The following is a 72089-nucleotide window of genomic DNA, read 5'->3' as shown; positions in this document are numbered from 1 at the left end:
ATATATGCTAAAAGTTGTTTTTTCAGACAGGTAGGATGACCCAGGTATTGGTGTCAAATGACCTCTAGAGATTATTGTAATTATCACAATAGAAAAAAGAGAAGCCAGGTTTTCCGCGGCTACAAGGAAGGAGTAAACCTGTAATTACAGGAACATGCTGTTAATTGATGAATTATAAACAGGATGATAATCAAAAAGTCCAACAGTTTTCGTACTGTCAGAAAATGAAAGTTTCCTTAGACATACACAATCAAAAAAACATGCTTTTGTTTCTCTTTTTTCCACAAAAACTAACAAAGCAGTACATTTTCAAAATGTAAGAAACAAGCTGACGGTGGAAGACGTACACGTCTGTGGCTGGGAGTGTGTGGAAAATGACCTACTTTGTCATTTCAGAGTGAGGATTTATTTAAATTCTTAATTCTTTAATGAATTAATGGATTTCAGCACAAGTGGGTGTTTGAGAGACATTTCAACAGTAGGATTCATACTGACAGGCATCAAGACTGCAAAGAGGTGCAGTTCACTCTGCACGGGAATGACTGCTGACGCTTAAGTGGACCAGAGTTTATCACCAACACCAAACAGTAAAAACATCTCCTGACTGTAACCTGCTGGCTTTTTAATGCCCGTCTGTGTGGAGTTTGCATGAATTCATCCATGTGGATACATTAGCTTCCTCAAAGCGTCCAGAGAGAGGTCATTTTAACGGATGACTGTGAATCAGTCACGTACGGATTATGTGTGATGAGATCTGCAGGGTGGAGTTTATATGTTGTTTTCCAGGAAGGGTTTAATACTTCTCTAGATAAAGCTGGTAAAGAAATGAAATTCGTTGACTTGATTCACAAAATACTGAAGTTTGAGTTGAATTAAACAATAAGTTGTTTTTTATGCTTTCCCTGGTCTCATCGAGCTGCTGATCGTGTCAAACATCTACAAGTCAACTGGCGAGCTGAGCTCGCTTCCTGCAAACCGATTCAGCAGAACATCCTGCTCTCTCTGCTAAAATTCCCTTTCAATTATGAGATGAACTGGTATATTTATTTGTTGGATTAAATTGGTGAATGGCCTCTTTAATCTGAGGATTTCCATCTGAATCTGCTTTTGCAATGATCACTTCGCCCTGGGAAGCTTCATTGTTTAATTGGAGAGGACGGGATTTCTCTAATTATCGCTGGTAAATGGGACTCAGCAGACTGTCTCCCTGCCAGTTGCTGCATGCGTGCGCTCGCCTGTGTGCGTACAGTGCACGCATGTTATGATCACAGTTGCTATCTCAGTTTTCTGGTCTATTTTCAGCCGAGTTGTTGACGTTTTGCGACTGCTGACAGGGTTACCGCCGTTTCGGTAAACATGTCCCACCAGTTCACAGCTGAAGGTTTCTAAAATCATTCACTTTTTTTTTTTGTATTCTTTATTTATATAATTTTCTGTTCATGAGAAATTCTTACTTATTTCAGCTTGTCACTGCTCCAAGCTCGCTTTAGCGCTTTCATTCGTATGTGAAAAACTCTGCAGCAGGAGTGTTTTTTTTTTTTTTTCCTTTTTCTGTAAAGCAGGATGTGAAATTCACCACCGAGCAGCGGGAACTGCACAGTGTAGGTGGGAGGTGGCATATCTCAACACGTACAGGAATAAAACTCCTCCAGGAGTTACATGGAAGCTTGACACGTTGTCCTTTGAGGTTGTGTGTTTTCATTACTTCCAGCAGCCGACCTCAGCCACTCGTACATTAGCCTCTAATGATCCCGTGCATCCCACTCAATAAGCTCCAGGGAGCAGACGGCGCTCCGCTTTATGGGCTTTGTTAACCAACATTAGCATGAATCAGACTCGCAGGTGAGTGTGTATGTATTCATGTAAATGTGCGAGCTTCATTTCTCGAACAGTGTTTCAGCTGCGAAAGTTTGTCAAAGCCGTACTCCGACTAAGAATTTTAATCACGACTGTGTTGCTTCACTAAAATTTAAACGTCTGAATCTATAAGTCGTCTTCCGCTTGAAGTCAGAAGGAAACGTTTGCGTTTTGTATTAAGGTCGCAGCCAACAGTTACTTGCAGCATTGATTAAGTAAACACTGTGTGCATCAACATCGCTCATTCATCATGTTAAGAGTTTTAATGAAAGTTACAGTCTGAGTCTTATTCTGCTAAAATGTTCAATAAACATTCAGAATAATGCTTTAAAAAAACAGCAATATTTAGTTGCTGAAGTCAAAACTTTTTGGAAATTACATTGATGATAATGCTTAAGCTACTATTTAAAAACTTTAGAAGAGGCTTGATCTCATATTAACAAATCATTAAATCTGTTTCTTTCACATTTTCATTTCAAACCATAAAAACATGGAGACATTTCAATAAAACATGAGGGTATAAATCAGCTTTATCCCTCCTCCTCGATTCCATGGTGGATCAAACTGTGCGCTGTGTTTTATTGGAGTATTCTTTAACTGAAAAGCCTCTGGCTCTTAGGTGCAAATTATCCAAGGACGTATGTGAGGGGAGGATATGAGAAGTGTTTCACTTCATCTGGACATTGATGAAAACACTCGTTAATTTGTTTCATCCAGTCTGTGTTGGGTCAATTAACCACTGCTGTGAAACTCTATGAGGACGGTGTTTTAGAAAATATATATTTTCAACAAGACAGTATTGTGGGAAAACTTCTATTGGGCCCAATTTTGCAACACAGTGTTTCAAAATTGAAATGACAAACTTAAAAAAAGAATTGTTCAAAGAAAAACTGTTGTTTTCACAGATAAATCAAGGTGTGTTGGTTGGGGGAGGAAATGCATATCTGTATTTTGAAGTATGTGAAATCTACGCCACTGAAAATCCAAAAAAGAAAAAAAAAGTTATTCCAATATTGGCGAGGTCACTCTACCATTAGTTTTATTAATTTTACTATGAAATGTCTGAATCTCTCTTTGACGTGCTCAGCTATTATCCATATTCACTGGCAGAGGGCTGAAGTGACCAAGCACATGAATTATGACTCAGACATATATGAAAATCTTAATTACGTTTTTATTGCCATATTACAGGCAGACAGTATATCAAGTTCAAATGTGGCAAAAATGACCTTTCTCCTTGAATAGCTGAGTAGTGTCCAGGCCGTCAGCTGAGAATGGTTCTGGATCACAACCTGCTGTGGGAGAGGCTCATGGTGTCGGTGACTAGACTGTATTCAGTATCAAATGTGCAAATCTGGTTCCTTTAGGATCGCTGATCACTTTACAAGTGAGTGATTTCTGTTCTTTCAGAGTATATTCAATGCTGTTACTTAGGTCCAAGTTTAGTTTCTTGCCACATTTTCGAAAACATTTCATCATCAGAGTAATTAAAAACTATTTGATTAATAATTACACACTGTGCTAAAGATAACATACACTTAAAGTTCACAACAAGTCTGATGCATTGCAATGTCTGCTTTTTAACCTCAAAGTAAAACTACTCGAGGCTTTAAGAGAGAAAAGATTGAACTGTTCTTGACTTGTAGACATTTGGAATATGAGGAGAGTCAAGAAAGATGGAGGAAAGAAAATAGGTTTAAACTTCTCTAAACGTTTCAACATGATCCGTTTAAGAAATATGCAGAAATATTTTCTTTTTCTGGCACTTTATTCTGAATCTAACTTAAGATGTGAGAGTAATATATATATATATATATATATATATATATATATATATATATATATATATATATATATATATATATATATATATATATAGATATATAGATATATATATATATAGTAGTAATATAAATTAACTTTTAATATGAATTCGAATCAGATAAGAATTATGAAATGTCATGTTTCAGTACAATTCAGTGTAACAAATATAATGTTGTTAGAATAAAGCAGGGAAAATAAAATGACCATAATGAGGAAATATATAGTTTTCATAGTTTGTGCTCACCTGTCAACAACAAATGTTGCAGTAGTTCAGAGTTAATTGTCCAAAGACATGTTAGCAGACCGTAATGTGGTTTTACTAATGAAGTGATTCTTTTTCAGTGTTTTTTTTTTTTAAATAGACTGCATATATTTAAAAAAAAAAATAGCAATCAAACAAAAATAATTTGGTGAAAATACTCGAGTGCATATACTTTAGTTCTTAAGTAAACCTATGCTTCACTACTGCATGTGCAACATGTGACGCAGCATTCATTACATGCAGATCCACACACATTCAGACCCAATATTGGCTAAATCTTGTGCTCTGAGTTGAGTCTTATTTTTTAATCCCTTTACATTTGGTTCCCCGAACTTGTCACACTGGCTGATCCAAGTATCTGAAAAGTTGTAATTTATTTTGCGCCTCGTGGGCAAATGCACTGGTCTAAATTCCAATAAACATCTAAGCAAGGCCATTACATGCAGCCCAACCACCCTGTTGGTGGAGATTATTCCTGAATTCCACCCTGTGGTCATTGATGTGGAGGGGCAGCCTTGGTTGCGTGTCGGCACTGGTGCATGCAAAACCCTGCAAACACATTAACATCAAAGAAAACTAAGCAACAGACATGCATTAAACATCAACTGATCTTTATCTGCACAACCTCAATTTGTGCGGAAGGAAGTTCGCCACACAGGGTGGAAAAAAATAAATAAAAAAATCTCACAATATGTTGAACCCCCACTGAAAAAAAAATCATGCATGGAAGAGAAAATAATAGTATGACTCTCAGATGAAGCTTCGGTATCGGTTCCCCTCCTCCTTGTAATTGAAACAATGCTGCGGGATAGCAGACGTCAATGGCACATAATGCCTAACAGGGCAATGAATGTATGAGGTGTAATAGATCGTGAAAATGGCAGCGTGGATGACAGAGATGGAGCATTTCATTAGAAAGCCTGAATAGAGTCTATACGGGTGGTTACTGGTGCAGCGCACGGCGAGGAAAGCCCGGCAGTTATGAGTACCTTCGCAGTGCACCTGGATGACGGCCTTCAGTTCACAGGACACACTTAATTAGAGACTCTGGATGCGGTTTAAAGGTGGTTCAAAAAAATAAATGAAATCCTGGCGTGCGCCGTTTAGAGTCTAAACCTTCAATCTTCTCACGTTCTCATGTTTAAATGTCCTTTTTAGATGTGCGAATCGTCCAAACAGCCGTCAGTCCAAGTCCAGCAGTGAAAAAATAATGACGAAAGGCTTTACTCTGGAATAAATGAAACATTCTTAATCCTGGCTACAAGAAGGTCTCATAAGTAGACACAAATCTGACAAAGGTAGAAGCAGGAAGGCAGCTTCCAGACAGGCGGCAGGTCTGAAACACATGTAGCAGAAAATAGAGCGATTCACGGGAGCTGAGAAGACATTATGCCTCGGCTGAAAAAGGTTCATGTCTGCGCTGGGAGAACAAAAAAATCACCAAGAACACTTCTGATATCAGAGCAAAAAGACTGAATTGAATATGGAATTGGAGAAAAGATTCAACATTAAAGCCAGCAAACCTCAGATATATTGACTATCTTTTGTCTAAAGCAGTTTTTATATTATAAAATGCAGCATAGAGTGAAAACAGAAGGCAGATGGACCTACCAGCCACACCCTCCATGTCCCAACTGGAACAGAAAGATAAACAGAGGGAAACACATGTGCATGACAAGAAAATGGAAGCCATCTGCACTAGAAATTCAAATATTTGCCTTTCATGTAGAATTTCTTAGAGGATTATATATTCTTATTCCTGCCGCCTATATTACCAAGAGAGCTACATCTAGTGGAACTCGGCGATCTATCAAACACACTGCATGCCATGTGCTAATATTTCACTACATGGGCAGAGCAACCAGAGAAGAACAGCCTCGGGCACTGCAACAATACGGCTGTGTGCACGTGTGTGCATGTGTGTGCACGTGTGTCTCTCTATGAGTGTGCGTGTGTGTGTGTGTGTGTGTGTGTGTGTGTGTGTGTGTGTGTGTGTGTGTGTGTGTGTGCCTCAGCTTCATGCTGTCAGGTTGCGACGCTCACTGCTTCTCAGTACTGTTTGTATTGACTGAGGGAAGTCTGAAGAGTCCCCATTCCAGCCACGCCGTAAACACTGACAGGACGCAGTGTGTGAGTCAGACGAGACCGTCCAGCGACCATCAGTCCGAAACCACATCGGTTTTACACTTTAAAACATTTCAGAAATGCCACAACAGATGAAGTGATTCACAAATTAAAGCTTTTAATACTTCCACTGACCACTGACAATATTCACCATGCATACTTTTCAACCACTGTAACACCACTAAACATAGGTTTACTGGACGACGTGTGCATGATTATTCCTGATCTTACTCAGTGATTCTGACAGCAACATATACTGAAAGATGTCCAACAGTAAATAGCATCACCTGGCATAAAGTCATTTCATAAGCAGTAAGCACGGGTCTCGGCTCCATATATTTGCAATGTAAATGCAATCTCACAGTTTATTATCTATTACGTATTTTCTAAGGACAAAGGCAAAATCTACTTCTGTCAACGTCTCAGTTGTCTCAATTAACCCAACTAAAACCACTTACTCCACTTTAAACTACACAATATTGAATAATTGAAAGGAAATGTGGGGATTTCTCACAGCTGCACATTGAAATATATGGAAATTTCCTCCCTTTCTTTCAATTTCCCCCCGGTTTGTATTTTTGTTGTTTCCAGCAGATGCAGGTTGCCTTGTGGGCGTCCCTCCAGCTCCAGCTTTGCATATCTGCATGTTTTCAATGAGCGACCGTGAATAATTCCGCACTCGCAGGTGTCAGACATGAAAGCTGGGAGTGGTAGACATGCTATCTCTTACCGCTGCCTCTGCATTAGTAATAAGGACTCAGTGTAAATACAGACATCTTATTACCAGTAAGCTGATGTGGTATTGTGGAAGGGCGAGGGCAATGACAGAGATTCTCTGAGTAATGGGCTCGAAAAGATCAGTGCAGCATTAAGTGGACCTGTGGTGCACACAGCAGCGCTACAGGCCCATTATGAAGCAAAACACAACCGAGTGAGACAACTGAAGCCTCTAATGGGAGGCTCCTTTTACGATTTAATGTTGTTAAACGTCGATGTTGTCGAGGAGTGCAGTATGACTGCGAGAGCAGGAGATCTTGACTATTATAATATCACAATTGTGGGTTTTGCTTTCCTTTTTTTTAATGCATGTTTTGTTAAAGCCAGTCAACAGTGACCTTCAGTAAAACTTGCGTGAAAGCCTTGCGACGTCAATGTGTTAATGCATTTTCAGGGAAACAATGACACTGTGCTTCCTCGCACCTATCCGGCGCTTCCTGTCGTGCTTCATTTACATTCGATCGCGGCGGCCGGACGCAGGCAGAACAAGCAGAGCATGGGATTGCAATTAATCACGTCCCGTGTCTGCCATCACTGATACCTATATTGGGCTGCGGAGGAGTGGAAGCTAGACCACAAAGGCTTTCTGGATCTGCCCTCCTTTTAGGCGTTCGCAGGCTAATGAGAAAATCTGATCTGAATGGTGGATCTATAAGCCTTCACAGAGGGGCAAAACAGCATCAAAATAAGATTACCTTCCGGTTCATGAGGTTTGTACAGGATTTTACCCCCACTTCTTTGCTTTTACAACCTGTCAGATCACTAAAAAAAAACAAAAAACTACATTTTCATGACATTTTATGACTTTATAATAATTTATCGTTTTATAAATCGCTGCAAAAAGCTCAATCTTTCTGTCGGTCCTGCTCTTGTAATTGAATATTTCCATGTGGCGTATATTCTGTGGAGCCAGTTTGCCGCGGCGCACCAATTGCAATCAAGGCCAGGAATAGCGCGCGGGGAGACGGGTGGCAGTCGACGGCAGGCTTTAGGAACTCGGCTGAGCCTTCCCACTGCTGCCGGGGAGAGATTTCTGCCAGGCACTGGTGTGCAGAACAAGAACTAATCTGGAGTGGTCTGTCACAGCTAAAAGAAACTGGCCCTCAAGTCACGCATTATGGGGAAAGTGGGGATAATTTTCCCCACTCATTTTGACAATTTTCTGCTTCAAACTTGTGCAGAACATTTCTCCTGAACACACATCGAGCGCCGTGTTCCGTCGCTTCACGCCGCTCACAGCTTTTTCGGTCTGAATCTAATCACTTAATATTTGCATCAGTCAAAAAAAAAAAAAAAGAAAGAAAGATGACGACGGCCTGAAATAAACAAACCAAACTGTCTGTGCTAAAATAAACTGTATTACTGCTACTTAATCCAAATAATCATCCACTAAAAGCCAAACAGCAGAGTATTTTTGTTTGCACTTAGGGTTTTATTGAAGGAGAGAATTATTTGATTGCACAAAGATTTGGTTTATAATACTCTGGAGGGAAGTTCATGGGCTGGATGTCTTTAGACTGGAGATATGCTCATGCATATTCATGAGCAGTGGGCAGAGCTTTAACATCGACAAAGAAAGTGGGGAAAATGCCTCAACTCACGCATCGGGAATATAAATGAAAAATGCCGAGGAGTGGGCCCCCAACGTTCAACACAGGCCTTTTGTTTCTGTTTCGGACCCGGAGAAACGGTGACTGACACAGAGCAAATGTCTGAAACACGTCTGATTAATTACTCTTTGGGGGGGCGCCGCCACCTCTGGCTCTGTGTGACATTTTAGAAAAAAAAAGCAAGCAGCAATATATTACCTGGTTTATGCATTCACATCTTGTAAGTGATGTAAATTTATGATGAAAGAGGTGCATGAAACTATTAGCGTATAACAGGAAGAGGAACCTTTTGCATTTAATGCACAGTGATATCAGTAGTGTACATATCTCAGGTTAGCAAAACTCATCACGTACAGGCCATCAGAGTCACATTAATGATAATATATGGACTTTGGTTATAAAACTGTAGGATTCCATAAAAGAGATAGAAAAACATTTGAGTACAGCTGTGAAAAATGCAAATAAAATGAGTTTGAACCTGAAATTGAAAGCAGAGGAGTGTGCTCATCACATCCAGCCCAACAAGGGATCAAATTAAAACTTTGTTTATTTCCGGGAGGCTGTCGGCCGAGCATGAACACAAGCATGAAAGGTGCCGGCGTTATCTACACAAAACAATTACTGCCACTGTCCTTCGAAGAAAAACAGCAGCAGCAGTACTCATTTCAGCAAATCCCCCAATTCAACATTTGCTTCCATTCAAGAGTCAATGTGCTTCAGGTAGGGGAAGTAAAAAATATATATATATATATATAAAAACAAGTAAATAAAAGTGCCATTGTAATAAAGATTAAAAGTTTGCAGGAGGAAATTGTTTTTATTGCCTGAATCCTACTAAACAAATTCTGTCTCTAAACAAAACTCAAATCAAACATGTAGTTTCAGCTCAAACTCCACTACTTCAGCAACTAGGGCTGGAAAAAAATCAACTTATTCATGTTTTGAAATATGTTTTCTTCAACGTGATTAATCGCTACAGCTAAGTGGAGTCCAGACTAACCTTGACTTGTTGGCTGGATGTGCTGGTACTGTTGGAAGTTCTTATGTTTCCCTGACTTCTCTGCATTAAAAGTCTGACACTAGATCGATAGATAACTCACACAGGAGGGAGATAACTCACCAGATAACTAGTCCATTACAGGGCAAACTGAGGGATGGACACACACACACACACACACTCACACACACACGCACACACACACACACACACACACACACACCTGCACACAATTCAGAGGAGCCACTGGCCTTGAATCTGTGTCTTTTCGAGTCAACGTACTGGACCAGAGGTCAGTCCCGAGTTTCACACTTAGCCTCTTAAGAAATCACATTAAATTGCTTTTCCAATATTCTTACAGTGTTCTGTAAAACCGTTACAGTAAATTAGAGGTCTGTGTCGTATCGTACATCCTGGCAAAGGTTTCAAAGGCGCCGAATGACATTCTCCAATCAAAGGAGAAAAAAAGTTGAGTGTGTTGGTCTTGAAGGCAGATTGCAATAAATGACCTGCATGCGTGTGTGCGTGCACGTGTACGTGTGTGTGTGTGTATTGAAGCTTCTAAGAGAAGGACACACACATCTTTGTGATGCAAAAAGAAAAAAAACCTACTTAATGGCCGCTGTAGTAATGAAAACAGAATCTGTGTGCCGTCCTTGTTCCTTAATTAATTTACCATTAACACCCCAGTCCGGACAGACTCACCATGTCCGGCGCTAAATCCTCCTTACTGAGACTTGCTTTTTGTGCTGGCTGCAAACCTTTTCCTTTTCCTTTTTTTCTTTTTGGATTTAGATGTTTTGGGATTTCAGTAAAAGACTGAGCCAAATCGCAGGCCCTCCCGTGAAATCACACTTCAGTTCAACATTAATCAACAAATCTGTCAATTACACAGCGGAAGTGGAGCCCAAGGAAAAGGACCGTGCCCTATTTGGACAGCGTGCGTAACCAAAACCATCCACGACTATTCAGAACTGAGCCGCTCGCCTAGAAATTAAGATCAAGACACTTATTTGAGAGGAAGTTTTCCAGTTCTGCTTTCTGACTGTTGATATTTGTAGCGGCTGACGTCCAAACGCACAGCAACGCTTGGTGAGAAAATTCATTATTTTGTTTGTCACACTGCTTTGCTTCACAAAGTGATTAAAGCATATCGGGCAATTAAATGTAATCATCGTCCTCAATGCTGAAAATGTCTCAATGATTGCAGGCAAGTGAGAATAAAGAAAACATTCTTTATCTCTCTTACGAGCCTCTGAAGGCGAATCCAAAACATTATATCATCTTGAGTAATAGCGAGTGTTTTTGTGATGTGGATCCATTAGGCTCTTGTTTCGTTTGAATGAATTCTCGTTGTCAGGAGACACAAAACCGAGCGTCGGATTAAGCTGTGAGCGGAAGCCGGCCGTTCTGAGGCCTCCATGTGGCGTTCTAACGTTTATTAAGAACAAAGATTAATTCAGCACCTTGTCAAACGTGTCTCCTTCATGACAAACTTCTCCGGCTCAGATAGAAAGATTATTTGCATCGTTGTTTGTGTAGTAAATCTTGTAAATTAACCAGAGTGCCAGTGGATGTCGCGTTAGATTAGTGTCAATAGGCTCCTAATGAAGATGTTCAACCTGTGGGCGTGTGCAGTGCTCACACACACCGACTGTGTGGGAACACAGTGTGTTTGCAGCAGCATGGCAGCTTCACACAACAGCATCTGGATTCGGAAGCATCATAAAAAAAATTTAAAAAAAACACTTAAGCCCCAGAAGTTCTAATGCCTAAAGCCTTGAACAAAACTGTTTTATCAAAAGACACATATGGAGGAAATGACAAGCTTTTGAAAAAAAAAGAGGAAGGAAAAGCTTGTTAAAGGATCACAAATAAGAGGAAGGAGAATCAGCAGTTTAGAAAATAGGATTGTGGCGAAAGTGGCAGAAATGGATCTGTTGTTGTTTTGGAGATCATCAGACTGTGGTCAGCGCAGCGAGGCCACACAGACGGCCCCCTGACGAACAGATGGACGGCCAGGAGGAGCCAGCGGAGGAGGCGATCCAGAATGTGAACACCTCTCCACCATCGCGAGGCGGCGATAAGAAAAACACGGCAACGGATATCTGAAAACCTGCTCCGGCACGCTGAGAAAAGCTGCTGTCTGCACGTCTTCTCTCTCGCTCTCTCTCTCTCTTCTCTCTCTCTCTCAGCGCTGACGTACGTTCTTGCTTTTCAGCTGGGTGTGAAAGGAAAAGGAAGAGGAGCCGACTGGGAGCATAATTTATCCCGCCCTCTTCCTATAATGTCATACTAACTCACAGCAGCAGGGAGAATGAATCATGAAAGATTGGGGTAACTGACAGTAAACACATACAGGAGGGTTCTCTGGGTGTGAGGCGGGTATTATCAGGTCGGGAACAGATTACAGCGTGTGGAAGCTAATTTGGACGTAAAGGTTAAAAGTAATCTCTTTTGTGCTGCCAGTCTCTGACTCTGGTTGTTGGAGCCACTGTGAACTTTGCATCCTAATGAGGCATTTTTTTTTTTTTTGTTTGGGGGGGGTGAATCGTTCACGAAGTAAAAAACTGAAAATCATCTTTAATCGTGTGACATTTACAGGATATTGTATAGAAACTGCAACTATTCAAGCATCGGCTTCAGGTGATGGTCAAATTAAGCTTTTTTATACTGTCAGGCTTACCATTATTTTCTTTTTCCCTGAATCAGGTCTCTGGAGCTGTAATTTTCTTCAGATTGTGGACAAATTTCACCCGAGCTTAACATGAACTGCCCTGACCTCCGACCTCAATAACTGACACCAAACAGTCATGTAATTGGTTGATGCTTCTGAGAGTGTTTGAACAGGAAGCTTGGTTGAAGGTCCAGAAAGGTAATTTCTGTAATTTTCCATGTCAGGCCTCTTGAGAAATACAGAAATTGTTGGGATATCTTATTTTTCTTTTGATGTATCGTCTTGAAATGCATCACATTCTGCTGTCTGCGTGATCTTATAAGTTTTATTACATGCTGCATTCTGTGACTCACACACCTGGGGATGGCGCGATGTCAGCTCCCACTAAACCGCAGACGACTGATATGATGCGAGTCAATATGCAAAAGTTAAGTAATCCAATGTACCTTCCTCATACACTGCCAGTTATGAGAGAAATAAATTAAGCTAACCAGAAATTGAGCTGTGGACCTCGCAGCATTTATGCGCATGTAATGAAAAGAAGCCGTGGACGAGTTAAATGTGGAAGCTTTACCTCCATGGGAATCCACTAACTCTAACTGGGTGTAGCTCCGGTGCTGCATTATTCATTGTGTCATTTACTGCCGCGTTTCTATTGGCTGGAAGGTGGATGCAGCAGTCACTCAGTGAGACGTGATAAGACGATCATCCTTACGTTTCTGATCCTGTCAAAACATCATCTCGGGCTGGTTTTCATAAACGGGCTTTACTTGTCGTGCACACTCCAGCGTCTCAGTCGTCTCGATACAGTTTTCATGAATTGTCACATTTATTCATTCTTTCACATGCCAGCGATGATGGCAGCCATGTGAGGTGCCTGCGCACCACAATCTTGCCCAGGGACGCTTTAACATATGGATGGGGAGAGATGGGGGATGAAACCACCAGCCTTTGGAGTGGAAGACAATCTGCTCCATTCACTGAAGAACTAAAGTTGTTCCAACATATGGTGATTTATTTCGCCGAGGAAAGATAATAATGTAGTACCTGAAGTAGGCTCATCGCAAACTGGAGACTGTCATAATGTTCTCAGTATTTACAACCTTATCTCTTGTCAAAATATCTCCAAAATGTTTAAATTCATGCTTTTATAATGAGTAAACCTCCCTCTACTTTAACTACGCATCCAAGATGGAAACCACTGAGTGAAAGAAGCATTTAACACTCAACTCTCCGGCCATTACCTCTACTATCCAGGTACTCACAGTGCTGAGCATGTTGACAGTGTGAATGCACTCAAAATAACGAGTATAAGTGTGGAAGTGCACAATTTGCAGCACAGCCTATGTCTTTAAAAGCAGCACAGGAAAATGAGAACCTGATGAAAACCAGTTCTGAAGAAGGCCACCGATGTGGAACAACAACTTCAAAGAGAGCAGAAGGGTCTATCTTTAGTGAGGGATGACATTGCTGGCTCATTTTATATCAGTTTACCAGGTAAATGGGTGATACTGGCTCTCATGGCCATTTCAGTTATTGCTAATAGGATAGGTCATCTAAAATCCACCAGACGTGATTCGTCCACTCTGGTGCATGAAAAAGCACCATGAAGGTAAAGGAAAGTGTTTTCCCCTTCTCTCAGATAATCTTTACTGCACACACACAATGCAGCTGATAGAGATTTACACTCCAGACAGTGTGATATCGCTCAAAGGGTGCAGAATAGGTGGAGAATTAGGAGTGTGAAGATTCGCTAAGTCTGTCTTTGGCTGTGAGAATGCATGTATGAAACTGACAAAAACAAAAAAGAAAGAAAAGGTTTGACTTTTCTTTGGTATTTCAATGACAAAGTTGTTTTTAAACGCTCAAAAGAGCTTGTTTTGTCATATTAATCCTCACACAAAATGATAACATTGATGACATTTCTGTTCAGTTAAAGCTGATTTTGTGTTCAGAGAATTGGATTGCTTGTCAAAGACCAAGCAGTGTAAGAAGGTGGAGTCCTTTTCTCTTGAAGGAATCTCACCTCAAATTAAATCATCGTCACTAATTGAAATCCAGTGAGGCATTCAAAGTGTGTGGATGGAGTGGAGAGAGACCTGGAGGGAAACCACACAAACCTGCAGCAAAACATGCAGGAGTCTGTTACGAAACACATGATTTCTGGAAACTGAATATTCCAAAAAAAAAAAGTGAGTGCTTGCACATATTTTTTTTCTATAATCTGCAACACACTTCACCTTATCCCAGCTGAAAGACAGTAAAATCAAAAAATGGCAGTTTGTGCTTAATGCTGATTCCAGTGTATCCAAACAGGCATTGTGCGTAAAAGCAGCTGAAATGTGAGCAGCAATTAATGCAATCTCTGACAGAGATCCATATTCGATTGAGACGTCAGCAGACCATATGACCCTCCGTGTCTCACAAGAATATGATTAAACCCAGAGATGGATTGCCGCTGATTCACACAAACAACCCGGCAAAGCGCGCAAATTTCAGTGCGTCTTAAGTACGGCGCCCACACATTCCTGTATCACTTGATTTGCATTAGTTTAAGATTACATCTGATTGAATCTGTGCATTGATTATATCTACACACTCCTCGGGTTTTGCTTGTGAGGAGGAACAGCAGTGGAAGTGGAGCGGGGAAGGGGGAGAGGGGCTGGCAGAGGGGGCTCCGACAGCCGATGAAGGGATCCATTGTATTGTGAAGTCTCTCCCCCCTCCATCAGCACCACGGGAAACGTCCGCCCCAACCCTCTAACAGAAGCCTCCCAGCAAAGGTGATTCATCTGTTGAGTCTGTGATCGGAGATGTTCCTCCACAGCCCTGGAAGCGGGGCTCAAACCTCATCACACCCCAATGTGCACAAGCAGAGGGTTTATAAAGTCACTATTAGCGGGGGAATTTGGCTCAAAATGTCTTTTATTATTCACACACTTCGCCCAATTAATAAGATAATCCTCCCGAAGCACACGGCAGCTTTAATAAGCAGGCTGTGTTATTTGTGCAACATACTCTCACACACTGGAGCCACAACACAGCTGCGTAACTCTGGCGCTCCGCTCCGAAACCTCGCTCCATGCAGATGTAGCCAGCGAAAAAGAACAGCTTACCTGGAAATCCTGCAGATATAACTGAGTCTAAAGTGGAAACGAACAACTTCTTGCGATCTCCGATTCCGTTCAGTTTGGTTTCTTTTCCCTTTCCTGCGCCTTTTGTTTGGCAGCGCGAGCTCCAGTCGGCTCCGGACTGCCCTGCCGTTTGAACGCCGCTCCTCAAAGCCGCCACACAGAGAGAAAAGAGGGATTGGTAGAAGAAGAAGACAGGTGTGCAAAGTGAAAATGTCACCACGGACTGGTGGTCGTGTGTCTTGGAGGGGGGAAGGGGAAGCGATGCTCCCAGTGCGGACGCGTTGGTTACTCCCAGAGATCTCCCGCGTTCTCCATCAACTCCTCTGCTCAGACGCTGTCCAGCAGCGCGCGGTGCTGAATGACACTCCGGGGGTTGCAGAGATTTGCTACTTTTCCTCCTCTTCCTCTTCTTGTGTTTGACTGCACAGATCTTCCCTCCCACCGCACGAGACTGGAAGTGATCTCTCCGTGCTCTCCCTCTTTTTAAGCTCTGCAGATTAGATGCTCACCACAGACGAACGAACGAACGAACGAACTCCTCTCACGGCGCACAATGGAGTTATTATTAATTTGAACGCGGCGACAGTGAATGCGTGAAAGTGTCGCATGAGGGATTCCATTGAAGTCATCTGCAGTTTAAAAACGGATCAATAGGCCTATCTTAACCTCCAGGTGGAGTCTAATAAATCTTTAATTGAAATTAAGCAGGAGACGGATGTCTCCAAACGCAGCCTCCGTGTGGTTGTGAAAGTATTTTTTTTCACTCAGTCATTTAAAGAGTTTTGTCATCTGAAACACCTACATCCTGCAGCTATTCAAACGAGAGGCTAAAACTGTGCAGCCTTTGCACATACACTCTTGTGTGAATCTCGCTGGAGACCCCCCACCGCCTCCCCTCCCGCCTCTGACATCTGCGTTTAGGATGAATTATACAACAACGCGCTGACATGCGGCTTAAGGAATTATTTACAGGAACGCACTGACGCATCGCCGCCTCACCAGTCGCTTTAAACACAATAAGAAAATGTGCGTGTCCGTGTCATCTTAGTGTGTCGTTTTGTTCTATTTATTGCCTCGTGAATGAATGCCTGCGCTGCGAGGTTAGAGGATTTAATGACGGGGGGCGGGGGGAGGCTCCGGGTTCGGGCCGCTGAGTCTCCCTCTGAGTGCTCCGTGGGCTGAATTGACTGTGCACTGCTCACAAGTATTGAATTTCATTCTTAAGGCGCCGACTAGCGCATCCTCGGCTCCACTGCCGCCGCTCCTTGGCGCACAGGAGGCGTCGGTAAAGTTTGGAGAAAAGGAGCAGCTTTACGCACGCACGTTACAGTCGATCTGGAATTTCGCCGTTCAGTGATCATCTTGGGATCATCCCCTCGGGTAATCCAGGTCGGAATTACCCGAGTTCATCGGAACCGCTTTCCTTTACATGTTTATCATTAGCGAGCTGATTGCGGGTTATTGATTCATCAGTGTAATCAGCGGCGCCGCAGCCTCCCTGTAATGAATGAACAGAGCGCATCATGCTTTCATCTCCACGTGCGCTTTAATCTGGACTCGCTCTCAGAGCATAAAAAAAAAAAAAGAAACGAAAAGAAAAAAACAACCAGAACACCACCAAGTCTTCAAAGAAGAAAACAATATTAGAGGAGCGTTTAATGGATTTTCAACAAGGCTCATTTTTGCATTTGAAAACCGTGTCTGGGCCGCTTTTCATTAGTCTGGGCACAGGAAGCGCAGTTACAATTAAAGCCAGTGGAACCACTAATAACTATGAGGCATTAATTACAATAATTTCGGTGATGCGAAGTTCCTTTATTGGGACATGTTTTGTTTTCTTTGCTGTTTTCTAATTAAAAGTAGAATATTTACCGAGCTACTTTTTTTTTATCTCCAAAGTCTTTATACAAGTATTAAAAAAAGCATTATCTTCAATTTTCATCTGATCACAGTTTGAGAAAATGCTTAAAATTTACACCCAAGAGCAATCAACTACTGTTGCATTAACTACACTGTTGTGTAGATGAAAATATTTCATTGTATGAAGAATGAATTTTCACTTACTGTGCGGAAATAGATTATTTTAATTGTGAAAAACAGCATAACATGGTGCTGAATATATTTCAATGTGACTAAAGTAACTTGTACAACTTGTAATTTGGGATTTGTACCCTGTATATTTATTTGTTCATTCATTAATTCATTTATTTATTACATTCAGTAAATTCTTTGTGAATATTTATTCTTGGAAACACATTTTTTTGAAAGAATTTCCTGGATTTTTCATGAATAAAGACCAAAATGAATTTCTAGCAACTTATTCAGGATGAAATTTTGAAATGAACTAGGAATCAAAAACATTCTGAAAAAAAGCATGATGGATAGGGAGATAATCAGTGCTCAATGTTTTTTTTTTTGTTTTTTTTTGAGAGTCTGTAGGTCTTTCCAGAGAGCATCGGGGAGAACTGAGATGTCCAGTGTGGTCGGGGTGCTTCATCATACGGCCATTCTTTTCTTTTTGACCGCTGTAAATGGATGTGAGGCGTGTTCATGATGTGCTCTGCCACCCTCACCACCCACTGCAGGTCCCTTCTTTTCTCTGCTGTGCAGCCGGAGACCTACGCATTTTGGCACTGGGTTAAGAGGCGATCTAAAGCTGACTGCTGGCAATGAATCAGCTGTGTTTGTGGGATGATGAGCCTCTTTAAGGCTCCTGAGAAAGTTGGGTCTCTGTGGGGCTTTCTTCATCTGATGGGAGACATTTAAGTACAGGCGGAGACCACCGAGTGCGAAGTTCTTCCTGGTAATGTGTGGAGAGAGGAGGGCGGTCAGAGTGCTTCGACCTTCTGAAGTTTAGGAGGATGATATCAAAAGAGGTGAAACTAAAAACAGCACGATACATGTTTACTTTTAATGTTTAATATGACTTAGAGATTAGTGCAATACGTATACAGAGCTGTTACCTTTTATATTTCTAACATGTGCAAAACAGTTTGTTTGCAGGTTCTTTTGAAAAACCTGCGGTTCTGTGGACGTTTGAGCGTTCAGACAGAGATGGAGGTTTTCATCTGCGTCCTGCAGCAGGAGCTGCAGATGCATTACAATTTGTAACAATCAGCAGGTATGGGAGATAAAGCAATTTCAGGTGGCTGGCAGTGTCTGTTTTTATGCTTATTCTACGTGCCCCGCATGTGTACAGGAGCGCACAACCTCGGGGAAGGTTCTTGGCATATGTTGTACCCGTTTAAATCCAGATTTTCAACCTAACTGTGCATCTTTGTGGATTGTTGCAGTTTAATGTACACAACTCAAAGGAGCTCTTTGTCCTTACGATATGATTATAGTTTCAGACTTTACCTCTTCTCCTTCTAAATGCTTCATTATGCAAAAACACAGTCTGTAAAGTCTTTGAAAAACTTTTCAGACAGTACAAGAAAAGACATTTTGCATGTCTACATTTTGCAGGCAGTTTCAGCAAAGCCATTATGGCACAAACATCCCAACATCTACAGCATCTCCTCACAGTATTTGTTGATATCTGTGCGGCCATGGTGTGAAAACGCTGTGATAAATAGCTTCAGAGTGTTTCTGTCCTCCATGTTTTTGTGCAAAATTCATGAGGAACTGTCAAATGAGCTTGTCAGCAACTGATTCCTTAAATCTTTAAAATAGCTTTTTCTGTGTTGTCCACAAGGTAGCATGTTTTTTCTATGAGATTGTTCATTTTGTCTGATTTATCCAGCTCGCAACAGAAATTAAAACTCACAGAGACCACAGGAAAAGTTCAACACAGTATCAGAATGCTGGTGGAAGAAATGCATGTGTTTTTAATTATGTATGGTCTTACGCTCCTGTCCAGACTCTGTGTTTTTCTCACCTCTTGACTGTAACAATTAGTGGCTAAATGCTTTTTTTTTTCCCCGTGAAAGCATTTTCACTGTGAATGAATAACACCAGGAGACGTTGAGTCTGTTCTGCATAATAGTGTCCATTAGATGTTTTGTAGCACTAAATGTTAATATCACCATATTGCTTTGCAGCCTTAATTACTGTATTTATGAGGTCCAGTACAGGATTAATAAATAATCCTGCTTGCAATAAAAGTCTAGCAGTTTTCACCTTGGAGAGTCACGTGAGCTGGAGGGGGGTCCATGAATTATTCTGCTCTCCCCCTAACCGTGATCCATCTCAATTGGCTGGGCAGCAGGGTTTGATTAGCTCTCCTCTCCCGGCGCAGTGACAGACCCCGGATCCTCAGAGTGATTCAGTCTCGGTGAACCCAGAGTCGCACCCCGCTTTAAGAAACCAGGCGACAAATAAATCAGGATGAAGTGTGTTTAGAATGAAGCGCGTAATGACCGGGCTGTGCTGAACTGCTGGAAACTCTCACCGAGCAGGTGAGATTTGCTGTTATTTGGAGATGTTCTGCATTCCTGCTCATATTTTGCGGCTGTCTGTGTCCTACCAGGGCGCTGATTCAGTGCAGGCTGAGGGGGGCCGGGCTAACAGGGCTGCTAACGAATGCTCGGGGAGAGCCGCAGCTCAGCATACTTCAGCAAATATGTCTTCAGTGATAAACTCCTCAGGTTTTTGGAAGGTTCATGGCAGTTCATGAGACTTTTACTAGATTTCAGTGTCGCTTTTTTAACAACGACTACACATTTGTATTGTCCAACAACTGTTGAAAACCAGTACAATTTGTCTTCTGTTCATATAATTCAGCATCTCGAAAGGTTGAGCCACGAACGTGATTCTTCACAGTGTTTCAAGCCAGACTTGGAGTTATTATCATCATTATCATGTCCTTGTATATAATCTTTAACCATGTTTTCACACATACAGCGCTGGCAAGGAGGACTGGGAAAACAACATTTATATCCAATGGCAGATTCTGTAAACAAACATGGTGCGTGGACGACATGGCGCTCGCAGCAGATGAAAATATCCATCTGTGTTTGCGCCGTACTGTAATGACAGATTGATCAGTAAAGTGCAGTACATTACATTACCCAGACATGAGACCGTCAACAAGACATTATTTGAAGCCACATGAAGGAAAAGTAGCGTAAGTGGGCTCAATTGTTGGTCTCAGTCATCTGTCTGGCTTGGTAGCCAGATAGATCAATGGAGGGCTGCCAAACATCACGTTTGACTCTAAAGACACAATTTCTGATGCCAATCATAGGATATCAGCTCAGTGCTGCAATTCCCGTTTCCCTGTAAATGATATTGTTTTGATTGATTTCAGGATACAGAGGCAAGAGCAATACATCCCAATGCATGGATGGCCCGATGTCATTATTGCCTATATTTGATTTTATATTCAACCATCTTCTGGTTCACGTTTTTGTTCACAAATAAATAAGTATTTTCAAATAAAATAACTTTTTCTTTTTTTTTTAGGAATAAATAACAGCAATAGCCCAACACCCCTGTGACTGACTTAAATGAGTGTTGACTATTATGGTAGTAAGCAAATGTTGAACCAACTCAGGTGACAGTAAACTGGATGGGAACATCCACACAAACACACACGCATCTACAAAGGAAAACAAAAAAATGAACACAGAAAGGATGAAGGAAGTATGTGTCTGTCTGGTAAAGTGGTAGAGAAGATGGATGAATAGAGAAATTAACATAAATGCCTCAAAATCCTCCTGAGAAGGGTTGAAAGTTAAAACATAGCTGAACTGCACCAGGGTGAACGTCAGCAGATCAAGATGCTTGAAGTGAATCAACACAGAGGTCTAAAATGAGAAAGAGGTTTGGTTTGGGGGAAGTGGATTCAAAACACCAGACACCGCCACTGTTGAAGAAACACATTTCATTTTCAAAAGATGAAACCTAAAATCCAAAAGTTTACAGGAGCGTTATCCACAAGGAACACTGGAACACAGGGAGACTGCAGAGTCCATTAGCTCTGTTCCAAAGACTTCAGGTGATCACCGTCACACAGGTACAGGTGAAAGACGTCAGGGCGGGAAACAGCAGTCAAACACGAGGAGAGGAAACCCAGGAGCCTGAAACGAGAGACAGAGTTAGAACCATGAAGCAAAGCAACAGCAAAGAGACGCAGAATGACAAGAGATGCAAAAATCACATCAAAGATTGAAAATAACAAAACGCTACAAGATAAGAGGCAGTAAAGAGAAACAATGAGTGACTCCAGAGACTCTCCGTCTCTCTCTGTTTCTCCCTCTCGCTGGTGACAGAGGTAACTTTAGCCGTGAGCCGAGGACTGACTCTCTGAGCTCTGGGACTCGGTTCTGGGCAGCGGGCCACAGACCTGTCTGGCCCGCCGTCCCGCCTGGCAGCGCTGCAGCTCTCATACAGATTTAAATGGAACTGTAGGTGGCCTTCACAGCGCCAGGCATTGCTCACCACAACCATAACCTCTCTGGCCTCGTGGACGTGAACTTTTATTAGCGTTTGTCAGGTTCTCTACTTTATTCAACGCGCAGCACTCTTTATTTGTTGTTGTTTCAGTGTGAACTATTGACGTTTGTTTGTTGTTATTCCCTTCTTTTTTTTTTCTTTTTTTTTTTTTTTTGCAAACCTATCGATTGAGTAGAATAATTCAAGCTCCAAAAGCCGTTCAACCTTTCCATATAATACAGTCTCACCATGACAGCTGACTTCAAGTGCAGCGTCGGGAACGGCCGTCTAACCTTTGAAACTCGCAGGAAATGATGATAAAAAGACAATTCGGTCCTTCAGCTTAACAAATAAAGTTGGTCTGGTGGCGAATTTTTGTTTTAGTGGATGCCTTGCTTGATTTTGACGTTTCTCCACAATAAATAACATTACTCACAAGGACGGAGTGCTAAACACGACTCCACAGCCCAACTCCAAGTTTCATAAAGGTAGAATTTTATTTTGCTCCCAGTATTTTTGTCCAAGTCTTGACAGATCAAGTTGTGACCTCTGCAGTCTGTAACGGGTTCTCGACACGTCACGCCGCCGCCGTAGCGCCGATCGCTACACCACCGTGAGGCCCCACGTGTGATTATAGGAAACAAAAATCAATTTCATTTACATACAATCACGGCTTGAAAAAAGGCGAGATAATTGTTGGTGGGATTCCTCACCACCACTCGTGAAATCGATGCGGTGCCACGTTTGATAAATCACTGTTCGGCCGTCCAGACCGCAGCGATAAAGATGGTTAGAAAGTTACTTGCTGTCAGTGAAGCAGCTTTAATTTAGTTTGGAAACAGTCTGAACTTTCTGTGAGCTTTAACAGCTGTTTCTGTCACAGCTCCACGTCTTGTCCAGACAGACTCTTTGTTCAAAGAAGACAGTCGCCTGCCTGAAACTCGGCTCATGCATGATTTGGGGATTTTTTTTTCCCCTATATAAAATTAAAATGTCCTTTTTTGAGCTGCACTTGATGTTTAGCAGCTTTTTCATCATGGCAGTCAACCCGATCAATGCTGCTTCTGCACAAAACACAACATTCCCTGGATCACACACCCAAACCAGGTCTGATGACAGTTTCATTCCTATTTCAGCACATTTAGCCACATGCAACTTTAATTTGTGCAAATTTTAAACCTTTTCTTTTTTTTTGCACATTTGCCATTTATTTGCGATTCATTTGTATCAGAGTTAAATTTCAGTTCTGTGAAGAATCAAGTCAATGAATGATTCAAGCAATTATTGAAAGCAAAATCTGTGTTTGGAAAATAATTTTGCCTGTTTGGTTGAGAATTGAGCAAAAGTGGATTCAAGAACCTGTAACCAGTCAGCTTACTGTGCCACCTGCTGGTCGAGAAGGTAAAAGTTAATAGCTATGTCAAGTAGGAAAGCAAATATATAAATCCTTTATAATTAGATATTTCATGTAGGAAACATTATTTGTTTGTAATTGCTTCAAGTTCAATTAAAATCAAACAAAACTGTAATTATATCTATTTACATTGTCCTTACACATTCACATACTTATAAACATGTATTCAAAAAGGATTGAGAAGAATAAAAATGACTTGATTCATTAAATTTATTCCAGTGAGCATTTACAATTTACCGTCTTGACTTGATCACAGTGATTGTTCCTTTTAGATCTTAGAACATGTTACTGTCTTTCTTTAAGATGCAAAAAAAAAAGCCTTTTGAAGCTTAAAGGAACAGCTGAATCATGTTGAAAGGTCTTTTTCATCACTGTTGCCAATTTATTGTCACATTAACCTATAAAAATGAAAGCATGACACGAAGCGTGCTGCCAAAAACAAACTGTCCACACACTCCTCTCTTCCTCCTCTCTTCCTCCTCCTCCTCCTCCTCCTCCTCCTCCTCGTTCCAGCTGATTCAGAGCACAGACAGGCCGCTGCATGTTTGTTGTCTCTTTGTTGTTGTTTACATGATCGCTCTGTCCATTCACGAGACGCTTATCTCACCATCTGGCTGTTTTGAAAGCCAGCAGCGGCCGGTCTGTCACAAAGTGTGACCAAGACTTTATCAGACTCATCTGACTCAGCGGGAAGCGGGTCACAGTGTCACTCTGTTGCCTTTCAATACTTCGGTATCGGGGCGATTTGGAATATCTCACATGCATGAATGGATTGTGAGAACAGGAGTGCATAATTTAATTCTATTAAGGGTCAGCAATCATGGTTTAAGTATGATTATCACTCGTTGTTTTTATATTTGCTGTCTTGTTCACTTAACGCTCTCCCTCTCTTTTCCATTTGTTTAGCCCTCATTGAATGTGAACTCCCAGTATGTTGGCGTGTTTGATCACTGTTGTTCCAGTCACTGACTGACGATATCGTGTGTTTTGTTGTTTGTTTTTTCTCATGATCCATTCTACCTGGTTATTCTCTCTCGCCTTTGGCTTGATTGATGTGAAACAACCACGGTGTGTTTTTTGACCATGATCCTTTTAGCTGTGATTTCATCTTCAGGTCCTGTTTACAGGTTCGTCGAATTCACAACTTGAAAAATTCATAATTTTCTCCTCTTGCCTGTCTTAAAAAATAAACGAATAACAACTTTCTGTTATCATTCATCACAACTGCTGTGTATTTTGCAGGGGTCTGCTAAACTCACCCAGTGCAAAGTGTCGGCCACAATTTGATAAAAACAAAACAAAAAATTGAAGGATAAAATGTTGCCCAGTCTATGTATAATTTGGGACATTTCCATGTGTGGGTGGTGCCTTTCAGAGACCAGCATTTAAAATTCAAAATATTCCGAGGCATAAATTGCAATGTGGGCATCGGGTAAAGGCTAAACTCTGTGAGGTTTAATGTAGCACTTCTGAACGCCGTCCGACTGAGAACGTCCCACTGGGAAAGTGGGAACTTTCAGAGTTCAGACGAGCGAAGGAGATGAGTGTTTCTTCACGATGTACTCTGTGATGTTTATTACGGTCTGAACCCCTGGAAGTCCAGCCCTTCAGAGAGAAGACAGAGGAGCAGACACTGCTGGTGGTTTTATGAAGGTGTTTGTAGTGAAACTTCAGATTGGTGCTCAATATTTGAAAGGGATTAGTAAGCTTAGAGAGAGTGTGCGTTCAGCTCTCTACTTTCCTATTTGTTCGCTCCTGATTTTTTTATGGTTACTGATAAATGATTATTTAATAACCACGTACCTTCTTTTTTTTTTTTTTTTAACTCTTAGCTCTTTTTATTTCAGTGGAATTTTTGTTCTGTTTAATACAAAAGTCACCTTCAGTTCGCCCGTTTGGTTTCTGTGTTTACTGCAGCCCCATAACTCTGTAAGCAGTCGTTTGTTTTGGTTCTTTTTGTGGGATTTTTTTTTTTATTTGCGTCCCCTTTTCCCATCTGGAGCACACTTCATAACAGTGAATCGAATACAGACCTGCTGTGATGACCCTGAAAGAGCAGAAACACTCAACTGAGCAGTTTTCAGTTCATTTAGTCAGAGACACACCCATCAGAACATCAACATCTGTCAATAATATTCACAATGCTGATTGTGTTTTACCTGCAGAGGGTTGTGTTGAAGTTGTCATGTGAATGACAAGTGCTTTAGATATGCGAACTTGTGCGATAGGACGTGTGTTTGTGTCTTTGCCCAAAATATCCGAGGTATTTGAACTCACAACCGTATCTGCCAATATATCTGCAGTCCATCACAGGGCAAACAGGCTCAGTCACATCAACGGAAGATCACGAACAGTGACAAAGTGGATTTTAAAGCTTTATTTTCATTGTGTTGAACTTGCTCCTATTTTTCTGTGGAGTTTTTGTTCACTGGCCTTACCTCTAATAAGCCATGCAGCGTGACTCTCAAAAACACCAAGGCTGAAGAAAATGGTTTGAGACTGGGCAGTGGAAGCCGTGGTTGATAAAAACACACAAAAGCAAACAAATACAGACAACAAGAGATCAGATAATCATCATATGCTGAGAAGAAAGAGTAGAATACAAAGCAGTGGTGCCCTTAAAAGATAAAATCTTGTTTCAAAAGAGCTTCATGTAAAAATCGATATAAAGACTCAAAAGGAAATACAACACAGAACTTAGTCATCAGATAATCAATGCCTCCAGACCTCAAACAAATGAAGAGATATTTTATCACTCAGCTGATTAAATAACTATTAAAAATCTTAATGAAAAGATGGAACATGGAGCAACTGTTTCACCTTCAGTTCTATATTTCAGTAATTCGGGGATCTGAGGTGGAAAACTCAAAATCTGCTTCCACCACACACCTTTTCCCCCAATTATGCAAATTGTCCGATTCCAACTGATTTTACTGCATTTTAATGTGTAAACACAGGAACTCTAGCCCAAGAAGATAAATAATGAGAAACCTTGGCCAAATGCTATTTGCTGATTCCATTCAGGTTTGGGTTTCGTACCGTCCAACATCCAACATGTGTCCTGATAGAAGTGATGAAGCTGACACTTTGTGCTGCTGTGACTGAAACAACGGTTTCTGTCATACTGATTCCTTGAGCCAAAGCGAACCACACGTGCTGTAATGTCCTTCATTAAATACTGTGGTGTTTGTGCTTTTTGGTTTGTTTGGTGAAAACATTTTGAAATAAAAAGTTGAGAGCACACTGCGTGTGTTTTTGTTGCCGTCTTGGCGTCTGGATGATCACAGAGGACAGAAACAGGGAAACAGGAAGTCCAGCTAAGATATTCAAATCAGCATCTCCACAGCTCAGGGGCTTCCTGCAACACTCTAGGTCCTCAAGTGAAGAAAGAAACTGTTTGTAGGGCCAGTAAATGAATAAAAATGCTCTTCCAGTGACAGTCAGCCTTTTTTTGTTTCACTTTGCGTCGATAGTGATCCCTTTCTGCGCCACTCTGAGTTCAGTCAAGCTACTTTCTGGTGCGCTCAGCAATGCTACACACACATATGCTCAGCTGTACTGGAAGTGTTCACTGAAATAATGTTATATATTTGAAGCATGTCGACAAAACTAAACCACATTTCATGCAAAATCTCTTAGAGAGGAGAGAAAATTCAGCACAAGATAACATCTGCACCCAAAAGGAAATAACACAAAAAACAACAAACACGCAACAGTGCCAACCGCTGAGGTTAATTTGTGAAAAAAACATTATATTGAGGTTTTGTGGGTAAGCTCTGTGTGGCGTAATGCTTCCTAATTATGTTTTAATGGGTAGTTATGATTCCTAGTTTTATTACCGTCGTCTGGCAGTTCATTTGGAAAATCAGCAAACATGGCACAGACCCAAATTCACTCAGAGCACAAAAAAAGTAAGTAAATGTGTGTTCGGTGGATTTTTTTTGTTTTTGTTATGGCTTCTTAGCAATCAATCTTTCGCTTGTTAGAAAGTCTGGTTAATTTTTTTTTTTTTTTTAAATGCATGTTTTGTAAGAAATGTGCATTTGTGGGATGAGCACCAAAGCTGAGTTTGAGGACTGCACACTTGGAAAAAAAAGACCATGATAAATAAAAACGCAAGTTACAAACAAAATAACACACAGAATTCATTTCAATACTTTTTTTTTTTTGGCCAAGTTTAGTAATGTAGTCTCAAGTTTAGTTTTAAGATGACTTGAAAGGCTGAGTGTTGTGCCTTTTTCAGCTTTTTATCGACGTTTGACAGAAAAGGTTGACTGGAATAAGAGTTATTCGGCATGTTAATTACAAAAGTCTCTAAAAGGAACAGGATCTCTGCATGTGAGACAGAAACTAAGGAGGACTCAACACCAAAAAAGGCTATGAAAAAACACAGAACAAGACGTGATCTGCACACCAGAGACCTGGCAGTGAGCTCCAATCAATGGCAATTCCTATAAAAAGTCATAATTTCAACAACAAAAAAAAAACAAACAAAAAAAATAGTATCCAGGCATGACAGTGACAGCAGTGAATTAATTTCATTCTCACTTTAAAAAACAGCCTGCAAACTCAAACGCAACACATTGTCCTCTGAAATGAATTGCTACCTCGGCCCTCGGAGAGCGGCCTTTTCCTTCCTCTCCTTTTATTCACCGCTACAGTTTATCTATGCTGAGACTGTTGCCTGCCATACATTGTGTGAATGTAATCCAATTCGGAGAAATGTTTGTGGCTGCAGCCAAGAGTTATTGTTGCACACTGAGAAGCCCTATCTGGAAAAAGCCACCAAACCGCCTTTACAATCGCAGCGTGCAGGATAAGTCATGTTTGGTTTTAATCCCCAGAAGCAGCGGCAGTCAGAGGACAACTACAATACGTTTTACAGCAGATGAACCTGTATCGTGTGGGAGAGAAGCTTGCCTAAAAGATGGAGCCGCAAAAAATATTTACACATGAAAATGATGTTTATTCAACAGGATTATCAATGGGCAGCTAAAGGGGGAGGGAAGCCTTTGAGGTTATATTACAAAATATATAAAGACTCTGCTGCTGTCAGAATGCAAATGTAAGTGCGGTTAGCATATGCATGCAGTGGCCTGTAATTGTGCAAAAAATGTGTCCTCACGGCCACAAAGGAAAATGTTTAAATAGAGTCACGGCTTGTTCCGATCATACAAATACTGCATGAGCATTGAGGCTTATCTAAATTGCGTTTGCTTGTGATATTCCTCACTGGTCCATCAAAACTAAAGCGATTTTTTACTATTGCACTGCTGAGAACTCAGTTTGTGTTATTACCACAAGTCCTTTCATGAGCATCCGAAAATGTTAATAATCTGTGTGCGTACCCAGATAGTACTGTAAGAGGGGGTCCAACACATCTTAGGTCAAAAGCCTCATATAGCTCTTAAGATTTTACTTACATAAAAAAAAAAAAAAAAAAAACCTGAAAAGTACAAAAACTCCTCTGTTTTCGTTTGACTTTCAAAACAGAGACAAACTCTGACTGAAAGTCTGTGTAGAATTTAGTTGTTGCCAGGTCAGCCCGCAGCCCAGCTCCAGTCCTTTCATGGGTCGGTGTTGGCTGCGTGTTTGACAGCTCTGATGTAAAAATATCACTGACGAAAATGCATCTAGATGAATTAAAGCCAACTGGAACAAAAGGAAATCTTTGATATTTGCCTTTTGCTGGTAACAAGACCTCCAACACCTGAAATTGCCAAGGGTAAACATCCATATGTGCACATCTACGTGCTGCAAGGAGACACATATGAATAATTTATGAAATAATTGAAATCCTAAGAACTTGGCAGGTGTTTCATTTTGGCCATCTGTGTGAATGTTTCATACTTTTTTTGTTCTGTAAATCTGTTTGTTGTGTTCTTTATCAATGACCATGTCGATTAGAAATGACTGCAATATGTAATATTGAAGACAAGAGCACACTGAGGTGATTAGGTAAGTGTGAATTTGTTATTTTATTCTTTAAATATTAATTTGGATGTTAGTCTCATAACTGACTAAATAAATTAACATAATAAGTCCACCCTTTTTATTTTTCAAAATATCAAACAGTAAGCGTTCTCAGATCACCATATGCTTTGATATTTTCCATTTTCAAAGTCTTTTTATTTTTTTTTATATGCAATTGGTTTAGTTTTTTTGTTTGTTTTTGTTGTTTTTTCCACAAGTGTGTGTTTTCAAACTCCAATTAGCACATCTGCTCTTTTGTTTGGTGGAAATAGAAGCCGGGATACATTGCTGCACTCTCCAATTTGCGCTCGGTAATAAGCACAAATGGTAAAAATAAAGCCAGCTTCAGTAAAAAAAACTGTTTATTATGCATTCACCACAGATTCTGTACATGCCTTCATGAAACACTTTCGTAATTGTTGCTCAGAGACGAATATCGCTGCTTTTTTTAATCCTTATTTTTATGTGCTGTGCACAGTTTATCACTGCGACCGGAAAACAAATAGAAAGTTAAAGTCAGATGCAGAAATTTCTTCATTGGGTCAGTTAGAATGACTCGTCTCCTCAAACTGCTGCTAATATGGAAAAACAAAACATATTTAAAGACTTGAAAAATCCTTTAGACTGGAGCTGATCACCATTTTCTGAGACTCAACCAAAAAAACATTGGAATGCTGAAAGAATCGGAGCTGCGGAAAGTATTATATCTCTTTAGATTTGTTCTGTATTCAGTCCCCATAAGTTTAGTCTTTTCAGTTCCTACTCCAGTTTCTGCTTTTCCTTTTCCTCACCAGGAAGAAGTGCTGCGGACCAAGGGACACTCACCCATGTGTCAGCGCACACACTCGGTTTCTTGTGTTATATTGTTATTCTCACGCTGTCTGTGGTTTCAGGCTCTTCAGCTTCCCCTCATGTCTGAATGCTGCTCCCTGTGACTGCCTTCACCTGGTGACAGCAGTATATATCAACCCAGGGCGTCTCCAGTGTGTTCTGGTGGTTTATTCATCTGTGTTCTAGATACGTTTGAGTTTCCCAGTGTTTTACCATTATTTCCTGTGATTTTTGGTTTTGTGTTTTTTTTTTTGTGCTGGAATATAATGAGGTCTTTTTACACCTGCAGCGGCACCTGGCATCGTGAGCAAGCCTGTGAAAAAACACTATGTTCAAAATCACATGAAACGGTTACCAATGCCTTGGTGGAGGAAGTAGTGACCAAATGAAATAGAATTTGAAAAAAAATCACCCTTTTCATGAATGGCAAAACCATCCATCCATCTTCTGTACAGCTTTATCCTGTTCGGGGTCATAGGGCGCAGGAGCCAATTACAGCTCAAAGAGCAGGATACACCCTGGACAAGTCACCAGTCCATCACAGGGCAAACACACAGAGACAGACCACCACACACACTCTCTATCACATCTATAGGGGCAATTTAGCGTCACCGATTAACCACAAATGTATGTTTCTACACTTGTGAGGAAACCGAAGTACCCAGATAAAACACACGCGCGCGCGCGCGCACGCACACACACACACACACACACACACACACACACACACACACACACACGACACACACACGATTTCTCTACCAATCATATCACAGCCGCCTTATTGAACGTTAATGACAAAAACGAGATGTGAGAAAGATCACAATTCTGATTAGGAAACAAGTTTAGCAGGCATGTGTCAAACTGGGCGTATAACACAAGATATAAATACACAATCATGTGAGAAAGCAGAAAGTAAAATCTGCTATGATAAAATAAAATTGTAATAAAGTTTGTATATCAATGACGTACTGTACGAAGTCTTACAGTGATGGCTGCGGAACCATCACATGCATCGTTCGCCTGTTCCGTTTCCAATCAATCCATCAGATACACAAGTCACTCAGATTTTATCTCAGCATCCTCCACTGGTGATGATGATTCAGGTGGTTTCTTATAGAAGTAACTGTCCAGTTCCTTCCATGCCGCTAGAGCATCATCAGGTTGTATGTTTCATAGAGTTACCTCTGGAAGTGAAACTTTCTCCAGTGAAACTATCCCAGAATTTTTAGCTCAAACTGTCAAATTAAACATTTAGCAAAATGCATTTATTTCCATGAAGTCGTGAGCATCTAATTCAATATCTGGCTTGTTGTGAACCATTTGGAAAGCATGTGGAAACCCTGCATTTCTTATAACTGCAGTAAACAAAGATCTTTCATAAGTTTTAACAATGAAACCGAACATAACCTTTACAATGAAGTTGGCTGGAAATGTCACGTCCATACCGTCTTTCTGTTACTCTGCTGAAACGAGCCCCGAAATGCTGGAAATAGAAAGAGCAGGACGGTGAGATTCTGTCCCCCTGAATGAAGATTACTTAAGAGTAAACAATGGCTAGATGGTCTTTCTCTCATTGACCAACCCCTCCTGCAATTACTTCCTTGTCTCCTCTTTCCTCTCCTCTCATTCGTTACATCCTCTGTGACCTTTCTATTTGATGTGGCAGTAGTCAGACGTCAGTGTGTGAGCCTATCGTTGATAGAAAGATGGCGGTCATTACTAGTAGATGTCTTGGAGAGGGCTTTAATCCCCGCTGGAAGTGAAGCCAGAGCTCAGCCTCTGGAGTTGGCTTAATTACTGGCCGCGCTCTAATTGGCTCCTTGTATGGCTTCGTGACGCAAGCAGGATGTGACACTTAAGGCGAGACTTCTGCTGGTGTCTGCCCTTTGTGTCAGTCCCATTAACCTTTTCCTTCCACCTTTCTCTCTGCCTTTTTATGTTCAATTAAAGGCACTATTTAAATGAGCTGAAGTAGCAGGAACCAGAGCTTTGTCATGGGCTACATATAAAAGAAGGGGAGAAATGGCACCTTTAAAAGTTGAAATCTCGCAGGTGAAAATCTTTTTTCAATAAATAATTTTGCAAGTAGTTTAAACCTGGACTCACTGAAGATGATTTATGTTATATTTATAACAGGAATGAATAGATGTGTGTACTTGTTTGTGGGTGTATGCACGACTCGTAGCAGGCACTGAGTCATAGGAATAATCAAGAACTGTATGTCAGCAAAATGATAAAAGCCTCCTGTAATAATACCGTAAATTCACAGGAACAAAACTTCAAATGAAAGCTAAAATCTGCAAAGTAAAGCCATGTTCAGTGTTTGCCCTTTGGGATATTGTGAGCTGTGCTGTGTATTGTCATTGCTGTGTAATTAATCATGCCACCTAAAGGCATTCACAGAGGCCCCCTTTGGTTAATTGGACTGCAGCTGCAGAATGGACTAAAGCCATGATTTATTCAGCAGGCAGGTGGAACGACACCCTGCCCCCTCCCCCGCTCTTCCAGGTACCAGGATGGATGGCTCACTCCTGCTACTCCCAGCTACTCCCAGCGCTCCCTCCATCCCTCAGGCCAATCGACTCCGAGGGCACATTTACAAGACGAACTTCGGGGGTGACAAAACCAGAGGAGGAAATGTACAGTGGAATCAATTTTCCACTCTTTTCGCTGTATTCAAGAGTTGTAGGAGTCAGAGCAGGTGAACACATAGAGATATTGACCATCTGTGGAAAGTTTAACAAGTGAACTTCCTCACAGTGACTGTTTACAAGTGAAAACAAACACCCGAGTCAGCCAAAGGTGAAGTCATTTAGACATTTTGCCCTCTCACTTCATGGGTCTGTGTTTCATTTACTCGCAGCCCTGTGAGGCAGGCCAGCGGTAACTGTATCATTTCAGGCTTGTTGGGAAGTGGAACCACTGTGCCAAGCCTTTTCCTTTATTTATTTCTTTATTTTTCGCACGGTTTTATTTGATGTTAACATTATTTGGGTCCCTCATTGCAAGTGTGAAGTGTCGAGAGTAAAACATCCTTTACAGGTGGGGTAACCAACAGTGAAGAGTATTAATTGAAGCATTTAGTGACACATAAAACAACAGTCAGTCGCACTTTACATTAACGGCTAACCTCTCACATTCACTTTAAATCTAATTTGGAGAGCAAAGTGTTGCTTTCCCTCAGCCCAGGGGCCTGCAGCCTGCAGCTCAAAAACAACATGCAGCTCTGTAACCTCTCTGTAGTGGCCCCTTGTAATTTTCACAACATTGCATGGAAATAAACTGTTTAATTTTTCGCTCCCTGGCAACTTTTCAGTTTGTGGTGACAAATGTGACAGGGTGTTTAGGTGCTTTTCAGCGAAGGTGAACTCTGCTTTACATCCTACGTGCCTTCGTCTGCAGGTCGTCAATATCAAGAGGAAACCTCACATTCTCCATCAGATAACCATGCATCAAAACCAAGAAAGGATCAGGTGATGATAGAGAGCTGAAATAATGCTGACAGAGACAAACAGCATTTAGAAAATGTTACCACTTCAAGTGCTTTATTTTCATTGGGGGAAATAGATAGACATCAGTTTTAATATACGGTTTAGTCACTCTTTACATAAATGATTAAAAAGGTGGGTCTGCTGCAATATGAATGTTAAATATGTTATGTTTGTAAACAAATCTGACCACTAGTCTGAAATGTGTATTTCATTGTTCTTCCTTATAGCTATTGCATGCTGCTGTGCTGTTGATCCATTAGTTTACAAGCAAGCTTAACTGTTTTCATTTATTTTCCTGTTCCAGAATACATGACACCAGACAGACAATCTGTCATGCTGTAAGATGTCCTGTGAAAACAACAAAGACAGAATCCATACATCAACATTAGTATTAGACATTCCCTTGCTGTAGTTTCCTTCAGTGCTCCTGGCACACCATTTCCAGGAGATAACCACACCTAAATAGTTAATGCAGCTGTGGGGCCCCCTCTGCATTACAAATGGACCCATCTGTCTCCCCTGGACCCCCGTGGGTAGCAGTGCCACAGTCCGTCTTCAGCAACTCTAATCATTCATCAATAGGAAGATATCTGACACCCGCGTACACACGATACCCAACACCGTGATGTGGTCAAGGCCAGAGACGGACATCCTGGTGTCAGAATGGGGATCTGTCAACTGATATGACTCCTGACACCACTTTGGGGCTACCCACCTACAACAACTGGATCGAAGGCTCCAAGTGCAATCTGCTTATCTAGAGTATATTCTTTCCATGCACAGAGAGTTAAGATTTTAAAGATGTGTGATTTTTAGGGATGGGACGAGATCTCGTGTCACGTGATCTCGTGAGATCGAAATGCCGCGAGATCTCGCAAGATCGAAATGCCGCGAGATTGAGTACGTTTATATAAAGGCAAAAACTCTTTATTAACTGGAATATTGACGGAATAATACATTACATTGCGCACAGTCATATAAACACGTGCAAAACCCTGAATATGCTCATATTCATATTTAAAAACCTGTTCGAAAGGGACATGAAATACTGTTCTGCGCATGTTCTATCCGCAAGGAATCTTGGTCTTTTGAGTACACAAACTACTTGTGATACAGTTTAATTGATACGACGTAAAGAAAATGTGCGGAAACGATCGTTCAGTTCTTCTCTTTTATTGAAAAAAACGGTGCATCGCATCAACGAACATTTTACCACCTCTTGCCGGCTCACACTCTTTTTCGACCAACATGCAGAGAGAGCCTGCAGCGGCTGCGGCGCCCTTCTTCCTCTGTGGTGTCTGTGCAAAATAAGGTTGAACATGCAAACAGCGCACCTAGTGGCATGAAGTGCAAATGCAGTCATGGCGTCGTTTGTGCGCCGCGGTTTGAATGGGAATAGGCGAAGTAGCCCCCCCCCGGTCTCGTCTCGTCTCGATCTCGTGAACTCAATCTCGCGAGACATCTCGTCTCGTGGAATTTGTGTCTCGTCCCACCCCTAGTGATTTTGTGTATGAAGTTTTACATTGACTATTTTAAATCACAAATTTTGAAATTATGCAGGCAAAAGAGTCTTTATTTTGGACAGTTGCTGCGTATATGCGATGAGGCTGCAGCGTTGGTCGTGGTGGCTGGAGCTGCAGCTAGGTGCCATTGAATGCAGCGAGGTTGCAGCAGACTGGATAATCCACAGAGCGATTGAGATCTGAGCACAGAAGAGCAAACCGGTCAGAAGCATGAACCAACAGAACATCTGAACAAAAACTGAAGCTGGGTAGAGCACAATACCCATCCATTCATCCATCTTTCACCGCTTATCTGGGACCGGGTCACAGGGGCAGCAGTCTAAGCAGAGATGCCCAGAATTCCCAGTCCCAAGACACTTCCTCCAGCTCTTCCGGGAGGATCCCAAGGCGTTTACAGGCCAGCTAAAAAACATGGGTCTTCCCTGAGGTCTCCTCCCGGTGGGACATGAGCGGAACACCTCCCCAGGGAGACGTCCAGGAGGCATCCTAAACAGGTTCCCGAGTCACCTCAGCTGGCCCCTCTTGATGTGGAGAAGTAGCGGTTCTACTCCAAGCTCCTCGGTGATGACTGAGCTCCTCACCCTATCCCTTAGGGAGCGCTCAACCACAGTATGGAGGAAGCTCATTTAAGCCGCTGGTATCCGGGATCTTGTCCTTTCGGTCATGACCTAAAGTGAGGGTGGGGATGTAGATTGACCAGTAAATTGAGAGCTTCGCCTTTCGGCTCAGCTCCCTCTTTACCACAATGAACCAATACAACGACCGCATTACTGCAGACGCTGCACCGATCCGCCTGTAAATCTCACACTCCATCCCCCACTCGTGAACAACACCTCAAGACACTTAAACTCCTCCACTTGGGCCAGGGTCTCTCCACCGACCTGGAGAGGGCAAGCCACCTTCCTCCGGTCGAAGACCATGGCCTCGGATTTGGAGGTGCTGATCCTCATCCCTGTCGCTTCACACTTGGCTGCGAACCGCCCCAGTGCACGCTGTAGGTCCAGGTTTGATGGAGCCAACAAGACAACATCATCTGCAAAAAGCAGAGATGAAATCCTGTGGTTCCCGAACCGGACCCCCTCCGGCACCTGGCTGCACCTAGAAATTCTGTCCATAAAAATGATGAACAGAACCGGTGACAAAGGGCAGCCCTGCCGGAGTCCAACATGCACCGGGAACAGGTCCGACTTACCGTCGGCAATGCGGACCAGGCTCCTACTCCAGTCATACAGAGACTGGACGGCACTCCGTATTCCCGGAGCACCCACCACAAGGAACCACGAGGGATGAGGTCGAACGCCTTCTCCAAGTCCACAAAACACATGTGAACTGGTTGGGCAAACACCCATGAACCCTCTAGCACCCGATGGAGGGTGTAGAGCTGGTCCAGTGTTCCGCAACCAGGATGAAGACAATGTTCCTCCTGGATCCGAGGTTTGACGATCAGTCGAATCCTCCTCTCCAGTACCCTGGTATAGACTTTTCCAGGGAGGCTGAGGAGTGTGATGCCCCTATTGTTGGAGCACACCCTCCAGTCAACCTTTTTAAACAGGGGGACCACCACTCTGGTCTGTCAATCCAGAGGCACTGCCCCGGACCGCCACGCGATGGTGCAGAGACGTGTCAACCACGACAGTCCCTGCATATCCAGAGACTTAAGGTACCTTGGGTGAATCTCGTCCATCCCCTGTGCCTTGCCACCGAGGAGCTTACCAACCACCTTGGTGACTTCAGCTTGGGTGATGGACGAGTCCACCTCTGAGACCTCAGCCTCTGCATCCTCCACGGAAGACGTGGCGACAGGATTGAGGAGGTCCTCGAAGTTTTCCTTCCACCGTTCTATAAAATCCCTAGTTGAGGTCAGCAGCTCCCCACCTCCAGTGTAAACAGTGTTGGTGGAGACCTGCTTTCTCCTCCTGAGGTGCCAGATGGTTTGCCAGAATTTCTTTGAGGCCGACTGGTAGTTCTCCTCCATGGCCTCCGCGAACTCCTCCCAGACCCAAGTTTTTGCTTCTACAATGGCTCGGGCTGCAGTTTGCTTGGCCTGCCGGTACCTGTCAGCTGCTTCTGGAGTCCCATGAGCCAACAAGGCTCTATAAGACTCCTTCTTCAGCTTGACGGCATCCCTTACTTCCGATGACGACCACCAGGTTCAGGGGTTGCTTTCAAGACAGGCATCGGAGACCTTACGACCACAGCTCCGGGCAGCTGCTTCAACAATGGAGGTGGAGAACATGGTCCACTCGGACTCAATGTCCCCAGCCTCCCTCGGGACATGAGCGAAGCTCTCCCGGAGGTGGGAGTTGAAAACCATGCTGACAGAGGGTTCCACCAGATGTTCCCAGCAGACCCTCGCGATACGTTTGGGTCTGCCAAGTCTGTCTGGTTTCCTCCTCCGCCAGCGAATCCAACTCACCACCAGGTGGTGATTGGTTGACAGCTCTGCTCTTCTCTTCACCCGAGTGTCCAAAACACATGGCCGGAGGTCAGATGACACGACAAGAAAGTCGATCATTGATCTCCGACCTAAGGTTTCCTGGTGCCAAGTGCACTTATGGACACCCCTGTGCTCAAACATGGTTCTCTTTATGGACAAACTGCGACTAACACAGAAGTCCAATAACACCACTCGGGTTCAGATCAGAGAGGTAGTGCGTCCCAATCACCCCCCTCCAGGTCTCACTGTCGCTGCCCACGTGAGCGTTGAAGTCCCCCAGTAGAACAATGGAGTCCCCAGTTGGAGCAATGTCGAGCACCCCTTCCAGGGACTACAAGAAGGCCGGATACTCAGCACTGCTGTTCGGCCCGTAAGCTGAGACAACATTGAGGCACCTATCCCCAACCCGAAGGCACAGGGATACGACCCTCTCGTTCACTGGGAAGAACTCCCAACACATGGCGGCTGAGCTGTGGGGCTATAAGCAAACCCACACCAGCCCGCCGCCTCTCACCGCGGGCAACGCCAGAGAAGTGGAGAGTCCAGCCCTTGTCGAGAAATTGGGTTCCAGAGCCCAAGCTGTGTGTGGAGGTGAGCCCGACTTTATCTAGCCAGTACCTCTCAACCTCCCTCACAAGCTCAGCCCCCCCCCCCACCCAACGAGGTGACATAATACCAAGTAGTAAAACGGACGATCTGGCGAGGAATAGAGGACGATCCGGCGACTTCATGGAAGAGGTGATGACGATGATTCTTAGGTGTGCAGCTGCGCCCACCGACACCGACTCTGCCCACACACAGCCTCAGAGAGGGAAGGGAGCATAGGAAGAGAATAAACTTTAATAATTTCATAGCAGAGAAATTTAATACACACAGGTCGGTGTAAAAAGTAATGAAAGGTTCAAATAAAGAATAAGTAATTGCGCAAATCATAGTCAGGATAATAAAAGAAAACAAAAAAAGATAAACATACAGAAAAACAACATGAATCTTCAAATAAAACAAACTAAAATTTATACAAATATACACAAATGTGTGCAAATGTTTTTAGTGCAGCAGAGTGAATGGTTTATAAAGTGTCCATAGCTGCGACATATTACAATGTCCAGGTTTATTTCACAAAAAAATTCTATTCAGTGGAGTTGCACGGTCTGATAGCAATGGGAGTGAAGGACCTGCGGTAGCGCTCTTTTCCTGCACTGAGGCTGTCTTAGTTGGCCACTAAAGGAGCTGTGACGCTCCTCAACTTCAGGAGTGAACACGACACACAAAGAGCAGCAAACTGTCAAATACCTACTTTGAAATTCAAAGACAAAACAAACGTGAACATAAAAAGAGAAAACAAAAGCACATGATAATCAACAGTAAACTGGCATGAAAATGCTGTCATATCAAAAACACCATGCTAAAACAAGACATATTCAGAAAAAAAGAAATTGAACTTTATTTGTATTGCACTTTTCAGGAATAAAACAAAACGCTTTAGAGAATTTAAAACATGAAACAACATGAAAACAATGCCCATCCCTCCCACTGTCCACAAAAAAACAGTGAAACACATGATGCAACAACTTAAAGAGTCTTGCAGGACAGTGTCTCAAAAGTATGGTCATTAGGGCCAGCTGTCCAACAAGTTTTAGATGTTTCTCATGTGCAATACATGATAAAGAACCTAATGACAGGCAAATTATTCAAACGTAAACTGAGAATAAGGATTGAGAAACGCGTTTGAAGCACAGTGAGATTTGTTCATTTAGTACAGTTCACATGTATAGAACGACAAAGTGCTTTATAGTAAACACAATGAACCACAAAAGCATTGTGAAAGGCAATCAGTCTAAGTAAATGTGAGGGAAACAATGAAAACCAAACACAATGGACAGTGCAACAATAGAAGAACAACAAATAAAAAGCACATAAGGTCAGATACCTCAAAGTTTGCGGGAAACATGGTGGCGAAAGGTTAAACTGTTGAGACAATGTGCCAAAATAAAAAGTTCTCTCTTAAAAACAAAAAACGCAAAACAAATATCAAATTAAATCATATTTAAGCTATTGAAAAATACCAAAGATACAACATACAATACACACTATAACAAAAAAAATAAACAATCGGCTTGGCTGAGGAACCTCATCCCTTCAACACGGGCTGAAAAGTCATACGAGGACCAAAAAACTAACCGGAGGTGGGCATTCCTGGTCCTAGACTGCTGCAGCCCTGCATGTTTTCCATGTATCTCTGCTTCAACACACCTGAATCTCATGAAGATTCATGGCCATGTCCAGCAGTAAGCCTGGTAACAAGCCACATTGCAATCAGCTGTGTTGAAGCAGGAAGACATGGAAGACATGCAGGGCTGTGGCCCTCCAGGACCAGGAATGCAAACCCCTGGTTTAAACTGTTGCGACAATGCGCCAAAGTCAGAGGTGCTTGTTGTGGAACACCAGGACAAGACCAAACAAACAAAACAACACAAAAATGTAAGACAAACGAAAAATGGACCTTGACTGTAACTTCATCATGAGGACTGATGACCTGCCCTTAGTCTGACCCATCACCCAGGACCTGGTTGCCATGGGAGACCCTGCCAGGGGCATAAAGCCCCGGACAATATAGCTCCTGGGATCACGCGGGCACTCAAACTCCCCCACCACTTTAAGGTGGCAGGTCAGGGGGGAGAAAAAAAAACTCAAACAAATCACATTCAAACTGTTGTGATATACCAAACAAATTCAATCAGCGTCGTTACACTTCGGGATGATGTATACAACGTACACTATAACAACACAACTAAACAATCGGCTCGGCCGAGGAACCTCAACCCTTCAACACGTGCTTAAAAAAAGTCATACAAGGACCGAAAAACATGAAAAAATATACTAGAAAAAGTGAGTGCAAAAGTTACGATACCATGAAATCAATCATAGGCTTTCCAGAACCTCTAGTCTTAAAAATAAACTGAAACTTACATTTTCCTAGGAAAACAAGAAAAACTATGCACAATGCAATGTCCATTAATTGGAAAAAAAAAAAAAAAAAGTCATGACAGTACAATATACTCAGGGAGACATGGACAACATGCAGGTCTGCAGCCCTGCACACACAAGCACCTCTGACTTGGTCGCATTGTCGCAACAGTTTAAACCAGAGGTGGGCATTCCTGGTCCTTGAGGGCCGCGGCCCTGCTGGTTTTCCCATATCGCCCTGCTTCAACACAGCTGTTTGCAATGTGGCTCGTTATCAGGCTTTCTGCCGGACTTGGCCATGAATCTTCATGAGATTCAGGTGTGTTGAAGCAAGGACACATGGGAAAACAAGCAGGGCTGCAGCCCTCGAGGACCAGGAATGCCCACCCCTGGTTTAAACTGCTTGCGACAATGCGCCCAGCTCAGAAGTGCTTGTTTGGTCTTGTCCCTTGTGTTCCACAATAAATAAAACACAGCATATAGAGCTAACAAAAAATGTCATCAAGTATACTCACTGTCCAAAAAATGGGACAGAGGATTTTCTGTCTGGGTTTACTCTCCCATATCTGGATGACTTGCAGTGACTCACCTGAACCTCAAGCCTTTGACAAATCTTTTTTTAAACTTTCGTCAGGACGACCAGCCGCCCACCACCCAGCCCAGTGTATCCACTGTCTGGGGGAGTACCAGTTTAGTCGCCGGTAACTCGACCCTGAAGCAGGTAGTACTGGATTACAGGTTAACCAGTAGCAGATTTAACAGCCTGACCTGACCGCTAGAGGTGGAAAAGAATGCAATGGTAAAAAGCAACCATTACATGAAAACAGTTTGCAACAATTGCCACAGAACACATGAAATGAAAACAAATGTCAACAAAGACCAGAAAAACAAAAAATGGACTGTCATCGACAACAACCGTGATCCAAGACAATTTCAAATCGGAAACACTATGCTAAAAAGAAGATATCTCTCAACAAAAAACACACACAACAGAAAAATTCAATCAAATCACATTCAAACTGTTGTGATATACCAAACAAATTCAATCAGCATCGTAACACTTCGGGATGATGTATACAACGTACACGAAAACAACACAACCAAACAATCGGCTCGGCCGAGGAACCTCAACCCTTCAACGCGTGCTTAACAGTGAGTCAAAGGAGGACCGAAAAACATGAAAAAATATACTAGAAAAAGCGAGTGCAAAAGTTACAATGATACCATGAAATCAATCATAGGCTTTCCAGAATGTCTAGTCTTAAAAATAAACTGAAACTTACATTTTCCTAGGAAAACAAGAAAAACTAAGCAAAATGCAATGTCCCTTAATTGGGGGGAAAAAAAAAAAAAACAAAAAAAGACCCATAAGGTCACGCACCTGAAAGTTTGTTTGAAGCATTGTGGCAAGGGTTTAAATCAGGGGTGTGCATTCCTAGTCCTGAAGAGCTGCAGCCCTGCATGTTTTCCATGTCTCCCTGCTTCAACACACCTGAATCTCATGAAGATTCATGGCCATGTCCAGCAGTAAGCCTGGTAACAAGCCACATTGCAATCAGCTGTGTTGAAGCAGGAAGACATGGAAGACATGCAGGGCTGCGGCCCTCCAGGACCAGGAATGCAAACCCCTGGTTTAAACTGTTGCGACAATGCGCCAAAGTCAGAGGTGCTTGTTGTGGAACACCAGGACAAGACCAAACAAACAAAACAACACAAAAATGTAAGACAAACGAAAAATGGACCTTGACTGTAACTTCATCATGAGGACTGATGACCTGCCCTTAGTCTGACCCATCACCCAGGACCTGGTTGCCATGGGAGACCCTGCCAGGGGCATAAAGCCCCGGACAATATAGCTCCTGGGATCACGCGGGCACTCAAACTCCCCCACCACTTTAAGGTGGCAGGTCAGGGGGGAGAAAAAAAAAATTCAAACAAATCACATTCAAACTCTTGTGATATACCAAACAAATTCAATCAGCGTCGTAACACTTCGGGATGATGTATACAACATACACTATAACGACACAACTAAACAATCGGCTCGGCCGAGGAACCTCAACCCTTCAACGCGTGCTTAAAAAAAAGTCATACGAGGACCGAAAAACATGACAAAATATACTAGAAAAAGTGAGTGCAAAAGTTACAACGATACCATGAAATCAATCATAGGCTTTCCAGAACCTCTAGTCTTAAAAATAAACTGAAACTTACATTTTCCTAGGAAAACAAGAAAAACTATGCACAATGCAATGTCCATTAATTGGAAAAAAAAAAAAAAAAAAAGTCATGACATACAATATACTCAGGGAGACATGGAAAACATGCAGGTCTGCAGCCCTGCACACACAAGCACCTCTGACTTGGTCGCATTGTCGCAACAGTTTAAACCAGAGGTGGGCATTCCTGGTCCTTGAGGGCCGCGGCCCTGCTGGTTTTCCCATGTCGCCCTGCTTCAACACAGCTGTTTGCAATGTGGCTCGTTATCAGGCTTTCTGCCGGACTTGGCCATGAATCTTCATGAGATTCAGGTGTGTTGAAGCAAGGACACATGGGAAAACAAGCAGGGCTGCAGCCCTCGAGGACCAGGAATGCCCACCCCTGGTTTAAACTGTTGCGACAATGCGCCCAGCTCAGAAGTGCTTGTTTGGTCTTGTCCCTTGTGTTCCACAATAAATAAAACACAGCATTATAGAGCTAACAAAAAATGTCATCAAGTATACTCACTGTCCAAAAAATGGGACAGAGGATTTTCTGTCTGGGTTTACTCTCCCATATCTGGATGACTTGCAGTGACTCACCTGAACCTCAAGCCTTTGACAAATCTTTTTTTTAAACTTTCGTCAGGACGACCAGCCGCCCACCACCCAGCCCAGTGTATCCACTGTCTGGGGGAGTACCAGTTTAGTCGCCGGTAACTCGACCCTGAAGCAGGTAGTACTGGATTACAGGTTAACCAGTAGCAGATTTAACAGCCTGACCTGACCGCTAGAGGTGGAAAAGAATGCAATGGTAAAAAGCAACCATTACATGAAAACAGTTTGCAACAATTGCCACAGAACACATGAAATGAAAACAAATGTCAACAAAGACCAGAAAAACAAAAAATGGACTGTCATCGACAACAACCGTGATCCAAGACAATTTCAAATCGGAAACACTATGCTAAAAAGAAGATATCTCTCAACAAAAAACACACACAACAGAAAAATTCAATCAAATCACATTCAAACTGTTGTGATATACCAAACAAATTCAATCAGCACCGTAACACTTCGGGATGATGTATACAACGTACACGAAAACAACACAACCAAACAATCGGCTCGGCCGAGGAACCTCAACCCTTCAACGCGTGCTTAACAGTGAGTCAAAGGAGGACCGAAAAACATGAAAAAATATACTAGAAAAAGCGAGTGCAAAAGTTACAATGATACCATGAAATCAATCATAGGCTTTCCAGAATGTCTAGTCTTAAAAATAAACTGAAACTTACATTTTCCTAGGAAAACAAGAAAAACTAAGCAAAATGCAATGTCCCTTAATTGGGGGGAAAAAAAAAAAAAACAAAAAAAAAACCCATAAGGTCACGCACCTGAAAGTTTGTTTGAAGCATTGTGGCAAGGGTTTAAATCAGGGGTGTGCATTCCTAGTCCTGAAGAGCTGCAGCCCTGCATGTTTTCCATGTCTCCCTGCTTCAACACACCTGAATCTCATGAAGATTCATGGCCATGTCCAGCAGTAAGCCTGGTAACAAGCCACATTGCAATCAGCTGTGTTGAAGCAGGAAGACATGGAAGACATGCAGGGCTGCGGCCCTCCAGGACCAGGAATGCAAACCCCTGGTTTAAACTGTTGCGACAATGCGCCAAAGTCAGAGGTGCTTGTTGTGGAACACCAGGACAAGACCAAACAAACAAAACAACACAAAAATGTAAGACAAACGAAAAATGGACCTTGACTGTAACTTCATCATGAGGACTGATGACCTGCCCTTAGTCTGACCCATCACCCAGGACCTGGTTGCCATGGGAGACCCTGCCAGGGGCATAAAGCCCCGGACAATATAGCTCCTGGGATCACGCGGGCACTCAAACTCCCCCACCACTTTAAGGTGGCAGGTCAGGGGGGAGAAAAAAAAAATTCAAACAAATCACATTCAAACTCTTGTGATATACCAAACAAATTCAATCAGCGTCGTAACACTTCGGGATGATGTATACAACATACACTATAACGACACAACTAAACAATCGGCTCGGCCGAGGAACCTCAACCCTTCAACGCGTGCTTAAAAAAAAGTCATACGAGGACCGAAAAACATGACAAAATATACTAGAAAAAGTGAGTGCAAAAGTTACAACGATACCATGAAATCAATCATAGGCTTTCCAGAACCTCTAGTCTTAAAAATAAACTGAAACTTACATTTTCCTAGGAAAACAAGAAAAACTATGCACAATGCAATGTCCATTAATTGGAAAAAAAAAAAAAAAAAAAGTCATGACATACAATATACTCAGGGAGACATGGAAAACATGCAGGTCTGCAGCCCTGCACACACAAGCACCTCTGACTTGGTCGCATTGTCGCAACAGTTTAAACCAGAGGTGGGCATTCCTGGTCCTTGAGGGCCGCGGCCCTGCTGGTTTTCCCATGTCGCCCTGCTTCAACACAGCTGTTTGCAATGTGGCTCGTTATCAGGCTTTCTGCCGGACTTGGCCATGAATCTTCATGAGATTCAGGTGTGTTGAAGCAAGGACACATGGGAAAACAAGCAGGGCTGCAGCCCTCGAGGACCAGGAATGCCCACCCCTGGTTTAAACTGTTGCGACAATGCGCCCAGCTCAGAAGTGCTTGTTTGGTCTTGTCCCTTGTGTTCCACAATAAATAAAACACAGCATTATAGAGCTAACAAAAAATGTCATCAAGTATACTCACTGTCCAAAAAATGGGACAGAGGATTTTCTGTCTGGGTTTACTCTCCCATATCTGGATGACTTGCAGTGACTCACCTGAACCTCAAGCCTTTGACAAATCTTTTTTTTAAACTTTCGTCAGGACGACCAGCCGCCCACCACCCAGCCCAGCGTATCCACTGTCTGGGGGAGTACCAGTTTAGTCGCCGGTAACTCGACCCTGAAGCAGGTAGTACTGGATTACAGGTTAACCAGTAGCAGATTTAACAGCCTGACCTGACCGCTAGAGGTGGAAAAGAATGCAATGGTAAAAAGCAACCATTACATGAAAACAGTTTGCAACAATTGCCACAGAACACATGAAATGAAAACAAATGTCAACAAAGACCAGAAAAACAAAAAATGGACTGTCATCGACAACAACCGTGATCCAAGACAATTTCAAATCGGAAACACTATGCTAAAAAGAAGATATCTCTCAACAAAAAACACACACAACAGAAAAATTCAATCAAATCACATTCAAACTGTTGTGATATACCAAACAAATTCAATCAGCATCGTAACACTTCGGGATGATGTATACAACGTACACGAAAACAACACAACCAAACAATCGGCTCGGCCGAGGAACCTCAACCCTTCAACGCGTGCTTAACAGTGAGTCAAAGGAGGACCGAAAAACATGAAAAAATATACTAGAAAAAGCGAGTGCAAAAGTTACAATGATACCATGAAATCAATCATAGGCTTTCCAGAATGTCTAGTCTTAAAAATAAACTGAAACTTACATTTTCCTAGGAAAACAAGAAAAACTAAGCAAAATGCAATGTCCCTTAATTGGGGGGAAAAAAAAAAAAACAAAAAAAAAACCCATAAGGTCACGCACCTGAAAGTTTGTTTGAAGCATTGTGGCAAGGGTTTAAATCAGGGGTGTGCATTCCTAGTCCTGAAGAGCTGCAGCCCTGCATGTTTTCCATGTCTCCCTGCTTCAACACACCTGAATCTCATGAAGATTCATGGCCATGTCCAGCAGTAAGCCTGGTAACAAGCCACATTGCAATCAGCTGTGTTGAAGCAGGAAGACATGGAAGACATGCAGGGCTGCGGCCCTCCAGGACCAGGAATGCAAACCCCTGGTTTAAACTGTTGCGACAATGCGCCAAAGTCAGAGGTGCTTGTTGTGGAACACCAGGACAAGACCAAACAAACAAAACAACACAAAAATGTAAGACAAACGAAAAATGGACCTTGACTGTAACTTCATCATGAGGACTGATGACCTGCCCTTAGTCTGACCCATCACCCAGGACCTGGTTGCCATGGGAGACCCTGCCAGGGGCATAAAGCCCCGGACAATATAGCTCCTGGGATCACGCGGGCACTCAAACTCCCCCACCACTTTAAGGTGGCAGGTCAGGGGGGAGAAAAAAAAAATTCAAACAAATCACATTCAAACTCTTGTGATATACCAAACAAATTCAATCAGCGTCGTAACACTTCGGGATGATGTATACAACATACACTATAACAACACAACTAAACAATCGGCTCGGCCGAGGAACCTCAACCCTTCAACGCGTGCTTAAAAAAAAGTCATACGAGGACCGAAAAACATGACAAAATATACTAGAAAAAGTGAGTGCAAAAGTTACAACGATACCATGAAATCAATCATAGGCTTTCCAGAACCTCTAGTCTTAAAAATAAACTGAAACTTACATTTTCCTAGGAAAACAAGAAAAACTATGCAAAATGCAATGTCCATTAATTGGAAAAAAAAAAAAAAAAAAAGTCATGACATACAATATACTCAGGGAGACATGGAAAACATGCAGGTCTGCAGCCCTGCACACACAAGCACCTCTGACTTGGTCGCATTGTCGCAACAGTTTAAACCAGAGGTGGGCATTCCTGGTCCTTGAGGGCCGCGGCCCTGCTGGTTTTCCCATGTCGCCCTGCTTCAACACAGCTGTTTGCAATGTGGCTCGTTATCAGGCTTTCTGCCGGACTTGGCCATGAATCTTCATGAGATTCAGGTGTGTTGAAGCAAGGACACATGGGAAAACAAGCAGGGCTGCAGCCCTCGAGGACCAGGAATGCCCACCCCTGGTTTAAACTGTTGCGACAATGCGCCCAGCTCAGAAGTGCTTGTTTGGTCTTGTCCCTTGTGTTCCACAATAAATAAAACACAGCATTATAGAGCTAACAAAAAATGTCATCAAGTATACTCACTGTCCAAAAAATGGGACAGAGGATTTTCTGTCTGGGTTTACTCTCCCATATCTGGATGACTTGCAGTGACTCACCTGAACCTCAAGCCTTTGACAAATCTTTTTTTTAAACTTTCGTCAGGACGACCAGCCGCCCACCACCCAGCCCAGCGTATCCACTGTCTGGGGGAGTACCAGTTTAGTCGCCGGTAACTCGACCCTGAAGCAGGTAGTACTGGATTACAGGTTAACCAGTAGCAGATTTAACAGCCTGACCTGACCGCTAGAGGTGGAAAAGAATGCAATGGTAAAAAGCAACCATTACATGAAAACAGTTTGCAACAATTGCCACAGAACACATGAAATGAAAACAAATGTCAACAAAGACCAGAAAAACAAAAAATGGACTGTCATCGACAACAACCGTGATCCAAGACAATTTCAAATCGGAAACACTATGCTAAAAAGAAGATATCTCTCAACAAAAAACACACACAACAGAAAAATTCAATCAAATCACATTCAAACTGTTGTGATATACCAAACAAATTCAATCAGCATCGTAACACTTCGGGATGATGTATACAACGTACACGAAAACAACACAACCAAACAATCGGCTCGGCCGAGGAACCTCAACCCTTCAACGCGTGCTTAACAGTGAGTCAAAGGAGGACCGAAAAACATGAAAAAATATACTAGAAAAAGCGAGTGCAAAAGTTACAATGATACCATGAAATCAATCATAGGCTTTCCAGAATGTCTAGTCTTAAAAATAAACTGAAACTTACATTTTCCTAGGAAAACAAGAAAAACTAAGCAAAATGCAATGTCCCTTAATTGGGGGGAAAAAAAAAAAAAACAAAAAAAAAAACCCATAAGGTCACGCACCTGAAAGTTTGTTTGAAGCATTGTGGCAAGGGTTTAAATCAGGGGTGTGCATTCCTAGTCCTGAAGAGCTGCAGCCCTGCATGTTTTCCATGTCTCCCTGCTTCAACACACCTGAATCTCATGAAGATTCATGGCCATGTCCAGCAGTAAGCCTGGTAACAAGCCACATTGCAATCAGCTGTGTTGAAGCAGGAAGACATGGAAGACATGCAGGGCTGCGGCCCTCCAGGACCAGGAATGCAAACCCCTGGTTTAAACTGTTGCGACAATGCGCCAAAGTCAGAGGTGCTTGTTGTGGAACACCAGGACAAGACCAAACAAACAAAACAACACAAAAATGTAAGACAAACGAAAAATGGACCTTGACTGTAACTTCATCATGAGGACTGATGACCTGCCCTTAGTCTGACCCATCACCCAGGACCTGGTTGCCATGGGAGACCCTGCCAGGGGCATAAAGCCCCGGACAATATAGCTCCTGGGATCACGCGGGCACTCAAACTCCCCCACCACTTTAAGGTGGCAGGTCAGGGGGGAGAAAAAAAAAATTCAAACAAATCACATTCAAACTCTTGTGATATACCAAACAAATTCAATCAGCGTCGTTACACTTTAACACTGTTTTAAGGCCATTAATGCTGTTTTAAGATGATTAACTCTGTTACAAGACCATTAACCCTGTTTTATCGCCGTGTTTTGCCGCCGTGCTGCCGTGGCTGGCGACACCTCGCACGACCGCTGCACCGGGGTCCACGGCAAGCCCCGCACGGCAGGGAGCTCTTACGAGGCTTCACAACAGTCAGAAGCACAGTATCACACCAGCTATGGAGATAATTTTGTGTCTTTATTATTCAATCAATCAAAAAAGGTTTTGCAAACAAAAAAGAGAGTTGAGACCAAAAAACATAAAGTTGCAATTAAAAAAATAAAAGTTCAATCAAATAGAATAAATCTGAGAACAAAATTATTTCAGTGGCAACCCCACCAAATTTTTTTTGACATCAAAACAGAAAAAAACTTTGGTTTTGAATTGTGAAGTTTTGCTTGCAAGCTAAAAAGTTTTGGTTTTGAATTAAAAAGTTTTGGTTGCAAATTCAAAAGTTTTGGTTACGAATCCCAAAGTTTTGGTTGCGAATCCAAAAGTTTTGCTTGCGAATCTGACTGAACCCAATGGGCGGGGCCAACACTAGTGGAAGAGAGAAGAGCTCCTATTGGTCGCTTTGACCTCGCTCCTCCACCGCCTGTCTCCGCGCTGTTGCTGCTGCTTCCGCATTGGTAAAGGCCAGTAGACATTACAGGATTATTGGCAGTTATCCATGCCCGAACCATGGGCCGAATTTTGTCCCGGTTTTCTCCTCCCGAATGATGCCAAAGGTGTGATTGTCAAGAGTATGTAAATGAGTTCGGGTCCGATCTTCCTGTAGTGTGCGGTGTGTTCCGAGAGGTTTATTTTTTTTTTTTCCAATCGGAGCCGCTCGGGAGGCATTGGAAGCCGAGATCGTAGATAATGAACATGTTTAATATTTCCGATCGCAAATCCTGTGGTGTGCGGTGCCCTGCTAGACGATCAGCTCAGAGCCGACCTCCACACCCTCAGAATAAAGCTCCCTGATCGGCCGAACAGTTCCGTTTTACTGAGGTGTTGAAAAAAAAATCCCCTCTCAGCTGTCAGAGCTGGAGACATGAATATATGTCTTTGAAATATATTCACTATATGACAGTGAAACAGAAAAGCTCAGTAGTGCAGAAAACGAGAGGTTATTCCTCAATAACTGTATCGCTCCTGGATGAACTGTATTTCATTCAGACCCAAACCCAGATCTGGTTCACTCATCTGCGTCTCGCCAGTTCTGCAATAATCCCAATGTTTCATTTCATCTCCATTATTAACCATCACGAAAGAATTGCAAAAACAACTTTCTGAGGACTTGGACGTATAATGAAACTTTTTCCTAATCAATGCATTTTAATTCTGGTCTAAACCATTCAATCTGGGGACAAAAAATGATGATTTTTTTAAAAAGTAGCTTGTCCGTCACAGATTGCGATAACTTATTTCTATACTGTTTCTCTCTGGAGTGAAACGTAAAAAAAAGAAATAAACACATATGAATGAGCTAAATTATTATCAAATACGGGGTAAATGATAAGAAAATGATGTCAAACTACGTATGTTCCCCTCGTCTATACTAGAACATTTAAACTTTCTGACAGTAAACACTCCGTGCTGCGCGCACACGGGAGAGGGGGGGGGGGGGGGGGGGGGTGCTCTGAAAGAACGGAGCCGATATGAATGAATGACGTGAGGGAATAAGCTCTCCGCTTATTATTAATAGTGGAGATGAATGTAAACACAGGACTTAAGGGAAAACGCTCAAAATCAAGTTTGACTCCGCGAGATTTTGAAGAGCGAGGAGCCGATTCTCTAATGAAGAATCTTCTAGTGTGTTCCACAGGACACCACACGCTAGAAGATCAGGAGAGGAAGATCTGGTGCGATCTGTCCTCTGTTGTCTTCCAGTGTGTGGTCTCTGAATCGGGGAAGATTGAAAAAAGCCTGCAATATCTACTGGCCTTTACCGAATGCGGAAGCAGCAGCAACAGCGCGGAGACAGGCGGTGGAGGAGCGAGGTCAAAGCGACCAATAGGAGCTCTTCTCTCTTCCACTAGTGTTGGCCCCGCCCATTGGGTTCAGTCAGATTCGCAAGCAAAACTTTTGGATTCGCAACCAAAACTTTGGGATTCGTAACCAAAACTTTGGGATTCGTAACCAAAACTTTTGAATTTGCAACCAAAACTTTTTAATTCAAAACCAAAACTTTTGAGCTTGCAAGCAAAACTTCACAATTCAAAACCAAAGTTTTTTTCTGTTTTGATGTCAAAAAAAATTTGGTGGGGTTGCCACTGAAATAATTTTGTTCTCAGATTTATTCTATTTGATTGAACTTTTATTTTTTGATTGCAACTTTATGTTTTTTGGTCTCAACTCTCTTTTTTGTTTGCAAAACCTTTTTTGATTGATTGAATAATAAAGACACAAAATTATCTCCATAACCAGCCAAATCGCTGCTTAACTTCCTGAATAGTACAAGAATAGTAGATTCAGCAACCTTACCGTCTGCCTGGAGGTTATGAATGAATCTCTCATCGCAGGCGTCGCTCAGCGTCACCGAGTTAGGAGAACGGGACCTGAGCACGTTACAGCCTTTTGGAGGGCATAAGCAGCTCCGACCTACACGGTCACCAGGCTTCCAGCGTCGGCTCCATATCAAAACCACTACATAAAAAAAAAAAGTTAAGTCTTTAAAATAAAACACACAACAGAAAAATTAAATAAATTCACGTGAAGTAAAGCTTCCACATGTGACAGTTCTCTACTTAGAAGACCCATCCATTGCTCCAAAGACACTCCTGTGTAAAATGTTGTTCAATGCATCTGCAACTTGGTCAAAATGCTGCTCTGCATCCTGCTGTTATCTTATTTTTTCAACTTACATAACAAAAGTCCCTTATATGGACATTTCAGGATTTGAAATGGAGTATATGCTATGTTAGCCTAGCTTAGCCTTACCACAAGAAGTAGCTGGAGGCTGGGTCTTCCACGCTGTTTGGTCCATTTGCAACTCTCAGATATGATTGGAAAATGTCCGTTTTGAGTGCGTGGTTTTGCGAAGGGTGAAATACAAGGTGGAACAGCGGGAAAACCAGAAATCGACTGTGTGGTGCAGGAACGCTGCCATCTGCCTTTGAAGTCATGAGACGTACTGATGACGCCATCAGAAAGGCTAGCCCATTTTGTAGGGGTGCTCATGCTCAAATATTTCAAGCACCCCTACAATTATTGGCAAAAAAAGAAAAAATGCATTGGAATTTGTATTAATAATAGTATTATTACTGACATACTTAGTACCAGTACAGACCAACTGTGAATATGACTGGTCCGAGGCAAATCCCACCCCCACCCCTACTGTCAAGTGGTTCGCTCTTCGTTCTGCTCACGTGCTTTGTGCACGTGACAAGCGGGATGGTTTCAGAAACTGATTATGAGTCAAATTCAGCTCTAATAAGGCATTCATTTCATTTGTTAAGTATTGTTTTTTTGTAACTCGTGTATTATTAACCAAATTAAATGGATGTTCCCTTTTTCTTCTACTTTTTTGGCACAAAGGACTATTCTCCATCATGTTTTCAAGTAAACCTTTCTAATTCTACCCCTCTCCAATATTCAACAATGTATTACATAATCGTCCTAATCCTATCAAAATGTTTAATCAAACATTTGCATACCTATACATTAATGTCATCTAATATGAATGCAATATATGAAGATGCAATACAAACACATTATAGATAAATAGATAGATATGACAGCAAGAAGACACCACCCCCCTCATTTTCCTCGCAGGTGATTTAACAGAACCTGGTGTAAATCACACTGAGGCTGTCAAGGTTAGTACTAGGCTCAGACACAGACAGCACGAGGAGGCAGATCTGGAAGTGTTACAAGTTTATTTATAGGTCCAGAAGTCGGAGAGTCCAGGCCAGATGGTTCACACAACCGAGGTGGTCCGAGGCGAGGTTCGGGGAAGCAGTCCAGGATCAGCGTTTAGGTGTCAGTCCAGGGCAGGCGGGTGGCTGGAGAGGCAGGAAGCTGCTGGGCAAGGCGGTGAGCAAAGCAGGATTCCAAACTGAGGACGAGTATAACAAAGCTAACACGAGCGACAACAAATGCTGAAATGTACAAGCGCACATCACACACGAGAGCAGATGTTCAACCCAGCGCTGGCTTAAACAGTGATTGGCTGAAAGCTGAAAGTCATGCCACTGATGAACTGGTCCCACGCTTCTGTAAACAGCCTCTCCAGCTCCACCCACCTGAAAAACAAAACAAGAAACCACACAGCACCCTTAAGAGGCATCTCTAAAAGCAAAGATTAAAGATAAAAACATAATAAATCAGTGCAACAAGAGTGACAAAGTGTTGTCATTATGAATTGGAGAATGTACTCACATTTATTACCTACTAGGCAACACAAAAACATGACATTATTAGCCAAGATTTATATTTTAGAACAATATGATGGCATTTTAACAAAATTCGTTCTGTTCCTGGGGCTTGTGTCATTTGGAGTTGTTTCTACTTGGACAATTCACTTATATTGCATATTTCAACAAGAAGGTTAAAACATTTTCAATGACAAACAACAAATGCAGAAGAATACTCAGAATAAAATGGAGGGCAGGGAAATGATTTCTCTCCCATTTTTCCAAACTATCAGCAGCTGAAGAGGGAGTGGACGGTGAAAATCCAGAGGGCATCAAGCCATATTTAAAGATAAAACACCACATTTGATGTTTCGTATAGGGTGGGAAGCTAAAATGTTGCAGTTCAAAGGGGTTAGTGTAACGCCGGAAGAAAATAGCTGCCATGTGAATAGGTTCCATACCGCCATCACATACATCGAGGTTTCACTTAAAGTGCTTGATCAGGGAATTAACATCTGCCTGGTGACATTTACAAAGAAAACACAACATCTCTGTACCAACTCAGTGCAGCATCCGAGCTCTCACTTCAGCAACCCTGGGACTCACTTTGGTGGTAGAAACATCTATTTCATAGATGGTGGTTTGCAAAAAGTTGTACATATTTGCCAGATTGTGGCTGTACGAAGTCCCAAAAACAAAGTGCGCTTTAAAAAGCTCCTAAAAACAGGCAAGAGAGTCCAGTGACTTGCAGGTTACTTCGTGTTTGTCAGTGATGATGAAATATTTGGAGATTGCACTTCTCTGGGTTCCCACTGCCAGAAGATAGGGTTGACGGCTTACCTTGATGCTGTCCAGATGCCCTTGGATGCTAATCCTAGTCTGTGACACAATAACTTCATTTAGTGTTTTTGAAATAAGTCACAGTTCATTAACAGTTTGAGGAAATACATTTAAAGGTGCTGTAGGCAGGATTTTGCTCGTCAATGCTAATTACCTCCGCCAGGAGGTTATGTAATCATGTCGGTTTGTTGGTTTGTTGGTTGGTTGGTTGGTTGGTTTGTTAGCAAGTAAGTAAAAAAAGTAATTGACGGATTGCAATGAAACTTTGTGGAAAGGTGGGTCTTGGGCTAACTTAGAATTGATGAAATTTTGGTGATGATCCGGATCACTGTCTGGATCCACGAATTTTTTTAAAGGATTCTTTATCATTGAGAGATCACCCCCCCCCCCCAATCACAATGTTGTGGGATTATATATGGTGTTCTTACGGTTGTTGGTGACTGATTTGAGCTGTGGGTGGAGGTCTGCGCTCTCTGAGTGCCAATTTCTAGTTTTTCTGTGTTTTCTTTGGATTAAGTGTTAGAGTATCCATTGATAATCCTTTAGGAGTGTAGCATAATTGCGGGGTGCAACATTTCCATCTGTCTCTGTGCTGAGCTGAAAAGGAATCGCGACAGCTCCAGGTATCTTTGACCAATCAGAAGAGCCCCTGAGGCTCTAACCGTGATTGGTCGAGGGGCGTTCGTCGCACGTTCTTTTGGGAGGGACTTAACTTGCGTGAGGGCGTGATGTCAGAGAAAACAGGACAGGATTGGCTGTGCTGGGTTTCAAATCGCCATCTTAGATGGGTCAAATCGCCATCTTGCTTCGGTAACCCTCAGCAAGATGGCGGAGATGCGGAATCCTGCCTACAGCACCTTTAATCGCAATACGATTTTAACATTTTCTTGAATTGGAAACATAGAAACGATCTTTTCTATATAGACTCTATAGAGAAAAATCAAAAACTTATCACAAATATAAATAATCAAAACTTTCAAAACTTTTTTCAATTATTAATAAGCAGGTTTGAATGAATCAGACATACTGTTTTTGACTTTGGACGCACAATGTGTTTTATCAGAGTAGTTGCTGTTAGCCGGTAATCAGAGAGATTGCTTCTTATCACAATGGAGTACTTTTAAAGCACACATTTATCTATTTTGTTTAAAGACAAAAACAATAGCCAACTAAACAGATAACTTTCTTTTTACAATTCAGACAATATTTCAAAATCCATTAACATTGGTGTACAGTACTAATCAAGTATTGATAATCAAAAACCGTAACTGTTGTATGACCTAGCTCAGTTTAAAACCACTTTACAAACAAGCATATATACATGCAAACACTAAATGCCACAGAATTTCTTAAACAGTTTCTGAAACAGGAAATAGATTACCTCCCTTAAAGCGATACTTCAACATTTTGGCAAATTGGCCCATTTAGGGCAATTCCCTAGTCATTTAGAACAGCCTACTTACTTTTTTGTGAGGGCGAGCTGTTGTTTATTCAGCGGTGGGTCTGAGGAGAGCTTCACGGCAGACATAATGGAAGTGGATGGTACAGTTGCTTCCCTCGTCAAACTCATCAAATACACAATCCAACAACCCCAAAACACTTTGGTGGACACGTTATAATCCGCACATTCACTACGCTGTGAAATACTAATGCAAAATTCCCAGATTGAGTGGTTTTTGCGAAGATTGCTAAGACGGAACTACTTACTAAACATGGCGTCTGGGCGTAGTGATCTCATAAGAAAAAGTAGTTCCCAGTATTTGCTTCAGTGTCGTAACGCTACATTATTATTTGTCGGTGTTTCACAGCGTAGTGAATGTGCAGATTATCACGTGTCCACCCGAGTGTTTTGGGGTTGTTGGATTGTGTATTTGATGAGTTTGACGAGGGAAGCAACTGTACCGTCCACTTTCATTATATCCGCCGTGAAGCTCTCCTCAGACCCACCACTGAATAAACAACAGCTCGCCCTCACAAAAAAAGTAAGTAGGCTGTTCTAAATGACTAGGGAATTGCCCTAAATGGGCCAATTTGCCAAAATGCTGAAGTATCGCTTTAAGCTTTCCTGCTCTTTTGATTGCTGCATCTTTGGATACTTTATTAAAATTGGTGGTTCTAAAATTCCCATATCTGTTCTGACCCGCTATATTGCTGGGAGGGCCAACTGTCCTGATAAAGATGCACACCTGAAAACAACTGCTCCCAACTCTTAAAAAACACAAAAATTATAAGCGCTACCCATGGCAGCCACATCTTCCAAACTGCATTTGACTATAACCTCACCTTAATGAACTTCACAAGGTGGTCACTGGCTTCCCTTGCAGAGGGGCTTTCCTGGTTTCTTGCGGCCATGAGGTGATGGTGGCAGAAGGTGCACAAGGACCAAAACGGCAGATATTTCACTGTCCCATCCTGAAAATTAAAATACAGAAATTTGTTTTCACTAATAAGTCATAACACTTCCTTCAAAAACAATCCCAAATTATTGTCCCGCCCAGCATACCACTTTGTATTTATCTGTAGATTCAGCATTTTGAAGCAGGTCTTGAAGTTCAGCCGTCTGTGTGAGGCCACGGCTTTGTTGAAGCACTCTCCTCTTGTAGACTGTGGGCCACTTCTCCAGGAACCTTGTAGAGATGGCATCACTAAACATCAGACTAAAAATCTTGCTCAATCTGCAGACAAGAGTGATTAAGTAAAGACAGAGCATTAACTAATACTATAGTAATGAAGGATATTCACAGTTTCATACTAATGGAGTTGAAGGTCCACATACCAATCCTGGAATGTCAAGGAATCTTGGAATGACTGAATATGTCGCAAGATGTCACAGGGTCATGAACCATTTTTGGCGATGGATGAAGGTCTGCTTCATCTTCTCCTCGACAACATCTTCATCCGCTGTATGCTTCATCAGTGCAATGGCCTCTGAACACAGGGCGTCCGTGCTCAGCCAGCTCTCCTCCACAAAGGGCTCTCTATCACCTTCAGGACCACCTGTAACAGTGTAGACATTTTTCAGATTACTGTCAAAAATACTGATGAACTTGAATTTCAGTAATAAACAGACCCGTTTGTGTGAGCAACCATTGGCGGGTCCTCTTTTGTCCCTCTGATGCTTCTTTTTGAACAAATTTCTTTCTCAATGCCAGATACCCACTCTCATCTTCTGCATTGTAAAAATGCTCCTGAAGTAAAAAGACATTTGTTTGTGGTGAGCTGGCTGTATATATTTTCAGTTTTTCAGCTTATAATATACATATCCACTGAAAGATTTGCTCAGTAAAGGTTTAGAGGTCGACCAATTCTTGGGCTTTTCTTTAGGAAAGTGAAGGAGGGCATTAAAAAAGTCAGAAGTTGGACTGAACCACCAAATACCAGAGTACTTTTACTTTTTAGAGTTTAAGACTCAAAAAGAACAGAGGTGAAGGAGAAATGGGTTAGACTTTGTTTTGATTCACTTACATAGCCAAACCTGCTCCTACGATCAGCCAAGTATGGAAACAAGGAAGTGATGCCCCTTGCGCATTCCTCTTTAACACGCATTGAAGGACCCGTCCTTGACATGCACACAGATACATAGACATCACTTTGAGATAAAAATGTTCGTATTGGAGACTTGAAAGAAGAGGGATGTTTTACTACTGATTCAAAGAAGGAATTTTAACATGTATAGGTTAATTAACGTTCACTTGTCATATGTGCAACCAGTATCTTGATCATATCACGTCTTCTGGAATCAGTTAGGCTTTTTGTGCAGGCATACTCATTCAGGATCCTCTCTCCTCCTGGCTTGTTACTTCAAATATTTTCAATTTTCTAAATAAAAGTCAGATTTTTTACTTAATGACCTAATCAAGGAACAAATATTGTAATGATGGTCAGGTTGGATTTTCAAAAACCTTTCAGAGAAGTGGGTATTGTGAAAAGTCCATTTCTGAAGTGTATGTACGTTTTTTTTTTTAATTTATTTTTACAACGGTGTTGTGAAAAATCTCATATCATTTCATAAAAATGTCATAAAAAGTAACACAGAAACAAGGTAACAGTCTTGTAATTTCCTCAAATAACACCATGCTTGTGTGCTTATTTCATTTTTAACTAGAAATTGGCACTCAGAGCGCAGACCTCCACCATAGCTCAAGTCAGTCACCAACAACAATAAGAACACCATATATAATCAAACATTGTGATCGGGGGTGTGATCGGAGCGGAGCGTTGCAGCGCCTCTGTCTGTCTCTCTGTCGCCCTCTCTCTCCCTGTGTGTGTGTGTGTATTTATCTGAAAAGGCAAACCGAAAAGCAACATCATTTATGTTATTTTACTTCATTTTAATTGGAAAATTGACCGGATTCTGTCGTATTTTCCGTTCTCGACTTCCTGTGTGGTACGATCTGCTCTGTCCAGCTTTACAACTGGCGGTGCACGGAGCGCGCGGCTCGCGGAGAAAATAGAGAGGAGCGGAGCGGCCGCGCTCCACGGCGCGAGCCGCTACGCACACGGCGCTGTCCCGTACCTCCTGTATGAACTGTCAGATACGTTAACAGGGGCACCGATCTGACAGTCGGTGCGCGGGGCTTCCCACTTCCGCGTCGAAAGCGGCGCGTCCTGTGTGAACCGGGCGTTTGTCGCCCCCTGTCGGCGGGCCTGCCCAACTATGTGAAAGACTCCCTATCTGTCAATGATAAAGAATCCTTTAAAAATTCCTGGATCCAGATGGTGATCCGGATCATCACCAAAATTTCATCAATTCTAAGTTAGCCCAAGAACCACCTTTCCACAAAGTTTCATTGCAATCCGTCCATTACTTTTTCCAGGATCTTGCTAACAAACCAACCAACCAACCAACCAACCAACCAACAAACCGACATGATTACATAACCTCCTGGCGGAGGTAATTATTTCAATGAGTGGCCAGTGAAAGGTTAACAAGGATTGGCAAGAGCTGTACAGTAAAATGTGTCAAAACTTCAATTTACCTGTCACTTATCACTCGCAATGTTAAAGTCTCAAATTTTGTTTAAAAATTCTAAAAATGTGAAAAAATGTCTGTTGAACTCACCTGAGCTAGAGAAGCATTCTCATTTACATGCCTTTGAGTAGAACTTGGCTGCAGTATCATGGTGCTATCGGAGTCCCCCTCATTGTCTCCAATGAATCTTTCGAAGGAGCAACTTGCAGAGGAGCTCACTGAATCTACCAAACATGATCAGATTTGATAGGTGTGATTAATACAAACAACTACACAATGTTAGTCCCATTCAGGTTTGGAATAGGAAGTGACAGGTTACCATAGAAATTATAGCTTTAAAAGATCATGATCGATTCACCATCGGGATTTGGTTTTTCTAGCAAACAGACTTCCAGCATTCCAAGGTCTTGATTCTTTAGAAGAAACTCGAACACATCCTCATCAATTTCAGTTTTGGAGTCATCATAAACTTTGAGGTCCAGGGTTGAAATGTCAAATTTCTTGGCAACTGTGATGACAAAGTAGAATTGCAATTTGCTGAGTATTAAGAGTAAATCAAAGGGCATCTTATCTTAATTTGTAGGTAAAACATCAAACTGACTCAATGTGCCCTTACAGGTTAAGTTCACTGATCTATTTATTAATCATTTTATTTAATAAGGGACAAACAAAACTGTTAAGTATTAAAAAACCACACTACTACTAGACTTACCCTCTCTTTTACATCAGTTTAAATACATTTAAGCTTGAATGATGAGTCAGATGAGGTTGGTGGGTAGTAGATGAAAGATATCCACCTATCTATTTGAAAGCCTAACAGGACAGGAGTTAGAAGCAAACTTTATCTACAACATCTATGTTGAACATCAGTAATGCCGTCTTTTATGTAACAAGTTGTACTGCAACCATGTAAATTTGAAGTGGCCCTATAAAAAAAAAAAAAACTTAAAACCTATAATGTTCATGGCATCAATTACATTTTCCACTCACCACATTCCAAAAAGCATTTGAAAGTCAGTTGGCCCTCATAACAAATGTACTTTTGACGATCTCCATACTTGACTCGTACAGCCTGCATCCTTGATAACAAGAGAAGAAAGTTCATGTCAGTTATATAGTCACACATATATACACGCCATCTGGTCGATTTACCAAGAGTGTATTGGCAACTCACAATCCCACAAGGACTACAAACATCTACCCCAGAATATGCAAATATTAAAACAGATATGAGGAATATTTTGCGATGTCTCTAAATGATATTCTTTATTCAGAATACTGTTAAAATTTCACAACATGATCATTATTGAATTAGGCACAAGGAAATCATACATGACTATCGTGGACATTAAAGAACGTTTCTATCAAATCATTAAGTGTTTGATATCCCAAAATTCCCATGAATGCATGAATTACCATAATTCTAGCCTGCTTCAATAACAACACACTGACAATCTGTCACAGACCTGGGGGGTATTGCACAAAAGTAGGATACATACATCCAGGATAAATGAAAATGCGCGGCTGAGTAAGCCTAGTCGTTGCTTTCTCAGATTAATCGGTTGCACGTTTGCCGAGCCAGGATGAAAAGACACGGCTTACTCAAGCCAGGTGTGGAGCATCGGGATAAGTGCGCGTTCACGGCATTCCTCAGAAGACCACGAGATCGTTCACAGAATCACAGATTGAAAATGGAACAAGATCATGGAACAAGAAATGGAAGAGCATCTTACTTCACACGGGATGAGCAGCAGTGTGCGGACTATACTGCGGCTGTCGGGGGGGGGCTCACTTAAAAAAGGGGGTGCCCCAGAGCAAGGACTTTACACAAAACCAGGTGCCAACCTCCGCTCATAAATCATGAAGATAATGCAGAAGTGCAAAAAAGCTGTAATTCCGGAGAAATTCCAGCAGGGGGCGATGATGCTGGTTTCAAAAAGAGCCCCGGTCTCATTGGAACCCATTCAAAAATGCCCATTTTCAGAGTGCAAATAAACAATTAAAGCGCCCGGTTTCAGAACATATTTTGGTCTCTATCACTAGCTTCTATAAGTGTGCTGGCTTCACCAGACTCTGATTTTCACATAAATCATCTGTTGATTTTATATTACGAGTTAAAGTTTTGCATAAATCGCCCTATCACAGCGCCTCCTCTGACCATGTGATGCGGTCACGTGATGGGCTGGACCAATCACATTTACATCCGGTTTCAAATATTCAATGTGGAGACGTCCAGCTGGACTCGCTTTTAGTCTTCAGAACGGAGGTTGAGAACTCTATGGGTGACGTCACGAAAGGTTCGTCCATTTATATACTGTCTATGCACAAAACACATCCATTAATTTAGTTTAGTTTATTTGTTTCTTTCGTTTAAAACAACACAAAACAAAAAAAATGATGAAAATACAACAATGTCAGTTGGACACAAAACAAACGAAAGAAAAGGAGCAGAAAGAAGAACAATCTTATATCTGCCCCTTTGCATACAAATTATTTAAACTGATACAAATTTACAACACTCAAAACTGATACAAATTAACAATACTCAAAAACTCAATTTCACTCAATCAAATTTTTTCACAGCAATAACTTCACACCCTGTACGTCTGCTTTAAAGGGGCTGTATCATGCAAACTTCACTTTTTGTATGTTTTAACCTTGTTATATAGCTATGTACTCACCAAAAACACCCCCAAAGTAGGGGTGTAACGGTACACAAAAGCCACAGTACGGTACGTACCTCGGTGTAAGGGTCACGGTTGGCCCAGTTTGCATGGTGTTTTTTCAATCCGATTGTAAACAATAGTATTAAACGCGAGTGTATTCATGTACAGCATACAAAGCATCCATGCGCACAAAGTCTCACGAGGAACTTGCAGGTCTTCCTCTCTGCAGCAGCAGTCCTCAGCGCCAAGCAGAGAGTTTTTATCTGCTGATATCTGCTCAAATAATGTCCCAAAATCCCCATGATATGCTGCTGAAGGAGCGGCTGCTCCCCTGACCGCAGCACCGCCGTGCGGAGCAGCACGTCTCGGTGTGAGCTCTGCGCCGCATGCCGATGTTTCGAATTAACAAATACTCTCCCGTTTAATCCGCTCCGCCACACGCTGCAGCTCTCATTCCGCTTGTACTTTCTTCTTTGTTTGTTCATGTTTGGACATGCTTGTTCTACTTCTTCTTCTTCTGTGATAATGGTGGTTGCCGGCAGCTTTTAGGCTCATTACCGCCATCTAAGGTTGGAATTTTTTTTTTTTTTTTTACTCACTGGTGTATTCGTCGTGTGATTGTGTGTGCCGAACCGTGACCCCCGTACCGTGACGGTACGGGACGAAGACAAATACCGTTACACTCCTACCCCAAAGCGTTTTTTTCCTTCGTGTCTGTGCGTTTGAGCTTTCCTCCTTGTTGTGCTGCTCAGAGAGGCAGCCCCTCCCGCACCCGTGAAAACGCTCTGTTTTCCCACGTTCACGTCACACGGAGAAGATGGCTCCCCTGAGCCCCCCTCCCGCAGGCCCTCGGCAATCAGCGTTGCCGCTTTTTTCTAACTCTGATCACGGAGATAAACTTTGACCATCGTCTGAAAGCAACAGTCAAGCAAGAGCAAGAGTCTGAAGGGTCTGAAGAGTCTGAAGAGTCTGAAGGGTCTGAAGGGTCTGCGCTTAGTGAGCTTCTAACAGGAAAAGATGTTTTCGCGTGTATTTCCGTGGAGAGAAGCTAGAGCTAAAGAGCTAAAGCTAACTCTTACAGACGCTAACGAAGCGCTGATTGGTTAAAGTAGCTGTCAGTCAAAGTCCACAGGGGGAGAGGCGGGATTTTCAGTGAAACAGAGCGTTTTCTATTCCGGGTTTCAGAATTAGCCCCAGAAAATCTTTTATTTCACAAAAAATGACTTTTCCTTTGCGCCAAAAATAAACTATTACCATGTTAATGCCATTTCTAGGGTTTGGACTAGCTAAAAAAGCATGATACAGCCTCTTTAAGTGACGTTTAAGGCATAGCACCCCCACGCTTCAATGGTGAGGACAACTATTGCATGCAGGCCGGCAGCTTTATTAAAGTGAAATAGTGATGTGCAAATCATACACTAAAAATGCCCTAATTCTGCATATGATCCATGATTATGATCATACAAAAGTGATAATAATAAATAAAATACAGGATATACATGGGGTAAACAGCATGTTGCCAATATTTTGGATATTTATTTAAGAAAATTTCAACTCTGTCCATGTTATCGATTGAATCAATTGTCTTCATGCTGTGTTCTGTTTCATCCCTCATCTGTCATGAAGAACAAACCTGTCCGGCCAGAAAAGAACCTGCAGCAGGTGAAAACCAAACATAAAAATATTCTGAGGTCTGGTAAGTTACTTAAGTGTAGCCCAAAGAGCAATTATCGCATGAAGTGATAAATTTGCTGTCTTTTTAGAATTAATTTCTGTATTTTAGCTGTTAAAAGAGTGGAGTCAGAATGATGTGGGACCCTTTCACTCCAAAAGGTGGAGTTCTGAAATAGGACGATTTTCCTATTTTCAGGAGACAGTTAAGACAAAATGATATGCTGTCTATTATATTGTAGTCCATTTAAGTGGTGTGATGCATTTATTTTTCCTTTCTTTCTCATTTTTCTCATTGTGTAGCTTCTGGGTTGTTTTGTTTTATTTCTTATTCTTTATTTTTTACATCAGTGTGGTTTAGTACCAATTTCATTAAGGTTTTTTTTCCATTGTCTTCACAATAATTGTGAACCTTTTACTGTAGGACTTGTATTAAGAAAGAAAGGATTCTGAGATGTCTGTGTTGAAAGTTATGTTGGTCTTCATATAATCTGTGCAACAAAATAATACTAAAGTCAACCAGACCCTGCAAATGCACACAGCAAATTTTCCAGTGTTGAATTAACTCTGAAAGTGTTAGAGTGGTCTCATATATACACTTTTGTAGTGTTAAAATCTCAGCACTGACCAGTGTTAATTTTCTAATGCTGACACTCTGTGGACTTATATTAATATTCCTCTCTGTTGACCAGTGTTCTTATTTAACTCTAGGCAGTGTTAATTCTTAAAATGAACACTTTAAAGTGCATATTTTAACACTTACATTTAACACTACAACAGTGTATACATGAGATCACTCTAACACTTTCAGAGTGAATTCAACACTGGAAAATTTGCTGTGCAATAACTACAGTAATAACATTTGGCTGCAGGATGATTAAATGATGTAATGTGTAGAAAAGTCAAGGAAATGCTGTAAACCACACCCATTTCTCACATTGTTGACAGCAGTTTAATCTTATCCTGGGTAGTTAGCCTGCTGTGGAGCAGGTTAGCTGCAGAGAAAAAACCACCATGGTGACTTTTCCGGGATAAACTTGGCCAGTTTTTGTACAATCGACTTGAGGCTAACTTTGTCCAGGATAACCACAAGATCGCCACAGGATAACAACAGTTTGCCAGCTTAATCCCTTATCCTGGTTTTGTAGAATACCCCTCAGGACAAGACCAAACAAACAAAACAACACAACAATGTAAGACAAACGAAAAATGGACCTTGACTGTAACTTCATCATGAGGACTGATGACCTGCCCTTAGTCTGACCCATCACCCAGGACCTGGTTGCCATGGGAGACCCTGCCAGGGGCATAAAGCCCCGGACAATAAAGCTCCTGGGATCACGCGGGCACTCAAACTCCCCCACCACTTTAAGGTGGCAGGTCAGGGGGGAGAAAAAAAAAATTCAAACAAATCACATTCAAACTCTTGTGATATACCAAACAAATTCAATCAGCGTCGTAACACTTCGGGATGATGTATACAACATACACTATAACAACACAACTAAACAATCGGCTCGGCCGAGGAACCTCAACCCTTCAACGCGTGCTTAAAAAAAAGTCATACGAGTACCGAAAAACATGAAAAAATATACTAGAAAAAGTGAGTGCAAAAGTTACAACGATACCATGAAATCAATCATAGGCTTTCCAGAACCTCTAGTCTTAAAAATAAACTGAAACTTACATTTTCCTAGGAAAACAAGAAAAACTATGCAAACTGCAATGTCCATTAATTGGAAAAAAAAAAAAAAAAAAACGTCATGACGTACAATATACTCAGGGAGACATGGAAAACATGCAGGTCTGCAGCCCTGCACACACAAGCACCTCTGACTTGGTCGCATTGTCGCAACAGTTTAAACCAGAGGTGGGCATTCCTGGTCCTTGAGGGCCGCGGCCCTGCTGGTTTTCCCATGTCTCCCTGCTTCAACACAGCTGTTGGCAATGTGGCTCGTTATCAGGCTTTCTGCCGGACTTGGCCATGAATCTTCATGAGATTCAGGTGTGTTGAAGCAAGGACACATGGGAAAACAAGCAGGGCTGCAGCCCTCGAGGACCAGGAATGCCCACCCCTGGTTTAAACTGTTGCGACAATGCGCCCAGCTCAGAAGTGCTTGTTTGGTCTTGTCCCTTGTGTTCCACAATAAATAAAACACAGCATTATAGAGCTAACAAAAAATGTCATCAAGTATACTCACTGTCCAAAAAATGGGACAGAGGATTTTCTGTCTGGGTTTACTCTCCCATATCTGGATGACTTGCAGTGGCTCACCTGAACCTCAAGCCTTTGACAAATCTTTTTTTTAAACTTTCGTCAGGACGACCAGCCGCCCACCACCCAGCCCAGTGTATCCACTGTCTGGGGGAGTACCAGTTTAGTCGCCGGTAACTCGACCCTGAAGCAGGTAGTACTGGATTACAGGTTAACCAGTAGCAGATTTAACAACCTGACCTGACCGCTAGAGGTGGAAAAGAATGCAATGGTAAAAAGCAACCATTACATGAAAACAGTTTGCAACAATTGCCACAGAACACATGAAATGAAAACAAATGTCAACAAAGACCAGAAAAACAAAAAATGGACTGTCATCGACAACATCCGAGATCGAAAACAATTTCATATCGGAAACACTATGCTAAAAAGAAGATATCTCTCAACAAAAAACACACACAACAGAAAAATTCAATCAAATCACATTCAAACTGTTGTGATATACCAAACAAATTCAATCAGCATCGTAACACTTCGGGATGATGTATACAACATACACGAAAACAACACAACCAAACAATCGGCTCGGCCGAGGAACCTCAACCCGTCAACACGTGCTTAACAGTGAGTCATAGGAGGACCGAAAACCATGAAAAAATATACTAGAAAAAGTGAGTGCAAAAGTTACAATGATACCATGAAATCAATCATAGGCTTTCCAGAATGTCTAGTCTTAAAAATAAACTGAAACTTACATTTTCCTAGGAAAACAAGAAAAACTAAGCAAAATGCAATGTCCCTTAATTGGGGGAAAAAAAAAAAAAAAAAAAAAAAAACCCATAAGGTCACGCACCTGAAAGTTTGTTTGAAGCATTGTGGCAAGGGTTTAAATCAGGGGTGTGCATTCCTAGTCCTGAGAGCTGCAGCCCTGCATGTTTTCCATGTCTCCCTGCTTCAACACACCTGAATCTCATGAAGATTCATGGCCATGTCCAGCAGTAAGCCTGGTAACAAGCCACATTGCAATCAGCTGTGTTGAAGCAGGAAGACATGGAAGACATGCAGGGCTGCGGCCCTCCAGGACCAGGAATGCAAACCCCTGGTTTAAACTGTTGCGACAATGCGCCAAAGTCAGAGGTGCTTGTTGTGGAACACCAGGACAAGACCAAACAAACAAAACAACACAAAAATGTAAGACAAACGAAAAATGGACCTTGACTGTAACTTCATCATGAGGACTGATGACCTGCCCTTAGTCTGACCCATCACCCAGGACCTGGTTGCCATGGGAGACCCTGCCAGGGGCATAAAGCCCCGGACAATATAGCTCCTGGGATCACGCGGGCACTCAAACTCCCCCACCACTTTAAGGTGGCAGGTCAGGGGGGAGAAAAAAAAAATTCAAACAAATCACATTCAAACTCTTGTGATATACCAAACAAATTCAATCAGCGTCGTAACACTTCGGGATGATGTATACAACATACACTATAACAACACAACTAAACAATCGGCTCGGCCGAGGAACCTCAACCCTTCAACGCGTGCTTAAAAAAAAGTCATACGAGGACCGAAAAACATGACAAAATATACTAGAAAAAGTGAGTGCAAAAGTTACAACGATATCATGAAATCAATCATAGGCTTTCCAGAACCTCTAGTCTTAAAAATAAACTGAAACTTACATTTTCCTAGGAAAACAAGAAAAACTATGCAAAATGCAATGTCCATTAATTGGAAAAAAAAAAAAAGTCATGAGGTACAATATACTCAGGGAGACATGGAAAACATGCAGGTCTGCAGCCCTGCACACACAAGCACCTCTGACTTGGTCGCATTGTCGCAACAGTTTAAACCAGAGGTGGGCATTCCTGGTCCTTGAGGGCCGCGGCCCTGCTGGTTTTCCCATGTCGCCCTGCTTCAACACAGCTGTTTGCAATGTGGCTCGTTATCAGGCTTTCTGCCGGACTTGGCCATGAATCTTCATGAGATTCAGGTGTGTTGAAGCAAGGACACATGGGAAAACAAGCAGGGCTGCAGCCCTCGAGGACCAGGAATGCCCACCCCTGGTTTAAACTGTTGCGACAATGCGCCCAGCTCAGAAGTGCTTGTTTGGTCTTGTCCCTTGTGTTCCACAATAAATAAAACACAGCATTATAGAGCTAACAAAAAATGTCATCAAGTATACTCACTGTCCAAAAAATGGGACAGAGGATTTTCTGTCTGGGTTTACTCTCCCATATCTGGATGACTTGCAGTGACTCACCTGAACCTCAAGCCTTTGACAAATCTTTTTTTTAAACTTTCGTCAGGACGACCAGCCGCCCACCACCCAGCCCAGTGTATCCACTGTCTGGGGGAGTACCAGTTTAGTCGCCGGTAACTCGACCCTGAAGCAGGTAGTACTGGATTACAGGTTAACCAGTAGCAGATTTAACAACCTGACCTGACCGCTAGAGGTGGAAAAGAATGCAATGGTAAAAAGCAACCATTACATGAAAACAGTTTGCAACAATTGCCACAGAATACATGAAATGAAAACAAATGTCAACAAAGACCAGAAAAACAAAAAATGGACTGTCATCGACAACAACCGAGATCCAAGACAATTTCAAATCGGAAACACTATGCTAAAAAGAAGATATCTCTCAACAAAAAACACACACAACAGAAAAATTCAATCAAATCACATTCAAACTGTTGTGATATACCAAACAAATTCAATCAGCATCGTAACACTTCGGGATGATGTATACAACATAGACGAAAACAACACAACCAAACAATCGGCTCGGCCGAGGAACCTCAACCCTTCAACGCGTGCTTAACAGTGAGTCACAGGAGGACCGAAAAACATGAAAAAATATACTAGAAAAGTGAGTGCAAAAGTTACAATGATACCATGAAATCAATCATAGGCTTTCCAGAATGTCTAGTCTTAAAAATAAACTGAAACTTACATTTTCCTAGGAAAACAAGAAAAACTAAGCAAAATGCAATGTCCCTTAATTGGGGGGAAAAAAAAAAAAAAAAAAAAAAACCCATAAGGTCACGCACCTGAAAGTTTGTTTGAAGCATTGTGGCAAGGGTTTAAATCAGGGGTGTGCATTCCTAGTCCTGAAGAGCTGCAGCCCTGCATGTTTTCCATGTCTCCCTGCTTCAACACACCTGAATCTCATGAAGATTCATGGCCATGTCCAGCAGTAAGCCTGGTAACAAGCCACATTGCAATCAGCTGTGTTGAAGCAGGAAGACATGGAAGACATGCAGGGCTGCGGCCCTCCAGGACCAGGAATGCAAACCCCTGGTTTAAACTGTTGCGACAATGCGCCAAAGTCAGAGGTGCTTGTTGTGGAACACCAGGACAAGACCAAACAAACAAAACAACACAAAAATGTAAGACAAACGAAAAATGGACCTTGACTGTAACTTCATCATGAGGACTGATGACCTGCCCTTAGTCTGACCCATCACCCAGGACCTGGTTGCCATGGGAGACCCTGCCAGGGGCATAAAGCCCCGGACAATATAGCTCCTGGGATCACGCGGGCACTCAAACTCCCCCACCACTTTAAGGTGGCAGGTCAGGGGGGAGAAAAAAAAAATTCAAACAAATCACATTCAAACTCTTGTGATATACCAAACAAATTCAATCAGCGTCGTAACACTTCGGGATGATGTATACAACATACACTATAACGACACAACTAAACAATCGGCTCGGCCGAGGAACCTCAACCCTTCAACGCGTGCTTAAAAAAAAGTCATACGAGGACCGAAAAACATGACAAAATATACTAGAAAAAGTGAGTGCAAAAGTTACAACGATACCATGAAATCAATCATAGGCTTTCCAGAACCTCTAGTCTTAAAAATAAACTGAAACTTACATTTTCCTAGGAAAACAAGAAAAACTATGCACAATGCAATGTCCATTAATTGGAAAAAAAAAAAAAAAAAAGTCATGACATACAATATACTCAGGGAGACATGGAAAACATGCAGGTCTGCAGCCCTGCACACACAAGCACCTCTGACTTGGTCGCATTGTCGCAACAGTTTAAACCAGAGGTGGGCATTCCTGGTCCTTGAGGGCCGCGGCCCTGCTGGTTTTCCCATGTCGCCCTGCTTCAACACAGCTGTTTGCAATGTGGCTCGTTATCAGGCTTTCTGCCGGACTTGGCCATGAATCTTCATGAGATTCAGGTGTGTTGAAGCAAGGACACATGGGAAAACAAGCAGGGCTGCAGCCCTCGAGGACCAGGAATGCCCACCCCTGGTTTAAACTGTTGCGACAATGCGCCCAGCTCAGAAGTGCTTGTTTGGTCTTGTCCCTTGTGTTCCACAATAAATAAAACACAGCATTATAGAGCTAACAAAAAATGTCATCAAGTATACTCACTGTCCAAAAAATGGGACAGAGGATTTTCTGTCTGGGTTTACTCTCCCATATCTGGATGACTTGCAGTGACTCACCTGAACCTCAAGCCTTTGACAAATCTTTTTTTTAAACTTTCGTCAGGACGACCAGCCGCCCACCACCCAGCCCAGTGTATCCACTGTCTGGGGGAGTACCAGTTTAGTCGCCGGTAACTCGACCCTGAAGCAGGTAGTACTGGATTACAGGTTAACCAGTAGCAGATTTAACAACCTGACCTGACCGCTAGAGGTGGAAAAGAATGCAATGGTAAAAAGCAACCATTACATGAAAACAGTTTGCAACAATTGCCACAGAACACATGAAATGAAAACAAATGTCAACAAAGACCAGAAAAACAAAAAATGGACTGTCATCGACAACAACCGAGATCCAAGACAATTTCAAATCGGAAACACTATGCTAAAAAGAAGATATCTCTCAACAAAAAACACACACAACAGAAAAATTCAATCAAATCACATTCAAACTGTTGTGATATACCAAACAAATTCAATCAGCATCGTAACACTTCGGGATGATGTATACAACGTACACGAAAACAACACAACCAAACAATCGGCTCGGCCGAGGAACCTCAACCCTTCAACGCGTGCTTAACAGTGAGTCAAAGGAGGACCGAAAAACATGAAAAAATATACTAGAAAAAGCGAGTGCAAAAGTTACAATGATACCATGAAATCAATCATAGGCTTTCCAGAATGTCTAGTCTTAAAAATAAACTGAAACTTACATTTTCCTAGGAAAACAAGAAAAACTAAGCAAAATGCAATGTCCCTTAATTGGGGGGAAAAAAAAAAAAAAACAAAAAAAAACCCATAAGGTCACGCACCTGAAAGTTTGTTTGAAGCATTGTGGCAAGGGTTTAAATCAGGGGTGTGCATTCCTAGTCCTGAAGAGCTGCAGCCCTGCATGTTTTCCATGTCTCCCTGCTTCAACACACCTGAATCTCATGAAGATTCATGGCCATGTCCAGCAGTAAGCCTGGTAACAAGCCACATTGCAATCAGCTGTGTTGAAGCAGGAAGACATGGAAGACATGCAGGGCTGCGGCCCTCCAGGACCAGGAATGCAAACCCCTGGTTTAAACTGTTGCGACAATGCGCCAAAGTCAGAGGTGCTTGTTGTGGAACACCAGGACAAGACCAAACAAACAAAACAACACAAAAATGTAAGACAAACGAAAAATGGACCTTGACTGTAACTTCATCATGAGGACTGATGACCTGCCCTTAGTCTGACCCATCACCCAGGACCTGGTTGCCATGGGAGACCCTGCCAGGGGCATAAAGCCCCGGACAATATAGCTCCTGGGATCACGCGGGCACTCAAACTCCCCCACCACTTTAAGGTGGCAGGTCAGGGGGGAGAAAAAAAAAATTCAAACAAATCACATTCAAACTCTTGTGATATACCAAACAAATTCAATCAGCGTCGTAACACTTCGGGATGATGTATACAACATACACTATAACAACACAACTAAACAATCGGCTCGGCCGAGGAACCTCAACCCTTCAACGCGTGCTTAAAAAAAAGTCATACGAGGACCGAAAAACATGACAAAATATACTAGAAAAAGTGAGTGCAAAAGTTACAACGATACCATGAAATCAATCATAGGCTTTCCAGAACCTCTAGTCTTAAAAATAAACTGAAACTTACATTTTCCTAGGAAAACAAGAAAAACTATGCAAAATGCAATGTCCATTAATTGGAAAAAAAAAAAAAAAAAAGTCATGACATACAATATACTCAGGGAGACATGGAAAACATGCAGGTCTGCAGCCCTGCACACACAAGCACCTCTGACTTGGTCGCATTGTCGCAACAGTTTAAACCAGAGGTGGGCATTCCTGGTCCTTGAGGGCCGCGGCCCTGCTGGTTTTCCCATGTCGCCCTGCTTCAACACAGCTGTTTGCAATGTGGCTCGTTATCAGGCTTTCTGCCGGACTTGGCCATGAATCTTCATGAGATTCAGGTGTGTTGAAGCAAGGACACA

General features: G+C 42.2%; 1 long non-coding RNA gene across 2 annotated transcripts; it reads left to right on the top strand.

Moving 5' to 3' along the window:
• Positions 1-26474: 26474 nt before the first annotated feature.
• On the top strand, positions 26475-39970 carry LOC115408149 (uncharacterized). Of its 2 annotated transcripts, none has more exons than XR_003933739.1 (3): positions 26475-26484; positions 39146-39150; positions 39796-39970. It is a non-coding gene; the product is annotated as an uncharacterized LOC115408149 (long non-coding RNA). The 2 variants fall into 2 exon arrangements; XR_003933738.1 differs by lacking the exon at positions 39146-39150 and adding an exon at positions 34178-34182 and having other exon boundaries at positions 39764-39970.
• Positions 39971-72089: the final 32119 nt, after the last annotated feature.

The sequence above is a fragment of the Salarias fasciatus genome, chromosome 20 (genome assembly GCF_902148845.1).
Source record: "Salarias fasciatus chromosome 20, fSalaFa1.1, whole genome shotgun sequence".
Taxonomy (NCBI): Eukaryota; Metazoa; Chordata; class Actinopteri; order Blenniiformes; family Blenniidae; genus Salarias; species Salarias fasciatus.
The sequence above is the reverse complement of the archived record's forward strand: the minus strand, read 5'-3'. Positions and strand labels throughout refer to the sequence as shown.